Consider the following 72,089-nt stretch of genomic DNA (forward strand, 5'->3'; position numbering starts at 1 on the left):
TTTCTTTTTTCGGGTATACTTCCTACACACATTCCTTTGCCTTTCACCTGCGCCATTGATAATCCAGGAGTGTTTTCTTTTCCCTTTCTCCAAACACATTCCCTGGGGTTTGTTCCATTACTTCATCCTGGCTTAGCAGGGGATCCTACGGCTTCATAAAAGGGCGGTCTCGCTATATAGCATAACCAGCATCCCTCGGTTAGATTTAGGTGAGTCTCATTTAGGACTTTAAATGTGGCCTGCATTATTTTCCATAGTGCGTTATATTCTTGAGTGGACTGATCATCTGGCCAATTAGTGGATTCGTTTTCACTCTGGGTCTCTTTTACTCCTGGGGTTATATTATTAGGACGCTTTGTTGTGCTTGTCTGACTTTCAATGTTAGCAACTGGATTGGGTCCTATAGGTACTGGGTCATGTGAGACTGGTTCCTTTTTTATGAGGAAGTATCCTCCCCGGTCTTTTCCAGATTCCCATAACCTGGCGCCCCAAAGTTTTCCCGTTAACCATACTGGATCATTAAGTTGATCCCTGATAACATCGATTTGTATTGCCTGGCAATTACCAATGCTTACTGAAACAATGAAACACAATGAAACACAATGAGTACAAGAACTTTGCTTAAAAATGCAGGCATCAGTTTTGTATCAGAGGTTTGGTTAGAAGACCCTAACTTCTACAGTGAGAAATAGGGACTATGTTCAAGCGTGGAAGGTTAGATGATGTCACCTGATGATGTCACAATGTCTGCAGGAGCAGTGGACCTATAACTGCCAGGTAACATTCTGTTTACCCCAGAAACCAACTTTGGCCCTTAGCAGGCAGGCCACCTCCTCAGCTCAGCTGTACTGAGCTTTAGCTAGGCCATCAGTTGGAGATTTGTTCCAAAACAGATGCAGAGCTGAAGTTCTGAAAACACCTTCTTGTAAAGAAAACTACTGGTTTTGGGACAAATTTAAGATTTGCTTGTACACTGGTTTCTTTTAATGTGTGCTCTGCTGGAATAAAAGGAGTAGAATAAGTACAAAATAAGTGACAATGGATCAAGATGGGAATGACCACAGTTATTCTCCTCCACATGCACAGGTAAATGCTATAGATTCTAGAGTGGTCAGCATCCTTGATGATACGTGCATAGTTAGAGGGAGATTTATTATCGAACGTTAGAAGTTGGTATGCGTCTATCATGGCATACATAAATCAATGATTTAATTTTCTGAAGTGAGAGGAGCTAATTGTCCTAATTTCTCCTGGGGCTAAGGCTCAGATACTCAGGGAGCACAGACATTAAAAATCCCTCATAATTCATCTCTCTTATTCTGTCAAAGTTATAGTAAATCTGAATTAATAGACCGTGTTTACAAGTTCTGCTTACACTGACTACCTGAGTTTCTTCAAGACCTGTTCCAGAAAAGGAAGCCATTCAGAACTTCCAAGAAATGTTTCTGTTGTAGTTGGTAAAAATCCAGGGGTGGATTGGTTCTTGGTTATTGCATCTGTTTGAGCATCGGTGGTTTAGGCATTGGTGCTTCAGAGACAGGCTTCGACTCCTAATGCCAGCTGAGTAAGACTCGTCTCTCCAGAACCAATGGGAACATTCCCACTTACTTCAGGGAGAATTCAGACGTTTTTCAAGTGTGACTTTGTTTTCCTTAAAGAAAAATAAGGGAGAGAATTTTGAGTGAAGAAAGGGGCTTTCACTGGAAATGTGCTGGTTGTGCACTTTTGTGGACAGATGTAATCTGGAAAAATCTCGATCAGTATTATCCCAGCACTGGGACTGTATGTAGAAGTGAAGCAGCAATAATTGGATGACCAACTTGTTTTTCCCCATTAAGCTTCTGTGTGTCATGTGAAAAAACAGCTGGCAGGTGGCCTAAGCAGTGTAATGGTAGTAGTTTCTGAACATCAAATCCTGCATAATTTTGGTGATTTGTAAATATTTTTCATCACATTTTTATACTTGGCTGCTGCATGGTCTCTCACATTAATGACAAGGAGTTTTATTGGAGGACATTCACAGTTTAAAGCAGCCACTTGTACGCTGTGTATGGGGATTTAGTCTGTCAACCTCAGAATCATTCTGTGCATTAGTGTTTCAAGTGAAGAGTCTGTCACTGCGAGAAACTTCTGAGCTCTGATATCTTGTGAACGTGATGGAGACAAGGGAAGCGTTCACATAAAGGTAGAAAGGAGTGAGTTCCTTCAAGCACAATTTTAATTCTAACATCAAAAGTGACTTCCTCCTGCCAACGTGGTTTTGAAAGAGGAATGAAACAAATTTCTTTTGTAATCCACGTCTGACAAGTCTGTACAAGTTCCTAAATTTGTATGATTTCAGGGGGTTTTTTAGGCATCTTCAGCAAATTTTGTTTGAGATGGGTCTGGTAAACTTATTCTGTAGAAGAGGAAACCCAGGCACACATAAATTAAATGAATACTGTGTAAAAAAGAAAGATTTTTTTCTTCCCAACATCTGTAAAATGTCTGCAGTGGAGAATGTATCTCCCTTACGTAGGTGTAGTTACCTTTAAACATTCTGACAGAGCACTGTGTGGTCCTGCAAAGTGTTAGTCCTCCGTTCATCACAGTACACTGTAACCATGTCTGAAAATGTTTTGTCTCCCAGCAAAAGTACAGCAACACCTTGTGTTTCTGGGAAACAAAGCCGTTAGGCTGTGTGAGGATCGATTGCAGCTTCCAGCATAGCAAACCTCGTCTTATAAACGGACTGTTTCTGCCGCCTACTGTCAGTAAGTAGAAGTGTTTTCTCAACCATTTGTCCACTAAGTAACTAAACACTGAAACATATCCTTAAACTTCCACTGCTTGCATAGTGCACGTTAACATCAAAAAAGTGCACCGCTGCAAATGAATCAGGAGTGACCAGCTATCACATCAAGTTCAGAGTGAACCAAGGAGTTGTATTGATCAGTGGGTGGGTTGCTATGTTAATTTATACATGTACGTGCAGTGTTACAAGTCTTCATAGTTGCTAGTTATATATAAGATGAATTAGTAGATGCCACTTTAGATTTCTGAGATCCACGGAGCACAAACTTTATATTAGCTTTTCATCTGTGCTATATTACTGGAGTAGGAAGGCATTTATCTATGTAAATATTTTGTCCCGGCTTAGAACATACGAGTCAGATTTAGTCTGAAGATTTTGTTTCATAGGAAATCATTAATCTCTTAGCTTCTGAACTGATAGGGTCTTTTCTGGCCTCACTCGAAAGCATCACTCAGGGACTTTTTTTATTCCCGTTTTCTAAAAAGTATCTGAAATTGTCCATTTTCTCCGAGGAAATGATTAATGTAGTTTATTGCCAGCTACTAACAGACTGGAGAAGTGAGAAACTAAAAGCAAACTAAAACCACCTTCCCCTAATCCACTCCTACCTCCTCTCCTAGGGAGGGAATGGGGGGAATGCATTGGGGAGAATGGGGTGACTGCAGTCAGTCCTTAACGATTCATCTCTGCTGTTCCCTTGTGGTCACTCTTTGCCCAGCGTGGTGTCACTCTGGTGAGATGCCATCCTTCCTGAACTGATCCCACGTGGCCTTCCAAGCGCTGCCCCAACACAGCTCGGTACCACAGGGCCCACCCTTCAGGTGGTGCCCCACACTCATACTCTAATGCTCAGCCTCTGACAGCCAGAGCTGCTGTAAACTCAATTACACTTTCGGTTATGGTGTGAACTCGAGAAGATGCCCAACAGACATTCTTTCTAGGAGTAATGCCCGAAACTCAGAACTAGGAAACGGCCCCAAACTGTTTCATTTTACTGGCATACCTGTAACTCCACAGTCTGGGTGCTCACCATAACATTGCACATGCTGTAATTATTTATTTATTTCCAGGCTTAAAACTCGTGTTGAAGTTTGATTTGGCTTAGTGCTTAACAGTGCTAAATTCTTCCAAACTGATGCCCTGTGGAGCAACCCAGGCCTGCCTGCTACTCAGCATGCTTACTCTATTTCCACAAGCAGAGTCCTGGAAGCGATGCACTTCAGCCAAAATGTTATTAATCCTTTATTTCCCTGTGTTGTAAAATACCTACAAAGAGATTGGAAGAAAGAAAGTTACTTAGTTTGTCTGTCTACTAGCAGGAAGAGATATACAGCCTTTTTTGAACAGTATAGAAGCTTCTCTTTTCTGCAGGCTATAGTCAGCAGTGTGTTGTCTTTCCCATCAGAGGGGCTACTACACATGCATTCTATTTCTTCATGTGTTTGGAGTGTGTTCATTTGCCTGCCTCTCTAGAAGATACTTGAAATAAGGCTCAGTTCATCTATTTGCAGACAGTTTACGTATGATAATTACTTTGAAAGTTTACCTGTTGGTCTGAACCTGAACTTCAGATTGCAGTTCCCTCTTGAAAAAAAATCGGTCTCTGGTTCTTTTCTGCAGATACTGTAGTTCAACAGCAAGGCCAAGAAGGGATTCTGATTTCAGCCAATAGTCAAGAACTCTACAAAATTCAGGGGAATATTTTAATACCAATTCACCCTCAAGTGATTGTAGACCTCAGCAATGAAGACGATGAAGACGAGGATGAAGAGGAGGACGAAGACAATAGTAATAGTAAATAAGTTTTCCATTTCCTCTTAGAAGGAACTAGAATAAAGTTTTTTCACCTGATGCAATGTGGTTCACAACTGATGTATTCCCATGACTGTTAACATTTTTAGGAAAGAGCTGTTGTCAAGTTTTTGAAACTGTTTCCCAGCAAAGCTGTTAGACAGCAGACGCATGAGTAAACCATAGTTTCTAACTCCTGCAAAGCATCTAGTTTTGTATTTTGATGCTGGTGTAATTCCCATATTCCATTTTTCATCAAATAGAGTTTAAAATATTCAGATGACAGTCAAATACTATCATATAACAAGCATTTGGCATTTTCTCATGTAGAATGACATTTTTATTATCTTCCTGTTCTCACCAATCTTAACCATCTTAACAATTAATATTAATATTTAATACTACGTGTTGACTGAGGACTTGCTAAAGAAAATTCATGCAATATGCTTCACTGGTTTACTAACACATATATATATGAAAAAAAAATGTGAAAAAGAAAACAAAAATCAACAACCAGCACACCTGTAGTTAAGCAATGGAACGTGTCTCACTTAGAGATTAGTCTTACTAATCTTAACTGTGACAGATAAGGAGCACTCACAAAAGAGTGTTACTTAAGAGTTGCAGGCACTGCAAGTTAACAACATTGGGAAGAGGCTTTCTGACAAGAAAACATGGATGACATGTTCACTGAGATTTCCTTTTGAGAATATATATAATATTTTACAGATGAATACTGAAAATATTTTTTTAAATCGCTCTAAATCAGCAGTTACTTTAAGAGCTGCTGTAGCTGAAATTCCATTGCACTGGGAAAAAACCTAATGTTAACAAATAGTCATGGCAAAAATGAAATTCATCGTGTTATTTGATAGTTAAGAAACATTAATGGTCTTGGTATGGCATGACAAGACATCTAGTAATCTTTATAAAATGTTTCCTACAGCTATTTCTGTTACACGGGAAAAGACTGCTGAAGAAATTGAAGAAGAAAGAGCAATAATGGAAGTGTGCTATAAATCTGGTAAGTATGACATGGGTGACCCTTTTATGAACAGCACCATTGCCAGTATAGTAAAGGTGTTTGAGGGTATTTTTTTCACTTTTTGCTGTTTGTTTAGGGGAATATTATGGGATTCAGAACCCTCAGGTTCTCAAGTCAAGAGAAATTGCTCCTCCACCTCCAGGTTTGGGAAGTGAGAAATTAGCAATGGACACCGTTGAGCAAGATTCAGGGACAGGTAGGTATTTTTATTTTTGTAGTCAGTATATACCATGTCTTCTTTAATGTGAGTGTCATGGCACTTCCTTAGAAAATTCAGATGTTATACATGAGTGCTTAAGTTTCACAATGCACAGTTGAAATGACTAATAACAGAGAAAGAAGAATATAAAGCAAGCAGGTCAAGGAAATTGCTTGGAGCTAATTACTAATTCATAGATGTGGAGGGAAGAGAATGACATTTTCATTCATTGTGGCTATATGCAGGGAGCTAACGTGTTCCTTCTGTTGCCTTTCCAGGTGACAATAATATGAAAAGAGAGAGAGAGACTTCAGGAATGAAAGTATCAGTGAAGCAATTTAGCAGAACAGATGATAAATCCTGTGAAAATAAAGGTAATTCATATTGGCTTCTCAATGCTGAACATTGTGTTGTAAAGAAAACTGCCTGAAGTCAATATGCCTGGTACAAACTCCACCCTTTAAATATAAATTAATTTCTGAAATACCTAGGTTTTTTTGTTACACATTTTGTACACTCCTTTTCATACTACACCATCAATTGTAGGGATTGAAAATATCACTTATTATTCAGCATGTTTGACGATTTTAGTAAATATAAGAAACCTTTATGGTCATTACATTGGACTTTTTCCTGCTTATTTTGGTCAGAGAAATGGCTTGTGAAGTTAAAAAAAATTAGTGGAGGAATGCCTACAGGAGGCATTACTTTCAGACCAATCTATGTTTGTTTGCTTAACAGCATTTGCTTTTTTTTCCTTCAGAAATATAAAATACTGGTAAGAATAATAAGAATTTCAGTATTATTCCTTTTTCTCCCCTTTGTTTGTCAATGCAAAATAATTCATGACCATGCTAGGGATGCTTGGTCTAGCTGTCAGCAAAGTGCTGTGCATCTTCTAGCTTCAGATGGGTATGAAACAGCATACAGGTCTCTTTCATATTATCACAGAACCATAGAGTGGCTTGGGTTGAAAAGGACCTCAAAGATCATCTAGTTGGTCTCTACAGCTCCAAGTATTTTCATTCTGTGAGATTATCTAATGTTATGGGTGACTTATTCTTTGCAAATTTAGGAGTTACTTCTTTGTATGGGAAACGGATTTCTGAACAGGAATTGATGCTTTTCACCATCATTACTGAAGGTTTGTCTACCAAAGACACTTGTGTATCTTCAGCTCAAATGATTTGTTCAGTCTGATTAATTAAACTGACTGACATTCAGTTGGCAGTCTCATTTTATAACAAACACAGTTATTCTTAAATCTGGTCAAGAGAGCTTATGCAGTATGCTTCACTGGTTTACACGTATGGATATATTTCAAAACACATATTTTAGAAACCAAAAAACAACACACCTGTAATTAAGCAATTGAACGTGTCTCACTTCGAGGTTAGTCTTACTAGTCTTAACTGTGACAGATAAGGAGCACTCACTTCATCACCTGTGACTGCAGACATAGCAGGTTAACATCATTGGGTAGAGGCTTTGTGACAAGAAAACATGGATGACATGTTCACTGAGATTTCCTTTTGAGAATATATATAATATTTTACAGATGAATACTGAAAATATTTTTTTAAATCACTCTAAATCAGCAGTTACTTTAAGAGCTGCTGTAGCTGAAATTCCATTGCACTGGGAAAAAACCTAATGTTAACAAATAGTCATGGCAAAAATGAAATTCATCGTGTTATTTGATAGTTAAGAAACATTAATGGTCTTGGTATGGCATGACAAGACATCTAGTAATCTTTATAAAATGTTTCCTACAGCTATTTCTGTTACACGGGAAAAGACTGCTGAAGAAATTGAAGAAGAAAGAGCAATAATGGAAGTGTGCTATAAATCTGGTAAGTATGACATGGGTGACCCTTTTATGAACAGCACCATTGCCAGTATAGTAAAGGTGTTTGAGGGTATTTTTTTCACTTTTTGCTGTTTGTTTAGGGGAATATTATGGGATTCAGAACCCTCAGGTTCTCCAGTCAAGAGAAATTGCTCCTCCACCTCCAGGTTTGGGAAGTGAGAAATTAGCAATGGACACCGTTGAGCAAGATTCAGGGACAGGTAGGTATTTTTATTTTTGTAGTCAGTATATACCATGTCTTCTTTAATGTGAGTGTCATGGCACTTCCTTAGAAAATTCAGATGTTATACATGAGTGCTTAAGTTTCACAATGCACAGTTGAAATGACTAATAACAGAGAAAGAAGAATATAAAGCAAGCAGGTCAAGGAAATTGCTTGGAGCTAATTACTAATTCATAGATGTGGAGGGAAGAGAATGACATTTTCATTCATTGTGGCTATATGCAGGGAGCTAACGTGTTCCTTCTGTTGCCTTTCCAGGTGACAGTAATATGAAAAGAGAGAGAGAGACTTCAGGAATGAAAGTATCAGTGAAGCAATTTAGGAGATCAGGTGGTAAATCCTATGAAAATAAAGGTAATTAATTTTGCCTTCCTGATGCATCTACAAGCAAAACGAGCCCAATTCCCTCATCTCATCTTCATAGGAGAGGTGCTCCAGCCTTCCTGTGATCTTAGCGGCCCTCCTCTAGTCTCATTCCAAGAGCTCTGTGTTTGTCATGTACTGGGGTCCCCAGGACTGGATGCAGTACTGCAGATGGGTCCTCACAAGAGCTGCACACATGAGGACAATCACCTACCCCTGCCTGCCGAGAAGGAATTCTGTAATTAAATCATTCCCCTGTGTATTTATAGCTTTTAAATATTTCTCTTAATTTTCTGTATTCTTGGTGGTCGAGGTTGCTTAATGAGTTGTCTATTTCGGTTTTTTTATATTTTTTTCTTTTTCGTTAATTTCAATTAGAATGTAATTATAAAATGTTTCACATTTTATTGTTCAGAATGTTCTTTAAAATTGAAGATTTCCTTCATCTTTTCTTCATTTTCTCTAGGAGGTGATTATTTTGCAACACAGAGAAACAAATATTTTAATGGGAAACGAAGGGAGCCAGTATATTTTGAAAAAACTCCATCTGCATCAAAGCATTCAAATGAAAAAGGTACTTATTTAAGGTTTGGGGATGACCTGCTGGAGACATGCTCTGTGAATAGGGACTTCTTTCTGAAAAATAATGACAGGACGTGAGGGAATGGCCACAAGTTGTACCGAGGAAGATTTTCACTAGATTTGAGGAAACATTTTTTCTCTGAAAGTGTGGTCAGGCACTGGAATGGCCTGCCTAGGGAGGTGGTTGAGGCGCCATCCCTAGCGCTGTTCAAGAAGCGTTTAGATGAGGTGCTAAGGGATTTGATTTAGCAGTTCAGTGGGTAGGGATGGTGATAGGAGGATGGTTGGACTAGATGATCTTGTAGGTTCTTTCCAACCTAATGTACCTATGAACTTATAAAACTATAAAGGAAATTGGTTTGAGCTAATTACTAATTTATAGATGTGGAAGGAAGAGAATGACATTTTCATTAATTGTAGCTATATGCAGGGAGCTAACGTGTTCCTTCTGTTGCTTTTTCAGGTGACAATAATATGAAAAGAGAGAGAGAGACTTCAGGAATGAAAGTATCAGTGAAGCAATTTAGCAGAACAGATGATAAATCCTATGAAAATAAAGGTAATTAATTTTGCCTTCCTGATGCATCTACAAGCAAAACGAGCCCAATTCCCTCATCTCATCTTCATAGGAGAGGTGCTCCAGCCTTCCTGTGATCTTAGCGGCCCTCCTCTAGTCTCATTCCAAGAGCTCTGTGTTTGTCATGTACTGGGGTCCCCAGGACTGGATGCAGTACTGCAGATGGGTCCTCACAAGAGCTGCACACATGAGGACAATCACCTACCCCTGCCTGCCGAGAAGGAATTCTGTAATTAAATCATTCCCCTGCGTATTTAAAGCTTTTAAATGTTTATCTTATTTTTTTTTATTCGGGTGGGCGTTGATTAATGAATTGTCTATTAGGTTTTATTATATTTTTTTCTTTTTTATTAATTTCATTCAGAATGTAATTATAAAATGGTTCACATTTAATTGTTCAGAATGTTCTTTAATATTGAAGTTTTCCTTCTCTTTTCTTCATTTTCTCTAGGTCGTGATTATTTTGCACCACAGAGAAAAAAATATTTTAATTGGAAACAAAGTGAGCCAGTATATTTTGAAAGAACACCAACTGCATCAAAGCATTCAAATGAAAAAGGTACTTATTTATGGTTTGGGGATGACCTGCTGGAGAGGTGCTTTGTGAATAGGGACTTCTTTCTGAAAAATAATGACAGGACGAGAGGGAATGGCCACAAGTTGTACTGAGGAAGATTTAGATTAGATTTGAGGAAACATTTTTTCTCTGAAAGGGTGGTCAGGCACTGGAATGGCCTGCCAAGGGAGGTGGTTGAGGCACCATCCCTAGCGCTGTTCAAGAAGCGTTTAGATGAGGTGATAAGGGATTTGATTTAGCAGTTCAGTGGGTAGGGATGGTGATAGGAGGATGGTTGGACTAGATGATCTTGTAGGTCCTTTCCATCCTAGTGTACCTATGAACATATGAAAGTATAAAGGAAATTGGTTTGAGCTAATTACATATTTATAGATGTGGAAGGAAGAGAATGACATTTTCATTCATTGTGGCTATATGCAGGGAGCTAACGTGTTCCTTCTGTTGCCTTTCCAGGTGACAGTAATATGAAAAGAGAGAGAGAGACTTCAGGAATGAAAGTATCAGTGAAGCAATTTAGGAGATCAGGTGATAAATCCTATGAAAATAAAGGTAATTAATTTTGGCTTCCTGATACATCTACAAGCTAAACGAGCCCAATTCCCTCATCTCATCTTCATAGGAGAGGTGTTGCAGCCTTCCTGTGATCTTAGAGGCCCTCCTCTAGTCTCATTCCAAGAGCTCTGTGTTTGTCATGTACTGGGGTCCCCAGGCCTGGATGCAGTACTGCAGATGGGTCCTCAAAAGAGCTGCACACATGGGGACAATCACCTCCCCCTGCCTGCCGAGAAGGAATTCTGTAATTAAATCATTCCCCTGTGTATTTAAAGCTTTTAAATGTTTCTCTTAATTTTCTATTTTTTGGGGGGCCGAGGTTGCTTAATGAATTGTCTATTTGGTTTTATTATACATTTTTTTTATTAATTTCACTCAGAATGTAATTATAAAATGGTTCACATTTTATTGTTCAGAATGTTCTTTAAAATTGAAGTTTTCCTTCTCTTTTCTTCATATTCTCTAGGACGTGATCATTTTGAACGACAGAAAAACAAATATTTTAATTGGAAACATAGTGAGCCAGTATATTTTGAAAGAACACCAACTGCATCAAAGCATTCAAAAGAAAAAGGTACTTATTTAAAATTTGGGGATGACCTGCTGGAGAGTAGGGACTTCTTTCTGAAAAATAATGACAGGACGAGAGGGAATGGCCACAAGTTGTACCGAGGAAGATTTTCATTAGATTTGAGGAAACATTTTTTCTCTGAAAGGGTGGTCAGGCACTGGAATGGCCTGCCTAGGGAGGTGGTTGAGGCACCATCCCTAGCGCTGTTCAAGAAGCATTTAGATGAGGTGCTAAGGGATTTGATTTAGAAGTTCAGTGGGTAGGGATGGTGTTAGGAGGATGGTTGGACTAGATGATCTTTAGGTCCTTTCCAACCTAATGTACCTATTAACATATGAAAGTATAAAGGAAATTGGTTTGAGCTAATTACTAATTCATAGATGTGGAGGGAAGAGAATGACATTTTCATTCATTGTGGCTATATGCAGGGAGCTAACGTGTTCCTTCTGTTGCCTTTCCAGGTGACAGTAATATGAAAAGAGAGAGAGAGACTTCAGGAATGGAAGTATCAGTGAAGCAATTTAGCAGAACAGATGACAAATCCTGTGAAAATAAAGGTAATTCATATTGGCTTCTCAATGCTGAACATTGTGTTGTAAAGAAAACTGCCTAAAGTCAATATGCCTGGTACAAACTCCACCCTTTAAATATAAATTAATATCTGAAATACCTAGGTTTTTTTGTTACACATTTTGTACACTCCTTTTCATACTACACCATCAATTGTAGGGATTGAAAATATCACTTATTATTCAGCATGTTTGACGATTTTAGTAAATATAAAAAACCTTTATGGTCATTACATTGGACTTTTTCCTGCTTATTTTGGTCAGAGAAATGGCTTGTGAAGTTAAAAAAAATTAGTGGAGGAATGCCTACAGGAGGCATTACTTTCAGACCAATCTATGTTTGTTTGCTTAACAGCATTTGCTTTTTTTTCCTTCAGAAATATAAAATACTGGTAAGAATAATAAGAATTTCAGTATTATTCCTTTTTCTCCCCTTTGTTTGTCAATGCAAAATAATTCATGACCATGCTAGGGATGCTTGGTCTAGCTGTCAGCAAAGTGCTGTGCATCTTCTAGCTTCAGATGGGTATGAAACAGCATACAGGTCTCTTTCATATTATCACAGAACCATAGAGTGGCTTGGGTTGAAAAGGACCTCAAAGATCATCTAGTTGGTCTCTACAGCTCCAAGTATTTTCATTCTGTGAGATTATCTAATGTTATGGGTGACTTATTCTTTGCAAATTTAGGAGTTACTTCTTTGTATGGGAAACGGATTTCTGAACAGGAATTGATGCTTTTCACCATCATTACTGAAGGTTTGTCTACCAAAGACACTTGTGTATCTTCAGCTCAAATGATTTGTTCGACCTGATTAATTAAACTGACTGACATTCAGTTGGCAGTCTCATTTTATAACAAACACAGTTATTCTTAAATCTGGTCAAGAGAGCTTATGCAGTATGCTTCACTGGTTTACACGTATGGATATATTTCAAAACACATATTTTAGAAACCAAAAAACAACACACCTGTAATTAAGCAATTGAACGTGTCTCACTTCGAGGTTAGTCTTACTAGTCTTAACTGTGACAGATAAGGAGCACTCACTTCATCACCTGTGACAGCAGACATAGCAGGTTAACATCATTGGGTAGAGGCTTTGTGACAAGAAAACATGGATGACATGTTCACTGAGATTTCCTTTTGAGAATATATATAATATTTTACAGATGAATACTGAAAATATTTTTTTAAATCACTCTAAATCAGCAGTTACTTTAAGAGCTGCTGTAGCTGAAATTCCATTGCACTGGGAAAAAACCTAATGTTAACAAATAGTCATGGCAAAAATGAAATTCATCGTGTTATTTGATAGTTAAGAAACATTAATGGTCTTGGTATGGCATGACAAGACATCTAGTAATCTTTATAAAATGTTTCCTACAGCTATTTCTGTTACACCGGAAAAGACTGCTGCAGACATTGAAGAAGAAAGAGCAATGAAGGAAGTGTGCTATAAATCTGGTGAGTATGACATGGGTGACCCTTTTATGAACAGCACCATTGCCAGTATAGTAAAGGTGTTTGAGGTTTTTTTTTTCACTTTTTGCTGTATGTTTAGGAGAATATTATAGGGTTCAGTACCCTCAGGTTCTCCAGTCAGGAGAAATTGCTCCTCCACCTCCAGGTTTGGGAAGTGAGAAATTAGCAATGGACACCGTTGAGCAAGATTCAGGGACAGGTAGGTATTTTTATTTTTGTAGTCAGTATATACCATGTCTTCTTTAATGTGAGTGTCATGGCACTTCCTTAGAAAATTCAGATGTTATACATGAGTGCTTAAGTTTCACAATGCACAGTTGAAATGACTAATAACAGAGAAAGAAGAATATAAAGCAAGCAGGTCAAGGAAATTGCTTGGAGCTAATTACTAATTCATAGATGTGGAGGGAAGAGAATGACATTTTCATTCATTGTGGCTATATGCAGGGAGCTAACGTGTTCCTTCTGTTGCCTTTCCAGGTGACAGTAATATGAAAAGAGAGAGAGAGACTTCAGGAATGGAAGTATCAGTGAAGCAATTTAGCAGAACAGATGACAAATCCTGTGAAAATAAAGGTAATTCATATTGGCTTCTCAATGCTGAACATTGTGTTGTAAAGAAAACTGCCTAAAGTCAATATGCCTGGTACAAACTCCACCCTTTAAATATAAATTAATATCTGAAATACCTAGGTTTTTTTGTTACACATTTTGTACACTCCTTTTCATACTACACCATCAATTGTAGGGATTGAAAATATCACTTATTATTCAGCATGTTTGACGATTTTAGTAAATATAAAAAACCTTTATGGTCATTACATTGGACTTTTTCCTGCTTATTTTGGTCAGAGAAATGGCTTGTGAAGTTAAAAAAAATTAGTGGAGGAATGCCTACAGGAGGCATTACTTTCAGACCAATCTATGTTTGTTTGCTTAACAGCATTTGCTTTTTTTTCCTTCAGAAATATAAAATACTGGTAAGAATAATAAGAATTTCAGTATTATTCCTTTTTCTCCCCTTTGTTTGTCAATGCAAAATAATTCATGACCATGCTAGGGATGCTTGGTCTAGCTGTCAGCAAAGTGCTGTGCATCTTCTAGCTTCAGATGGGTATGAAACAGCATACAGGTCTCTTTCATATTATCACAGAACCATAGAGTGGCTTGGGTTGAAAAGGACCTCAAAGATCATCTAGTTGGTCTCTACAGCTCCAAGTATTTTCATTCTGTGAGATTATCTAATGTTATGGGTGACTTATTCTTTGCAAATTTAGGAGTTACTTCTTTGTATGGGAAACGGATTTCTGAACAGGAATTGATGCTTTTCACCATCATTACTGAAGGTTTGTCTACCAAAGACACTTGTGTATCTTCAGCTCAAATGATTTGTTCAGTCTGATTAATTAAACTGACTGACATTCAGTTGGCAGTCTCATTTTATAACAAACACAGTTATTCTTAAATCTGGTCAAGAGAGCTTATGCAGTATGCTTCACTGGTTTACACGTATGGATATATTTCAAAACACATATTTTAGAAACCAAAAAACAACACACCTGTAATTAAGCAATTGAACGTGTCTCACTTCGAGGTTAGTCTTACTAGTCTTAACTGTGACAGATAAGGAGCACTCACTTCATCACCTGTGACTGCAGACATAGCAGGTTAACATCATTGGGTAGAGGCTTTGTGACAAGAAAACATGGATGACATGTTCACTGAGATTTCCTTTTGAGAATATATATAATATTTTACAGATGAATACTGAAAATATTTTTTTAAATCACTCTAAATCAGCAGTTACTTTAAGAGCTGCTGTAGCTGAAATTCCATTGCACTGGGAAAAAACCTAATGTTAACAAATAGTCATGGCAAAAATGAAATTCATCGTGTTACTTGATAGTTAAGAAACATTAATGGTCTTGGTATGGCATGACAAGACATCTAGTAATCTTTATAAAATGTTTCCTACAGCAATTTCTGTTACACCGGAAAAGACTGCTGCAGACATTGAAGAAGAAAGAGCAATGAAGGAAGTGTGCTATAAATCTGGTGAGTATGACATGGGTGACCCTTTTATGAACAGCACCATTGCCAGTATAGTAAAGGTGTTTGAGGTTTTTTTTTTCACTTTTTGCTGTATGTTTAGGAGAATATTATAGGGTTCAGTACCCTCAGGTTCTCCAGTCAGGAGAAATTGCTCCTCCACCTCCAGGTTTGGGAAGTGAGAAATTAGCAATGGACACCGCTGAGCAAGATTCAGGGACAGGTAGGTATTTTTATTTTTGTAGTCAGTATATACCATGTCTTCTTTAATGTGAGTGTCATGGCACTTCCTTAGAAAATTCAGATGTTATACATGAGTGCTTAAGTTTCACAATGCACAGTTGAAATGACTAATAACAGAGAAAGAAGAATATAAAGCAAGCAGGTCAAGGAAATTGCTTGGAGCTAATTACTAATTCATAGATGTGGAGGGAAGAGAATGACATTTTCATTCATTGTGGCTATATGCAGGGAGCTAACGTGTTCCTTCTGTTGCCTTTCCAGGTGACAGTAATATGAAAAGAGAGAGAGAGACTTCAGGAATGGAAGTATCAGTGAAGCAATTTAGCAGAACAGATGACAAATCCTGTGAAAATAAAGGTAATTCATATTGGCTTCTCAATGCTGAACATTGTGTTGTAAAGAAAACTGCCTAAAGTCAATATGCCTGGTACAAACTCCACCCTTTAAATATAAATTAATATCTGAAATACCTAGGTTTTTTTTGTTACACATTTTGTACACTCCTTTTCATACTACACCATCAATTGTAGGGATTGAAAATATCACTTATTATTCAGCATGTTTGACGATTTTAGTAAATATAAAAAACCTTTATGGTCATTACATTGGACTTTTTCCTGCTTATTTTGGTCAGAGAAATGGCTTGTGAAGTTAAAAAAAATTAGTGGAGGAATGCCTACAGGAGGCATTACTTTCAGACCAATCTATGTTTGTTTGCTTAACAGCATTTGCTTTTTTTTCCTTCAGAAATATAAAATACTGGTAAGAATAATAAGAATTTCAGTATTATTCCTTTTTCTCCCCTTTGTTTGTCAATGCAAAATAATTCATGACCATGCTAGGGATGCTTGGTCTAGCTGTCAGCAAAGTGCTGTGCATCTTCTAGCTTCAGATGGGTATGAAACAGCATACAGGTCTCTTTCATATTATCACAGAACCATAGAGTGGCTTGGGTTGAAAAGGACCTCAAAGATCATCTAGTTGGTCTCTACAGCTCCAAGTATTTTCATTCTGTGAGATTATCTAATGTTATGGGTGACTTATTCTTTGCAAATTTAGGAGTTACTTCTTTGTATGGGAAACGGATTTCTGAACAGGAATTGATGCTTTTCACCATCATTACTGAAGGTTTGTCTACCAAAGACACTTGTGTATCTTCAGCTCAAATGATTTGTTCGACCTGATTAATTAAACTGACTGACATTCAGTTGGCAGTCTCATTTTATAACAAACACAGTTATTCTTAAATCTGGTCAAGAGAGCTTATGCAGTATGCTTCACTGGTTTACACGTATGGATATATTTCAAAACACATATTTTAGAAACCAAAAAACAACACACCTGTAATTAAGCAATTGAACGTGTCTCACTTCGAGGTTAGTCTTACTAGTCTTAACTGTGACAGATAAGGAGCACTCACTTCATCACCTGTGACAGCAGACATAGCAGGTTAACATCATTGGGTAGAGGCTTTGTGACAAGAAAACATGGATGACATGTTCACTGAGATTTCCTTTTGAGAATATATATAATATTTTACAGATGAATACTGAAAATATTTTTTTAAATCACTCTAAATCAGCAGTTACTTTAAGAGCTGCTGTAGCTGAAATTCCATTGCACTGGGAAAAAACCTAATGTTAACAAATAGTCATGGCAAAAATGAAATTCATCGTGTTATTTGATAGTTAAGAAACATTAATGGTCTTGGTATGGCATGACAAGACATCTAGTAATCTTTATAAAATGTTTCCTACAGCTATTTCTGTTACACCGGAAAAGACTGCTGCAGACATTGAAGAAGAAAGAGCAATGAAGGAAGTGTGCTATAAATCTGGTGAGTATGACATGGGTGACCCTTTTATGAACAGCACCATTGCCAGTATAGTAAAGGTGTTTGAGGTTTTTTTTTTCACTTTTTGCTGTATGTTTAGGAGAATATTATAGGGTTCAGTACCCTCAGGTTCTCCAGTCAGGAGAAATTGCTCCTCCACCTCCAGGTTTGGGAAGTGAGAAATTAGCAATGGACACCGCTGAGCAAGATTCAGGGACAGGTAGGTATTTTTATTTTTGTAGTCAGTATATACCATGTCTTCTTTAATGTGAGTGTCATGGCACTTCCTTAGAAAATTCAGATGTTATACATGAGTGCTTAAGTTTCACAATGCACAGTTGAAATGACTAATAACAGAGAAAGAAGAATATAAAGCAAGCAGGTCAAGGAAATTGCTTGGAGCTAATTACTAATTCATAGATGTGGAGGGAAGAGAATGACATTTTCATTCATTGTGGCTATATGCAGGGAGCTAACGTGTTCCTTCTGTTGCCTTTCCAGGTGACAGTAATATGAAAAGAGAGAGAGAGACTTCAGGAATGGAAGTATCAGTGAAGCAATTTAGCAGAACAGATGACAAATCCTGTGAAAATAAAGGTAATTCATATTGGCTTCTCAATGCTGAACATTGTGTTGTAAAGAAAACTGCCTAAAGTCAATATGCCTGGTACAAACTCCACCCTTTAAATATAAATTAATATCTGAAATACCTAGGTTTTTTTGTTACACATTTTGTACACTCCTTTTCATACTACACCATCAATTGTAGGGATTGAAAATATCACTTATTATTCAGCATGTTTGACGATTTTAGTAAATATAAAAAACCTTTATGGTCATTACATTGGACTTTTTCCTGCTTATTTTGGTCAGAGAAATGGCTTGTGAAGTTAAAAAAAATTAGTGGAGGAATGCCTACAGGAGGCATTACTTTCAGACCAATCTATGTTTGTTTGCTTAACAGCATTTGCTTTTTTTTCCTTCAGAAATATAAAATACTGGTAAGAATAATAAGAATTTCAGTATTATTCCTTTTTCTCCCCTTTGTTTGTCAATGCAAAATAATTCATGACCATGCTAGGGATGCTTGGTCTAGCTGTCAGCAAAGTGCTGTGCATCTTCTAGCTTCAGATGGGTATGAAACAGCATACAGGTCTCTTTCATATTATCACAGAACCATAGAGTGGCTTGGGTTGAAAAGGACCTCAAAGATCATCTAGTTGGTCTCTACAGCTCCAAGTATTTTCATTCTGTGAGATTATCTAATGTTATGGGTGACTTATTCTTTGCAAATTTAGGAGTTACTTCTTTGTATGGGAAACGGATTTCTGAACAGGAATTGATGCTTTTCACCATCATTACTGAAGGTTTGTCTACCAAAGACACTTGTGTATCTTCAGCTCAAATGATTTGTTCAGTCTGATTAATTAAACTGACTGACATTCAGTTGGCAGTCTCATTTTATAACAAACACAGTTATTCTTAAATCTGGTCAAGAGAGCTTATGCAGTATGCTTCACTGGTTTACACGTATGGATATATTTCAAAACACATATTTTAGAAACCAAAAAACAACACACCTGTAATTAAGCAATTGAACGTGTCTCACTTCGAGGTTAGTCTTACTAGTCTTAACTGTGACAGATAAGGAGCACTCACTTCATCACCTGTGACAGCAGACATAGCAGGTTAACATCATTGGGTAGAGGCTTTGTGACAAGAAAACATGGATGACATGTTCACTGAGATTTCCTTTTGAGAATATATATAATATTTTACAGATGAATACTGAAAATATTTTTTTAAATCACTCTAAATCAGCAGTTACTTTAAGAGCTGCTGTAGCTGAAATTCCATTGCACTGGGAAAAAACCTAATGTTAACAAATAGTCATGGCAAAAATGAAATTCATCGTGTTATTTGATAGTTAAGAAACATTAATGGTCTTGGTATGGCATGACAAGACATCTAGTAATCTTTATAAAATGTTTCCTACAGCAATTTCTGTTACACCGGAAAAGACTGCTGCAGACATTGAAGAAGAAAGAGCAATGAAGGAAGTGTGCTATAAATCTGGTGAGTATGACATGGGTGACCCTTTTATGAACAGCACCATTGCCAGTATAGTAAAGGTGTTTGAGGTTTTTTTTTTCACTTTTTGCTGTATGTTTAGGAGAATATTATAGGGTTCAGTACCCTCAGGTTCTCCAGTCAGGAGAAATTGCTCCTCCACCTCCAGGTTTGGGAAGTGAGAAATTAGCAATGGACACCGCTGAGCAAGATTCAGGGACAGGTAGGTATTTTTATTTTTGTAGTCAGTATATACCATGTCTTCTTTAATGTGAGTGTCATGGCACTTCCTTAGAAAATTCAGATGTTATACATGAGTGCTTAAGTTTCACAATGCACAGTTGAAATGACTAATAACAGAGAAAGAAGAATATAAAGCAAGCAGGTCAAGGAAATTGCTTGGAGCTAATTACTAATTCATAGATGTGGAGGGAAGAGAATGACATTTTCATTCATTGTGGCTATATGCAGGGAGCTAACGTGTTCCTTCTGTTGCCTTTCCAGGTGACAGTAATATGAAAAGAGAGAGAGAGACTTCAGGAATGGAAGTATCAGTGAAGCAATTTAGCAGAACAGATGACAAATCCTGTGAAAATAAAGGTAATTCATATTGGCTTCTCAATGCTGAACATTGTGTTGTAAAGAAAACTGCCTAAAGTCAATATGCCTGGTACAAACTCCACCCTTTAAATATAAATTAATATCTGAAATACCTAGGTTTTTTTTGTTACACATTTTGTACACTCCTTTTCATACTACACCATCAATTGTAGGGATTGAAAATATCACTTATTATTCAGCATGGTTGACGATTTTAGTAAATATAAAAAACCTTTATGGTCATTACATTGGACTTTTTCCTGCTTATTTTGGTCAGAGAAATGGCTTGTGAAGTTAAAAAAATTAGTGGAGGAATGCCTACAGGAGGCATTACTTTCAGACCAATCTATGTTTGTTTGCTTAACAGCATTTGCTTTTTTTTCCTTCAGAAATATAAAATACTGGTAAGAATAATAAGAATTTCAGTATTATTCCTTTTTCTCCCCTTTGTTTGTCAATGCAAAATAATTCATGACCATGCTAGGGATGCTTGGTCTAGCTGTCAGCAAAGTGCTGTGCATCTTCTAGCTTCAGATGGGTATGAAACAGCATACAGGTCTCTTTCATATTATCACAGAACCATAGAGTGGCTTGGGTTGAAAAGGACCTCAAAGATCATCTAGTTGGTCTCTACAGCTCCAAGTATTTTCATTCTGTGAGATTATCTAATGTTATGGGTGACTTATTCTTTGCAAATTTAGGAGTTACTTCTTTGTATGGGAAACGGATTTCTGAACAGGAATTGATGCTTTTCACCATCATTACTGAAGGTTTGTCTACCAAAGACACTTGTGTATCTTCAGCTCAAATGATTTGTTCAGTCTGATTAATTAAACTGACTGACATTCAGTTGGCAGTCTCATTTTATAACAAACACAGTTATTCTTAAATCTGGTCAAGAGAGCTTATGCAGTATGCTTCACTGGTTTACACGTATGGATATATTTCAAAACACATATTTTAGAAACCAAAAAACAACACACCTGTAATTAAGCAATTGAACGTGTCTCACTTCGAGGTTAGTCTTACTAGTCTTAACTGTGACAGATAAGGAGCACTCACTTCATCACCTGTGACTGCAGACATAGCAGGTTAACATCATTGGGTAGAGGCTTTGTGACAAGAAAACATGGATGACATGTTCACTGAGATTTCCTTTTGAGAATATATATAATATTTTACAGATGAATACTGAAAATATTTTTTTAAATCACTCTAAATCAGCAGTTACTTTAAGAGCTGCTGTAGCTGAAATTCCATTGCACTGGGAAAAAACCTAATGTTAACAAATAGTCATGGCAAAAATGAAATTCATCGTGTTACTTGATAGTTAAGAAACATTAATGGTCTTGGTATGGCATGACAAGACATCTAGTAATCTTTATAAAATGTTTCCTACAGCAATTTCTGTTACACCGGAAAAGACTGCTGCAGACATTGAAGAAGAAAGAGCAATGAAGGAAGTGTGCTATAAATCTGGTGAGTATGACATGGGTGACCCTTTTATGAACAGCACCATTGCCAGTATAGTAAAGGTGTTTGAGGTTTTTTTTTTCACTTTTTGCTGTATGTTTAGGAGAATATTATAGGGTTCAGTACCCTCAGGTTCTCCAGTCAGGAGAAATTGCTCCTCCACCTCCAGGTTTGGGAAGTGAGAAATTAGCAATGGACACCGCTGAGCAAGATTCAGGGACAGGTAGGTATTTTTATTTTTGTAGTCAGTATATACCATGTCTTCTTTAATGTGAGTGTCATGGCACTTCCTTAGAAAATTCAGATGTTATACATGAGTGCTTAAGTTTCACAATGCACAGTTGAAATGACTAATAACAGAGAAAGAAGAATATAAAGCAAGCAGGTCAAGGAAATTGCTTGGAGCTAATTACTAATTCATAGATGTGGAGGGAAGAGAATGACATTTTCATTCATTGTGGCTATATGCAGGGAGCTAACGTGTTCCTTCTGTTGCCTTTCCAGGTGACAGTAATATGAAAAGAGAGAGAGAGACTTCAGGAATGGAAGTATCAGTGAAGCAATTTAGCAGAACAGATGACAAATCCTGTGAAAATAAAGGTAATTCATATTGGCTTCTCAATGCTGAACATTGTGTTGTAAAGAAAACTGCCTAAAGTCAATATGCCTGGTACAAACTCCACCCTTTAAATATAAATTAATATCTGAAATACCTAGGTTTTTTTGTTACACATTTTGTACACTCCTTTTCATACTACACCATCAATTGTAGGGATTGAAAATATCACTTATTATTCAGCATGTTTGACGATTTTAGTAAATATAAAAAACCTTTATGGTCATTACATTGGACTTTTTCCTGCTTATTTTGGTCAGAGAAATGGCTTGTGAAGTTAAAAAAAATTAGTGGAGGAATGCCTACAGGAGGCATTACTTTCAGACCAATCTATGTTTGTTTGCTTAACAGCATTTGCTTTTTTTTCCTTCAGAAATATAAAATACTGGTAAGAATAATAAGAATTTCAGTATTATTCCTTTTTCTCCCCTTTGTTTGTCAATGCAAAATAATTCATGACCATGCTAGGGATGCTTGGTCTAGCTGTCAGCAAAGTGCTGTGCATCTTCTAGCTTCAGATGGGTATGAAACAGCATACAGGTCTCTTTCATATTATCACAGAACCATAGAGTGGCTTGGGTTGAAAAGGACCTCAAAGATCATCTAGTTGGTCTCTACAGCTCCAAGTATTTTCATTCTGTGAGATTATCTAATGTTATGGGTGACTTATTCTTTGCAAATTTAGGAGTTACTTCTTTGTATGGGAAACGGATTTCTGAACAGGAATTGATGCTTTTCACCATCATTACTGAAGGTTTGTCTACCAAAGACACTTGTGTATCTTCAGCTCAAATGATTTGTTCAGTCTGATTAATTAAACTGACTGACATTCAGTTGGCAGTCTCATTTTATAACAAACACAGTTACTCTTAAATCTGGTCAAGAGAGCTTATGCAGTATGCTTCACTGGTTTACACGTATGGATATATTTCAAAACACATATTTTAGAAACCAAAAAACAACACACCTGTAATTAAGCAATTGAACGTGTCTCACTTCGAGGTTAGTCTTACTAGTCTTAACTGTGACAGATAAGGAGCACTCACTTCATCACCTGTGACAGCAGACATAGCAGGTTAACATCATTGGGTAGAGGCTTTGTGACAAGAAAACATGGATGACATGTTCACTGAGATTTCCTTTTGAGAATATATATAATATTTTACAGATGAATACTGAAAATATTTTTTTAAATCACTCTAAATCAGCAGTTACTTTAAGAGCTGCTGTAGCTGAAATTCCATTGCACTGGGAAAAAACCTAATGTTAACAAATAGTCATGGCAAAAATGAAATTCATCGTGTTATTTGATAGTTAAGAAACATTAATGGTCTTGGTATGGCATGACAAGACATCTAGTAATCTTTATAAAATGTTTCCTACAGCAATTTCTGTTACACCGGAAAAGACTGCTGCAGACATTGAAGAAGAAAGAGCAATGAAGGAAGTGTGCTATAAATCTGGTGAGTATGACATGGGTGACCCTTTTATGAACAGCACCATTGCCAGTATAGTAAAGGTGTTTGAGGTTTTTTTTTTCACTTTTTGCTGTATGTTTAGGAGAATATTATAGGGTTCAGTACCCTCAGGTTCTCCAGTCAGGAGAAATTGCTCCTCCACCTCCAGGTTTGGGAAGTGAGAAATTAGCAATGGACACCGCTGAGCAAGATTCAGGGACAGGTAGGTATTTTTATTTTTGTAGTCAGTATATACCATGTCTTCTTTAATGTGAGTGTCATGGCACTTCCTTAGAAAATTCAGATGTTATACATGAGTGCTTAAGTTTCACAATGCACAGTTGAAATGACTAATAACAGAGAAAGAAGAATATAAAGCAAGCAGGTCAAGGAAATTGCTTGGAGCTAATTACTAATTCATAGATGTGGAGGGAAGAGAATGACATTTTCATTCATTGTGGCTATATGCAGGGAGCTAACGTGTTCCTTCTGTTGCCTTTCCAGGTGACAGTAATATGAAAAGAGAGAGAGAGACTTCAGGAATGGAAGTATCAGTGAAGCAATTTAGCAGAACAGATGACAAATCCTGTGAAAATAAAGGTAATTCATATTGGCTTCTCAATGCTGAACATTGTGTTGTAAAGAAAACTGCCTAAAGTCAATATGCCTGGTACAAACTCCACCCTTTAAATATAAATTAATATCTGAAATACCTAGGTTTTTTTGTTACACATTTTGTACACTCCTTTTCATACTACACCATCAATTGTAGGGATTGAAAATATCACTTATTATTCAGCATGTTTGACGATTTTAGTAAATATAAAAAACCTTTATGGTCATTACATTGGACTTTTTCCTGCTTATTTTGGTCAGAGAAATGGCTTGTGAAGTTAAAAAAATTAGTGGAGGAATGCCTACAGGAGGCATTACTTTCAGACCAATCTATGTTTGTTTGCTTAACAGCATTTGCTTTTTTTTCCTTCAGAAATATAAAATACTGGTAAGAATAATAAGAATTTCAGTATTATTCCTTTTTCTCCCCTTTGTTTGTCAATGCAAAATAATTCATGACCATGCTAGGGATGCTTGGTCTAGCTGTCAGCAAAGTGCTGTGCATCTTCTAGCTTCAGATGGGTATGAAACAGCATACAGGTCTCTTTCATATTATCACAGAACCATAGAGTGGCTTGGGTTGAAAAGGACCTCAAAGATCATCTAGTTGGTCTCTACAGCTCCAAGTATTTTCATTCTGTGAGATTATCTAATGTTATGGGTGACTTATTCTTTGCAAATTTAGGAGTTACTTCTTTGTATGGGAAACGGATTTCTGAACAGGAATTGATGCTTTTCACCATCATTACTGAAGGTTTGTCTACCAAAGACACTTGTGTATCTTCAGCTCAAATGATTTGTTCAGTCTGATTAATTAAACTGACTGACATTCAGTTGGCAGTCTCATTTTATAACAAACACAGTTACTCTTAAATCTGGTCAAGAGAGCTTATGCAGTATGCTTCACTGGTTTACACGTATGGATATATTTCAAAACACATATTTTAGAAACCAAAAAACAACACACCTGTAATTAAGCAATTGAACGTGTCTCACTTCGAGGTTAGTCTTACTAGTCTTAACTGTGACAGATAAGGAGCACTCACTTCATCACCTGTGACAGCAGACATAGCAGGTTAACATCATTGGGTAGAGGCTTTGTGACAAGAAAACATGGATGACATGTTCACTGAGATTTCCTTTTGAGAATATATATAATATTTTACAGATGAATACTGAAAATATTTTTTTAAATCACTCTAAATCAGCAGTTACTTTAAGAGCTGCTGTAGCTGAAATTCCATTGCACTGGGAAAAAACCTAATGTTAACAAATAGTCATGGCAAAAATGAAATTCATCGTGTTATTTGATAGTTAAGAAACATTAATGGTCTTGGTATGGCATGACAAGACATCTAGTAATCTTTATAAAATGTTTCCTACAGCTATTTCTGTTACACCGGAAAAGACTGCTGCAGACATTGAAGAAGAAAGAGCAATGAAGGAAGTGTGCTATAAATCTGGTGAGTATGACATGGGTGACCCTTTTATGAACAGCACCATTGCCAGTATAGTAAAGGTGTTTGAGGTTTTTTTTTTCACTTTTTGCTGTATGTTTAGGAGAATATTATAGGGTTCAGTACCCTCAGGTTCTCCAGTCAGGAGAAATTGCTCCTCCACCTCCAGGTTTGGGAAGTGAGAAATTAGCAATGGACACCGCTGAGCAAGATTCAGGGACAGGTAGGTATTTTTATTTTTGTAGTCAGTATATACCATGTCTTCTTTAATGTGAGTGTCATGGCACTTCCTTAGAAAATTCAGATGTTATACATGAGTGCTTAAGTTTCACAATGCACAGTTGAAATGACTAATAACAGAGAAAGAAGAATATAAAGCAAGCAGGTCAAGGAAATTGCTTGGAGCTAATTACTAATTCATAGATGTGGAGGGAAGAGAATGACATTTTCATTCATTGTGGCTATATGCAGGGAGCTAACGTGTTCCTTCTGTTGCCTTTCCAGGTGACAGTAATATGAAAAGAGAGAGAGAGACTTCAGGAATGGAAGTATCAGTGAAGCAATTTAGCAGAACAGATGACAAATCCTGTGAAAATAAAGGTAATTCATATTGGCTTCTCAATGCTGAACATTGTGTTGTAAAGAAAACTGCCTAAAGTCAATATGCCTGGTACAAACTCCACCCTTTAAATATAAATTAATATCTGAAATACCTAGGTTTTTTTGTTACACATTTTGTACACTCCTTTTCATACTACACCATCAATTGTAGGGATTGAAAATATCACTTATTATTCAGCATGTTTGACGATTTTAGTAAATATAAAAAACCTTTATGGTCATTACATTGGACTTTTTCCTGCTTATTTTGGTCAGAGAAATGGCTTGTGAAGTTAAAAAAAATTAGTGGAGGAATGCCTACAGGAGGCATTACTTTCAGACCAATCTATGTTTGTTTGCTTAACAGCATTTGCTTTTTTTTCCTTCAGAAATATAAAATACTGGTAAGAATAATAAGAATTTCAGTATTATTCCTTTTTCTCCCCTTTGTTTGTCAATGCAAAATAATTCATGACCATGCTAGGGATGCTTGGTCTAGCTGTCAGCAAAGTGCTGTGCATCTTCTAGCTTCAGATGGGTATGAAACAGCATACAGGTCTCTTTCATATTATCACAGAACCATAGAGTGGCTTGGGTTGAAAAGGACCTCAAAGATCATCTAGTTGGTCTCTACAGCTCCAAGTATTTTCATTCTGTGAGATTATCTAATGTTATGGGTGACTTATTCTTTGCAAATTTAGGAGTTACTTCTTTGTATGGGAAACGGATTTCTGAACAGGAATTGATGCTTTTCACCATCATTACTGAAGGTTTGTCTACCAAAGACACTTGTGTATCTTCAGCTCAAATGATTTGTTCAGTCTGATTAATTAAACTGACTGACATTCAGTTGGCAGTCTCATTTTATAACAAACACAGTTATTCTTAAATCTGGTCAAGAGAGCTTATGCAGTATGCTTCACTGGTTTACACGTATGGATATATTTCAAAACACATATTTTAGAAACCAAAAAACAACACACCTGTAATTAAGCAATTGAACGTGTCTCACTTCGAGGTTAGTCTTACTAGTCTTAACTGTGACAGATAAGGAGCACTCACTTCATCACCTGTGACAGCAGACATAGCAGGTTAACATCATTGGGTAGAGGCTTTGTGACAAGAAAACATGGATGACATGTTCACTGAGATTTCCTTTTGAGAATATATATAATATTTTACAGATGAATACTGAAAATATTTTTTAAATCACTCTAAATCAGCAGTTACTTTAAGAGCTGCTGTAGCTGAAATTCCATTGCACTGGGAAAAAACCTAATGTTAACAAATAGTCATGGCAAAAATGAAATTCATCGTGTTACTTGATAGTTAAGAAACATTAATGGTCTTGGTATGGCATGACAAGACATCTAGTAATCTTTATAAAATGTTTCCTACAGCTATTTCTGTTACACCGGAAAAGACTGCTGCAGACATTGAAGAAGAAAGAGCAATGAAGGAAGTGTGCTATAAATCTGGTGAGTATGACATGGGTGACCCTTTTATGAACAGCACCATTGCCAGTATAGTAAAGGTGTTTGAGGTTTTTTTTTTCACTTTTTGCTGTATGTTTAGGAGAATATTATAGGGTTCAGTACCCTCAGGTTCTCCAGTCAGGAGAAATTGCTCCTCCACCTCCAGGTTTGGGAAGTGAGAAATTAGCAATGGACACCGCTGAGCAAGATTCAGGGACAGGTAGGTATTTTTATTTTTGTAGTCAGTATATACCATGTCTTCTTTAATGTGAGTGTCATGGCACTTCCTTAGAAAATTCAGATGTTATACATGAGTGCTTAAGTTTCACAATGCACAGTTGAAATGACTAATAACAGAGAAAGAAGAATATAAAGCAAGCAGGTCAAGGAAATTGCTTGGAGCTAATTACTAATTCATAGATGTGGAGGGAAGAGAATGACATTTTCATTCATTGTGGCTATATGCAGGGAGCTAACGTGTTCCTTCTGTTGCCTTTCCAGGTGACAGTAATATGAAAAGAGAGAGAGAGACTTCAGGAATGGAAGTATCAGTGAAGCAATTTAGCAGAACAGATGACAAATCCTGTGAAAATAAAGGTAATTCATATTGGCTTCTCAATGCTGAACATTGTGTTGTAAAGAAAACTGCCTAAAGTCAATATGCCTGGTACAAACTCCACCCTTTAAATATAAATTAATATCTGAAATACCTAGGTTTTTTTGTTACACATTTTGTACACTCCTTTTCATACTACACCATCAATTGTAGGGATTGAAAATATCACTTATTATTCAGCATGTTTGACGATTTTAGTAAATATAAAAAACCTTTATGGTCATTACATTGGACTTTTTCCTGCTTATTTTGGTCAGAGAAATGGCTTGTGAAGTTAAAAAAAATTAGTGGAGGAATGCCTACAGGAGGCATTACTTTCAGACCAATCTATGTTTGTTTGCTTAACAGCATTTGCTTTTTTTTCCTTCAGAAATATAAAATACTGGTAAGAATAATAAGAATTTCAGTATTATTCCTTTTTCTCCCCTTTGTTTGTCAATGCAAAATAATTCATGACCATGCTAGGGATGCTTGGTCTAGCTGTCAGCAAAGTGCTGTGCATCTTCTAGCTTCAGATGGGTATGAAACAGCATACAGGTCTCTTTCATATTATCACAGAACCATAGAGTGGCTTGGGTTGAAAAGGACCTCAAAGATCATCTAGTTGGTCTCTACAGCTCCAAGTATTTTCATTCTGTGAGATTATCTAATGTTATGGGTGACTTATTCTTTGCAAATTTAGGAGTTACTTCTTTGTATGGGAAACGGATTTCTGAACAGGAATTGATGCTTTTCACCATCATTACTGAAGGTTTGTCTACCAAAGACACTTGTGTATCTTCAGCTCAAATGATTTGTTCAGTCTGATTAATTAAACTGACTGACATTCAGTTGGCAGTCTCATTTTATAACAAACACAGTTATTCTTAAATCTGGTCAAGAGAGCTTATGCAGTATGCTTCACTGGTTTACACGTATGGATATATTTCAAAACACATATTTTAGAAACCAAAAAACAACACACCTGTAATTAAGCAATTGAACGTGTCTCACTTCGAGGTTAGTCTTACTAGTCTTAACTGTGACAGATAAGGAGCACTCACTTCATCACCTGTGACTGCAGACATAGCAGGTTAACATCATTGGGTAGAGGCTTTGTGACAAGAAAACATGGATGACATGTTCACTGAGATTTCCTTTTGAGAATATATATAATATTTTACAGATGAATACTGAAAATATTTTTTTAAATCACTCTAAATCAGCAGTTACTTTAAGAGCTGCTGTAGCTGAAATTCCATTGCACTGGGAAAAAACCTAATGTTAACAAATAGTCATGGCAAAAATGAAATTCATCGTGTTACTTGATAGTTAAGAAACATTAATGGTCTTGGTATGGCATGACAAGACATCTAGTAATCTTTATAAAATGTTTCCTACAGCAATTTCTGTTACACCGGAAAAGACTGCTGCAGACATTGAAGAAGAAAGAGCAATGAAGGAAGTGTGCTATAAATCTGGTGAGTATGACATGGGTGACCCTTTTATGAACAGCACCATTGCCAGTATAGTAAAGGTGTTTGAGGTTTTTTTTTTCACTTTTTGCTGTATGTTTAGGAGAATATTATAGGGTTCAGTACCCTCAGGTTCTCCAGTCAGGAGAAATTGCTCCTCCACCTCCAGGTTTGGGAAGTGAGAAATTAGCAATGGACACCGCTGAGCAAGATTCAGGGACAGGTAGGTATTTTTATTTTTGTAGTCAGTATATACCATGTCTTCTTTAATGTGAGTGTCATGGCACTTCCTTAGAAAATTCAGATGTTATACATGAGTGCTTAAGTTTCACAATGCACAGTTGAAATGACTAATAACAGAGAAAGAAGAATATAAAGCAAGCAGGTCAAGGAAATTGCTTGGAGCTAATTACTAATTCATAGATGTGGAGGGAAGAGAATGACATTTTCATTCATTGTGGCTATATGCAGGGAGCTAACGTGTTCCTTCTGTTGCCTTTCCAGGTGACAGTAATATGAAAAGAGAGAGAGAGACTTCAGGAATGGAAGTATCAGTGAAGCAATTTAGCAGAACAGATGACAAATCCTGTGAAAATAAAGGTAATTCATATTGGCTTCTCAATGCTGAACATTGTGTTGTAAAGAAAACTGCCTAAAGTCAATATGCCTGGTACAAACTCCACCCTTTAAATATAAATTAATATCTGAAATACCTAGGTTTTTTTTGTTACACATTTTGTACACTCCTTTTCATACTACACCATCAATTGTAGGGATTGAAAATATCACTTATTATTCAGCATGTTTGACGATTTTAGTAAATATAAAAAACCTTTATGGTCATTACATTGGACTTTTTCCTGCTTATTTTGGTCAGAGAAATGGCTTGTGAAGTTAAAAAAAATTAGTGGAGGAATGCCTACAGGAGGCATTACTTTCAGACCAATCTATGTTTGTTTGCTTAACAGCATTTGCTTTTTTTTCCTTCAGAAATATAAAATACTGGTAAGAATAATAAGAATTTCAGTATTATTCCTTTTTCTCCCCTTTGTTTGTCAATGCAAAATAATTCATGACCATGCTAGGGATGCTTGGTCTAGCTGTCAGCAAAGTGCTGTGCATCTTCTAGCTTCAGATGGGTATGAAACAGCATACAGGTCTCTTTCATATTATCACAGAACCATAGAGTGGCTTGGGTTGAAAAGGACCTCAAAGATCATCTAGTTGGTCTCTACAGCTCCAAGTATTTTCATTCTGTGAGATTATCTAATGTTATGGGTGACTTATTCTTTGCAAATTTAGGAGTTACTTCTTTGTATGGGAAACGGATTTCTGAACAGGAATTGATGCTTTTCACCATCATTACTGAAGGTTTGTCTACCAAAGACACTTGTGTATCTTCAGCTCAAATGATTTGTTCGACCTGATTAATTAAACTGACTGACATTCAGTTGGCAGTCTCATTTTATAACAAACACAGTTATTCTTAAATCTGGTCAAGAGAGCTTATGCAGTATGCTTCACTGGTTTACACGTATGGATATATTTCAAAACACATATTTTAGAAACCAAAAAACAACACACCTGTAATTAAGCAATTGAACGTGTCTCACTTCGAGGTTAGTCTTACTAGTCTTAACTGTGACAGATAAGGAGCACTCACTTCATCACCTGTGACAGCAGACATAGCAGGTTAACATCATTGGGTAGAGGCTTTGTGACAAGAAAACATGGATGACATGTTCACTGAGATTTCCTTTTGAGAATATATATAATATTTTACAGATGAATACTGAAAATATTTTTTTAAATCACTCTAAATCAGCAGTTACTTTAAGAGCTGCTGTAGCTGAAATTCCATTGCACTGGGAAAAAACCTAATGTTAACAAATAGTCATGGCAAAAATGAAATTCATCGTGTTATTTGATAGTTAAGAAACATTAATGGTCTTGGTATGGCATGACAAGACATCTAGTAATCTTTATAAAATGTTTCCTACAGCTATTTCTGTTACACCGGAAAAGACTGCTGCAGACATTGAAGAAGAAAGAGCAATGAAGGAAGTGTGCTATAAATCTGGTGAGTATGACATGGGTGACCCTTTTATGAACAGCACCATTGCCAGTATAGTAAAGGTGTTTGAGGTTTTTTTTTTCACTTTTTGCTGTATGTTTAGGAGAATATTATAGGGTTCAGTACCCTCAGGTTCTCCAGTCAGGAGAAATTGCTCCTCCACCTCCAGGTTTGGGAAGTGAGAAATTAGCAATGGACACCGCTGAGCAAGATTCAGGGACAGGTAGGTATTTTTATTTTTGTAGTCAGTATATACCATGTCTTCTTTAATGTGAGTGTCATGGCACTTCCTTAGAAAATTCAGATGTTATACATGAGTGCTTAATTTTCACAATGCACAGTTGAAATGACTAATAACAGAGAAAGAAGAATATAAAGCAAGCAGGTCAAGGAAATTGCTTGGAGCTAATTACTAATTCATAGATGTGGAGGGAAGAGAATGACATTTTCATTCATTGTGGCTATATGCAGGGAGCTAACGTGTTCCTTCTGTTGCCTTTCCAGGTGACAGTAATATGAAAAGAGAGAGAGAGACTTCAGGAATGGAAGTATCAGTGAAGCAATTTAGCAGAACAGATGACAAATCCTGTGAAAATAAAGGTAATTCATATTGGCTTCTCAATGCTGAACATTGTGTTGTAAAGAAAACTGCCTAAAGTCAATATGCCTGGTACAAACTCCACCCTTTAAATATAAATTAATATCTGAAATACCTAGGTTTTTTTGTTACACATTTTGTACACTCCTTTTCATACTACACCATCAATTGTAGGGATTGAAAATATCACTTATTATTCAGCATGTTTGACGATTTTAGTAAATATAAGAAACCTTTATGGTCATTACATTGGACTTTTTCCTGCTTATTTTGGTCAGAGAAATGGCTTGTGAAGTTAAAAAAAATTAGTGGAGGAATGCCTACAGGAGGCATTACTTTCAGACCAATCTATGTTGGTTTGCTTAACAGCATTTGCTTTTTTTTCCTTCAGAAATATAAAATACTGGTAAGAATAATAAGAATTTCAGTATTATTCCTTTTTCTCCCCTTTGTTTGTCAATGCAAAATAATTCATGACCATGCTAGGGATGCTTGGTCTAGCTGTCAGCAAAGTGCTGTGCATCTTCTAGCTTCAGATGGGTATGAAACAGCATACAGGTCTCTTTCATATTATCACAGAACCATAGAGTGGCTTGGGTTGAAAAGGACCTCAAAGATCATCTAGTTGGTCTCTACAGCTCCAAGTATTTTCATTCTGTGAGATTATCTAATGTTATGGGTGACTTATTCTTTGCAAATTTAGGAGTTACTTCTTTGTATGGGAAACGGATTTCTGAACAGGAATTGATGCTTTTCACCATCATTACTGAAGGTTTGTCTACCAAAGACACTTGTGTATCTTCAGCTCAAATGATTTGTTCAGTCTGATTAATTAAACTGACTGACATTCAGTTGGCAGTCTCATTTTATAACAAACACAGTTATTCTTAAATCTGGTCAAGAGAGCTTATGCAGTATGCTTCACTGGTTTACACGTATGGATATATTTCAAAACACATATTTTAGAAACCAAAAAACAACACACCTGTAATTAAGCAATTGAACGTGTCTCACTTCGAGGTTAGTCTTACTAGTCTTAACTGTGACAGATAAGGAGCACTCACTTCATCACCTGTGACTGCAGACATAGCAGGTTAACATCATTGGGTAGAGGCTTTGTGACAAGAAAACATGGATGACATGTTCACTGAGATTTCCTTTTGAGAATATATATAATATTTTACAGATGAATACTGAAAATATTTTTTTAAATCACTCTAAATCAGCAGTTACTTTAAGAGCTGCTGTAGCTGAAATTCCATTGCACTGGGAAAAAACCTAATGTTAACAAATAGTCATGGCAAAAATGAAATTCATCGTGTTACTTGATAGTTAAGAAACATTAATGGTCTTGGTATGGCATGACAAGACATCTAGTAATCTTTATAAAATGTTTCCTACAGCAATTTCTGTTACACCGGAAAAGACTGCTGCAGACATTGAAGAAGAAAGAGCAATGAAGGAAGTGTGCTATAAATCTGGTGAGTATGACATGGGTGACCCTTTTATGAACAGCACCATTGCCAGTATAGTAAAGGTGTTTGAGGTTTTTTTTTTCACTTTTTGCTGTATGTTTAGGAGAATATTATAGGGTTCAGTACCCTCAGGTTCTCCAGTCAGGAGAAATTGCTCCTCCACCTCCAGGTTTGGGAAGTGAGAAATTAGCAATGGACACCGCTGAGCAAGATTCAGGGACAGGTAGGTATTTTTATTTTTGTAGTCAGTATATACCATGTCTTCTTTAATGTGAGTGTCATGGCACTTCCTTAGAAAATTCAGATGTTATACATGAGTGCTTAAGTTTCACAATGCACAGTTGAAATGACTAATAACAGAGAAAGAAGAATATAAAGCAAGCAGGTCAAGGAAATTGCTTGGAGCTAATTACTAATTCATAGATGTGGAGGGAAGAGAATGACATTTTCATTCATTGTGGCTATATGCAGGGAGCTAACGTGTTCCTTCTGTTGCCTTTCCAGGTGACAGTAATATGAAAAGAGAGAGAGAGACTTCAGGAATGGAAGTATCAGTGAAGCAATTTAGCAGAACAGATGACAAATCCTGTGAAAATAAAGGTAATTCATATTGGCTTCTCAATGCTGAACATTGTGTTGTAAAGAAAACTGCCTAAAGTCAATATGCCTGGTACAAACTCCACCCTTTAAATATAAATTAATATCTGAAATACCTAGGTTTTTTTGTTACACATTTTGTACACTCCTTTTCATACTACACCATCAATTGTAGGGATTGAAAATATCACTTATTATTCAGCATGTTTGACGATTTTAGTAAATATAAAAAACCTTTATGGTCATTACATTGGACTTTTTCCTGCTTATTTTGGTCAGAGAAATGGCTTGTGAAGTTAAAAAAAATTAGTGGAGGAATGCCTACAGGAGGCATTACTTTCAGACCAATCTATGTTTGTTTGCTTAACAGCATTTGCTTTTTTTTCCTTCAGAAATATAAAATACTGGTAAGAATAATAAGAATTTCAGTATTATTCCTTTTTCTCCCCTTTGTTTGTCAATGCAAAATAATTCATGACCATGCTAGGGATGCTTGGTCTAGCTGTCAGCAAAGTGCTGTGCATCTTCTAGCTTCAGATGGGTATGAAACAGCATACAGGTCTCTTTCATATTATCACAGAACCATAGAGTGGCTTGGGTTGAAAAGGACCTCAAAGATCATCTAGTTGGTCTCTACAGCTCCAAGTATTTTCATTCTGTGAGATTATCTAATGTTATGGGTGACTTATTCTTTGCAAATTTAGGAGTTACTTCTTTGTATGGGAAACGGATTTCTGAACAGGAATTGATGCTTTTCACCATCATTACTGAAGGTTTGTCTACCAAAGACACTTGTGTATCTTCAGCTCAAATGATTTGTTCAGTCTGATTAATTAAACTGACTGACATTCAGTTGGCAGTCTCATTTTATAACAAACACAGTTACTCTTAAATCTGGTCAAGAGAGCTTATGCAGTATGCTTCACTGGTTTACACGTATGGATATATTTCAAAACACATATTTTAGAAACCAAAAAACAACACACCTGTAATTAAGCAATTGAACGTGTCTCACTTCGAGGTTAGTCTTACTAGTCTTAACTGTGACAGATAAGGAGCACTCACTTCATCACCTGTGACAGCAGACATAGCAGGTTAACATCATTGGGTAGAGGCTTTGTGACAAGAAAACATGGATGACATGTTCACTGAGATTTCCTTTTGAGAATATATATAATATTTTACAGATGAATACTGAAAATATTTTTTTAAATCACTCTAAATCAGCAGTTACTTTAAGAGCTGCTGTAGCTGAAATTCCATTGCACTGGGAAAAAACCTAATGTTAACAAATAGTCATGGCAAAAATGAAATTCATCGTGTTATTTGATAGTTAAGAAACATTAATGGTCTTGGTATGGCATGACAAGACATCTAGTAATCTTTATAAAATGTTTCCTACAGCAATTTCTGTTACACCGGAAAAGACTGCTGCAGACATTGAAGAAGAAAGAGCAATGAAGGAAGTGTGCTATAAATCTGGTGAGTATGACATGGGTGACCCTTTTATGAACAGCACCATTGCCAGTATAGTAAAGGTGTTTGAGGTTTTTTTTTTCACTTTTTGCTGTATGTTTAGGAGAATATTATAGGGTTCAGTACCCTCAGGTTCTCCAGTCAGGAGAAATTGCTCCTCCACCTCCAGGTTTGGGAAGTGAGAAATTAGCAATGGACACCGCTGAGCAAGATTCAGGGACAGGTAGGTATTTTTATTTTTGTAGTCAGTATATACCATGTCTTCTTTAATGTGAGTGTCATGGCACTTCCTTAGAAAATTCAGATGTTATACATGAGTGCTTAAGTTTCACAATGCACAGTTGAAATGACTAATAACAGAGAAAGAAGAATATAAAGCAAGCAGGTCAAGGAAATTGCTTGGAGCTAATGACTAATTCATAGATGTGGAGGGAAGAGAATGACATTTTCATTCATTGTGGCTATATGCAGGGAGCTAACGTGTTCCTTCTGTTGCCTTTCCAGGTGACAGTAATATGAAAAGAGAGAGAGAGACTTCAGGAATGAAAGTACCATCGAAATGTTTTAACAGAGCGGATGATAAATCCTATGAAAAGAAAGGTATTTAATTTTGGCTTCCTGATAAATCTACAAGCTAAACGAGCCCAATTCCCTCATCTCATCTTCATAGGAGAGGTTTTCCAGCCTTCCTGTGATCTTAGAGGCCCTCCTCTAGTCTCATTCCAAGAGCTCTGTGTTTGTCATGTACTGGGGTCCCCAGGCCTGGATGCAGTACTGCAGATGGGTCCTCAAAAGAGCTGCACACATGGGGACAATCACCTCCCCCTGCCTGCCGAGAAGGAATTCTGTAATTAAATCATTCCCCTGTGTATTTAAAGCTTTTAAATTTTTGTCTTAAATTTTTTTATTCGGGTGGGCGTTGATTAATGAATTGTCTATTAGGTTTTATTATATTTTTTTCTTTTTTATTAATTTCACTCAGAATGTAATTATAAAATGGTTCACATTTAATTGTTCAGAATGTTCTTTAAAATTGAATTTTTCCTTCTCTTTTCTTCATTTTCTCTAGGTCGTGATTATTTTGCACCACAGAGAAAAAAATATTTTAATTGGAAACAAAGTGAGCCAGTATATTTTGAAAGAACACCAACTGCATCAAAGCATTCAAATGAAAAAGGTACTTATTTATGGTTTGGGGATGACCTGCTGGAGAGGTGCTTTGTGAATAGGGACTTCTTTCTGAAAAATAATGACAGGACGAGAGGGAATGGCCACAAGTTGTACTGAGGAAGATTTAGATTAGATTTGAGGAAACATTTTTTCTCTGAAAGGGTGGTCAGGCACTGGAATGGCCTGCCTAGGGAGGTGGTTGAGGCACCATCCCTAGCGCTGTTCAAGAAGCGTTTAGATGAGGTGCTAAGGGATTTGATTTAGAAGTTCAGTGGGTAGGGATGGTGATAGGAGGATGGTTGGACTAGATGATCTTGTAGGTCCTTTCCATCCTAGTGTACCTATGAACATATGAAAGTATAAAGGAAATTGGTTTGAGCTAATTACTAATTTATAGATGTGGAAGGAAGAGAATGACATTTTCATTCATTGTGGCTATATGCTGGGAGCTAACGTGTTCCTTCTGTTGCCTTTCCAGGTGACAATAATATGAAAAGAGAGAGAGAGACTTCAGGAATGAAAGTATCAGTGAAGCAATTTAGGAGATCAGGTGATAAATCCTATGAAAATAAAGGTAATTAATTTTGGCTTCCTGATACATCTACAAGCTAAACGAGCCCAATTCCCTCATCTCATCTTCATAGGAGAGGTGTTGCAGCCTTCCTGTGATCTTAGAGGCCCTCCTCTAGTCTCATTCCAAGAGCTCTGTGTTTGTCATGTACTGGGGTCCCCAGGCCTGGATGCAGTACTGCAGATGGGTCCTCAAAAGAGCTGCACACATGGGGACAATCACCTCCCCCTGCCTGCCGAGAAGGAATTCTGTAATTAAATCATTCCCCTGTGTATTTAAAGCTTTTAAATGTTTCTCTTAATTTTCTATTTTTTGGGTGGCCGAGGTTGCTTAATGAATTGTCTATTTGGTTTTATTATATATTATTTTTATTAATTTCACTCAGAATGTAATTATAAAATGGTTCACATTTTATTGTTCAGAATGTTCTTTAAAATTGAGGATTTCTTTCATCTTTTCTTCATTTTCTCTAGGACGTGATCATTTTGCACCACAGAGAAACAAATATTTTAATTGGAAACATAGTGAGCCAGTATATTTTGAAAGAACACCAACTGCATCAAAGCATTCAAATGAAAAAGGTACTTATTTAAAATTTGGGGATGACCTGCTGGAGAGTAGGGACTTCTTTCTGAAAAATAATGACAGGACGAGAGGGAATGGCCACAAGTTGTACTGAGGAAGATTTAGATTAGATTTGAGGAAACATTTTTTCTCTGAAAGGGTGGTCAGGCACTGGAATGGCCTGCATAGGGAGGTGGTTGAGGCACCATCCCTAGCGCTGTTCAAGAAGCATTTAGATGAGGTGCTAAGGGATTTGATTTAGAAGTTCAGTGGGTAGGGATGGTGTTAGGAGGATGGTTGGACTAGATGATCTTGTAGGTCCTTTCCATCCTAGTGTACCTATGAACATATGAAAGTATAAAGGAAATTGGTTTGAGCTAATTACTAATTCATAGATGTGGAGGGAAGAGAATGACATTTTCATTCATTGTGGCTATATGCAGGGAGCTAACGTGTTCCTTCTGTTGCCTTTCCAGGTGACAGTAATATGAAAAGAGAGAGAGAGACTTCAGGAATGGAAGTATCAGTGAAGCAATTTAGCAGAACAGATGACAAATCCTGTGAAAATAAAGGTAATTCATATTGGCTTCTCAATGCTGAACATTGTGTTGTAAAGAAAACTGCCTAAAGTCAATATGCCTGGTACAAACTCCACCCTTTAAATATAAATTAATATCTGAAATACCTAGGTTTTTTTGTTACACATTTTGTACACTCCTTTTCATACTACACCATCAATTGTAGGGATTGAAAATATCACTTATTATTCAGCATGTTTGACGATTTTAGTAAATATAAAAAACCTTTATGGTCATTACATTGGACTTTTTCCTGCTTATTTTGGTCAGAGAAATGGCTTGTGAAGTTAAAAAAAATTAGTGGAGGAATGCCTACAGGAGGCATTACTTTCAGACCAATCTATGTTTGTTTGCTTAACAGCATTTGCTTTTTTTTCCTTCAGAAATATAAAATACTGGTAAGAATAATAAGAATTTCAGTATTATTCCTTTTTCTCCCCTTTGTTTGTCAATGCAAAATAATTCATGACCATGCTAGGGATGCTTGGTCTAGCTGTCAGCAAAGTGCTGTGCATCTTCTAGCTTCAGATGGGTATGAAACAGCATACAGGTCTCTTTCATATTATCACAGAACCATAGAGTGGCTTGGGTTGAAAAGGACCTCAAAGATCATCTAGTTGGTCTCTACAGCTCCAAGTATTTTCATTCTGTGAGATTATCTAATGTTATGGGTGACTTATTCTTTGCAAATTTAGGAGTTACTTCTTTGTATGGGAAACGGATTTCTGAACAGGAATTGATGCTTTTCACCATCATTACTGAAGGTTTGTCTACCAAAGACACTTGTGTATCTTCAGCTCAAATGATTTGTTCAGTCTGATTAATTAAACTGACTGACATTCAGTTGGCAGTCTCATTTTATAACAAACACAGTTATTCTTAAATCTGGTCAAGAGAGCTTATGCAGTATGCTTCACTGGTTTACACGTATGGATATATTTCAAAACACATATTTTAGAAACCAAAAAACAACACACCTGTAATTAAGCAATTGAACGTGTCTCACTTCGAGGTTAGTCTTACTAGTCTTAACTGTGACAGATAAGGAGCACTCACTTCATCAGCTGTGACAGCAGACATAGCAGGTTAACATCATTGGGTAGAGGCTTTGTGACAAGAAAACATGGATGACATGTTCACTGAGATTTCCTTTTGAGAATATATATAATATTTTACAGATGAATACTGAAAATATTTTTTTAAATCACTCTAAATCAGCAGTTACTTTAAGAGCTGCTGTAGCTGAAATTCCATTGCACTGGGAAAAAACCTAATGTTAACAAATAGTCATGGCAAAAATGAAATTCATCGTGTTATTTGATAGTTAAGAAACATTAATGGTCTTGGTATGGCATGACAAGACATCTAGTAATCTTTATAAAATGTTTCCTACAGCTATTTCTGTTACACCGGAAAAGACTGCTGCAGACATTGAAGAAGAAAGAGCAATGAAGGAAGTGTGCTATAAATCTGGTGAGTATGACATGGGTGACCCTTTTATGAACAGCACCATTGCCAGTATAGTAAAGGTGTTTGAGGTTTTTTTTTTCACTTTTTGCTGTATGTTTAGGAGAATATTATAGGGTTCAGTACCCTCAGGTTCTCCAGTCAGGAGAAATTGCTCCTCCACCTCCAGGTTTGGGAAGTGAGAAATTAGCAATGGACACCGCTGAGCAAGATTCAGGGACAGGTAGGTATTTTTATTTTTGTAGTCAGTATATACCATGTCTTCTTTAATGTGAGTGTCATGGCACTTCCTTAGAAAATTCAGATGTTATACATGAGTGCTTAAGTTTCACAATGCACAGTTGAAATGACTAATAACAGAGAAAGAAGAATATAAAGCAAGCAGGTCAAGGAAATTGCTTGGAGCTAATTACTAATTCATAGATGTGGAGGGAAGAGAATGACATTTTCATTCATTGTGGCTATATGCAGGGAGCTAACGTGTTCCTTCTGTTGCCTTTCCAGGTGACAGTAATATGAAAAGAGAGAGAGAGACTTCAGGAATGGAAGTATCAGTGAAGCAATTTAGCAGAACAGATGACAAATCCTGTGAAAATAAAGGTAATTCATATTGGCTTCTCAATGCTGAACATTGTGTTGTAAAGAAAACTGCCTAAAGTCAATATGCCTGGTACAAACTCCACCCTTTAAATATAAATTAATATCTGAAATACCTAGGTTTTTTTGTTACACATTTTGTACACTCCTTTTCATACTACACCATCAATTGTAGGGATTGAAAATATCACTTATTATTCAGCATGTTTGACGATTTTAGTAAATATAAAAAACCTTTATGGTCATTACATTGGACTTTTTCCTGCTTATTTTGGTCAGAGAAATGGCTTGTGAAGTTAAAAAAAATTAGTGGAGGAATGCCTACAGGAGGCATTACTTTCAGACCAATCTATGTTTGTTTGCTTAACAGCATTTGCTTTTTTTTCCTTCAGAAATATAAAATACTGGTAAGAATAATAAGAATTTCAGTATTATTCCTTTTTCTCCCCTTTGTTTGTCAATGCAAAATAATTCATGACCATGCTAGGGATGCTTGGTCTAGCTGTCAGCAAAGTGCTGTGCATCTTCTAGCTTCAGATGGGTATGAAACAGCATACAGGTCTCTTTCATATTATCACAGAACCATAGAGTGGCTTGGGTTGAAAAGGACCTCAAAGATCATCTAGTTGGTCTCTACAGCTCCAAGTATTTTCATTCTGTGAGATTATCTAATGTTATGGGTGACTTATTCTTTGCAAATTTAGGAGTTACTTCTTTGTATGGGAAACGGATTTCTGAACAGGAATTGATGCTTTTCACCATCATTACTGAAGGTTTGTCTACCAAAGACACTTGTGTATCTTCAGCTCAAATGATTTGTTCAGTCTGATTAATTAAACTGACTGACATTCAGTTGGCAGTCTCATTTTATAACAAACACAGTTATTCTTAAATCTGGTCAAGAGAGCTTATGCAGTATGCTTCACTGGTTTACACGTATGGATATATTTCAAAACACATATTTTAGAAACCAAAAAACAACACACCTGTAATTAAGCAATTGAACGTGTCTCACTTCGAGGTTAGTCTTACTAGTCTTAACTGTGACAGATAAGGAGCACTCACTTCATCACCTGTGACAGCAGACATAGCAGGTTAACATCATTGGGTAGAGGCTTTGTGACAAGAAAACATGGATGACATGTTCACTGAGATTTCCTTTTGAGAATATATATAATATTTTACAGATGAATACTGAAAATATTTTTTTAAATCACTCTAAATCAGCAGTTACTTTAAGAGCTGCTGTAGCTGAAATTCCATTGCACTGGGAAAAAACCTAATGTTAACAAATAGTCATGGCAAAAATGAAATTCATCGTGTTATTTGATAGTTAAGAAACATTAATGGTCTTGGTATGGCATGACAAGACATCTAGTAATCTTTATAAAATGTTTCCTACAGCTATTTCTGTTACACCGGAAAAGACTGCTGCAGACATTGAAGAAGAAAGAGCAATGAAGGAAGTGTGCTATAAATCTGGTGAGTATGACATGGGTGACCCTTTTATGAACAGCACCATTGCCAGTATAGTAAAGGTGTTTGAGGTTTTTTTTTTCACTTTTTGCTGTATGTTTAGGAGAATATTATAGGGTTCAGTACCCTCAGGTTCTCCAGTCAGGAGAAATTGCTCCTCCACCTCCAGGTTTGGGAAGTGAGAAATTAGCAATGGACACCGCTGAGCAAGATTCAGGGACAGGTAGGTATTTTTATTTTTGTAGTCAGTATATACCATGTCTTCTTTAATGTGAGTGTCATGGCACTTCCTTAGAAAATTCAGATGTTATACATGAGTGCTTAAGTTTCACAATGCACAGTTGAAATGACTAATAACAGAGAAAGAAGAATATAAAGCAAGCAGGTCAAGGAAATTGCTTGGAGCTAATTACTAATTCATAGATGTGGAGGGAAGAGAATGACATTTTCATTCATTGTGGCTATATGCAGGGAGCTAACGTGTTCCTTCTGTTGCCTTTCCAGGTGACAGTAATATGAAAAGAGAGAGAGAGACTTCAGGAATGGAAGTATCAGTGAAGCAATTTAGCAGAACAGATGACAAATCCTGTGAAAATAAAGGTAATTCATATTGGCTTCTCAATGCTGAACATTGTGTTGTAAAGAAAACTGCCTAAAGTCAATATGCCTGGTACAAACTCCACCCTTTAAATATAAATTAATATCTGAAATACCTAGGTTTTTTTGTTACACATTTTGTACACTCCTTTTCATACTACACCATCAATTGTAGGGATTGAAAATATCACTTATTATTCAGCATGTTTGACGATTTTAGTAAATATAAAAAACCTTTATGGTCATTACATTGGACTTTTTCCTGCTTATTTTGGTCAGAGAAATGGCTTGTGAAGTTAAAAAAAATTAGTGGAGGAATGCCTACAGGAGGCATTACTTTCAGACCAATCTATGTTTGTTTGCTTAACAGCATTTGCTTTTTTTTCCTTCAGAAATATAAAATACTGGTAAGAATAATAAGAATTTCAGTATTATTCCTTTTTCTCCCCTTTGTTTGTCAATGCAAAATAATTCATGACCATGCTAGGGATGCTTGGTCTAGCTGTCAGCAAAGTGCTGTGCATCTTCTAGCTTCAGATGGGTATGAAACAGCATACAGGTCTCTTTCATATTATCACAGAACCATAGAGTGGCTTGGGTTGAAAAGGACCTCAAAGATCATCTAGTTGGTCTCTACAGCTCCAAGTATTTTCATTCTGTGAGATTATCTAATGTTATGGGTGACTTATTCTTTGCAAATTTAGGAGTTACTTCTTTGTATGGGAAACGGATTTCTGAACAGGAATTGATGCTTTTCACCATCATTACTGAAGGTTTGTCTACCAAAGACACTTGTGTATCTTCAGCTCAAATGATTTGTTCAGTCTGATTAATTAAACTGACTGACATTCAGTTGGCAGTCTCATTTTATAACAAACACAGTTATTCTTAAATCTGGTCAAGAGAGCTTATGCAGTATGCTTCACTGGTTTACACGTATGGATATATTTCAAAACACATATTTTAGAAACCAAAAAACAACACACCTGTAATTAAGCAATTGAACGTGTCTCACTTCGAGGTTAGTCTTACTAGTCTTAACTGTGACAGATAAGGAGCACTCACTTCATCACCTGTGACAGCAGACATAGCAGGTTAACATCATTGGGTAGAGGCTTTGTGACAAGAAAACATGGATGACATGTTCACTGAGATTTCCTTTTGAGAATATATATAATATTTTACAGATGAATACTGAAAATATTTTTTTAAATCACTCTAAATCAGCAGTTACTTTAAGAGCTGCTGTAGCTGAAATTCCATTGCACTGGGAAAAAACCTAATGTTAACAAATAGTCATGGCAAAAATGAAATTCATCGTGTTATTTGATAGTTAAGAAACATTAATGGTCTTGGTATGGCATGACAAGACATCTAGTAATCTTTATAAAATGTTTCCTACAGCTATTTCTGTTACACCGGAAAAGACTGCTGCAGACATTGAAGAAGAAAGAGCAATGAAGGAAGTGTGCTATAAATCTGGTGAGTATGACATGGGTGACCCTTTTATGAACAGCACCATTGCCAGTATAGTAAAGGTGTTTGAGGTTTTTTTTTTCACTTTTTGCTGTATGTTTAGGAGAATATTATAGGGTTCAGTACCCTCAGGTTCTCCAGTCAGGAGAAATTGCTCCTCCACCTCCAGGTTTGGGAAGTGAGAAATTAGCAATGGACACCGCTGAGCAAGATTCAGGGACAGGTAGGTATTTTTATTTTTGTAGTCAGTATATACCATGTCTTCTTTAATGTGAGTGTCATGGCACTTCCTTAGAAAATTCAGATGTTATACATGAGTGCTTAATTTTCACAATGCACAGTTGAAATGACTAATAACAGAGAAAGAAGAATATAAAGCAAGCAGGTCAAGGAAATTGCTTGGAGCTAATTACTAATTCATAGATGTGGAGGGAAGAGAATGACATTTTCATTCATTGTGGCTATATGCAGGGAGCTAACGTGTTCCTTCTGTTGCCTTTCCAGGTGACAGTAATATGAAAAGAGAGAGAGAGACTTCAGGAATGGAAGTATCAGTGAAGCAATTTAGCAGAACAGATGACAAATCCTGTGAAAATAAAGGTAATTCATATTGGCTTCTCAATGCTGAACATTGTGTTGTAAAGAAAACTGCCTAAAGTCAATATGCCTGGTACAAACTCCACCCTTTAAATATAAATTAATATCTGAAATACCTAGGTTTTTTTGTTACACATTTTGTACACTCCTTTTCATACTACACCATCAATTGTAGGGATTGAAAATATCACTTATTATTCAGCATGTTTGACGATTTTAGTAAATATAAGAAACCTTTATGGTCATTACATTGGACTTTTTCCTGCTTATTTTGGTCAGAGAAATGGCTTGTGAAGTTAAAAAAAATTAGTGGAGGAATGCCTACAGGAGGCATTACTTTCAGACCAATCTATGTTGGTTTGCTTAACAGCATTTGCTTTTTTTTCCTTCAGAAATATAAAATACTGGTAAGAATAATAAGAATTTCAGTATTATTCCTTTTTCTCCCCTTTGTTTGTCAATGCAAAATAATTCATGACCATGCTAGGGATGCTTGGTCTAGCTGTCAGCAAAGTGCTGTGCATCTTCTAGCTTCAGATGGGTATGAAACAGCATACAGGTCTCTTTCATATTATCACAGAACCATAGAGTGGCTTGGGTTGAAAAGGACCTCAAAGATCATCTAGTTGGTCTCTACAGCTCCAAGTATTTTCATTCTGTGAGATTATCTAATGTTATGGGTGACTTATTCTTTGCAAATTTAGGAGTTACTTCTTTGTATGGGAAACGGATTTCTGAACAGGAATTGATGCTTTTCACCATCATTACTGAAGGTTTGTCTACCAAAGACACTTGTGTATCTTCAGCTCAAATGATTTGTTCAGTCTGATTAATTAAACTGACTGACATTCAGTTGGCAGTCTCATTTTATAACAAACACAGTTATTCTTAAATCTGGTCAAGAGAGCTTATGCAGTATGCTTCACTGGTTTACACGTATGGATATATTTCAAAACACATATTTTAGAAACCAAAAAACAACACACCTGTAATTAAGCAATTGAACGTGTCTCACTTCGAGGTTAGTCTTACTAGTCTTAACTGTGACAGATAAGGAGCACTCACTTCATCACCTGTGACAGCAGACATAGCAGGTTAACATCATTGGGTAGAGGCTTTGTGACAAGAAAACATGGATGACATGTTCACTGAGATTTCCTTTTGAGAATATATATAATATTTTACAGATGAATACTGAAAATATTTTTTAAATCACTCTAAATCAGCAGTTACTTTAAGAGCTGCTGTAGCTGAAATTCCATTGCACTGGGAAAAAACCTAATGTTAACAAATAGTCATGGCAAAAATGAAATTCATCGTGTTATTTGATAGTTAAGAAACATTAATGGTCTTGGTATGGCATGACAAGACATCTAGTAATCTTTATAAAATGTTTCCTACAGCTATTTCTGTTACACCAGAAAAGACTGCTGCAGACATTGAAGAAGAAAGAGCAATGAAGGAAGTGTGCTATAAATCTGGTGAGTATGACATGGGTGACCCTTTTATGAACAGCACCATTGCCAGTATAGTAAAGGTGTTTGAGGTTTTTTTTTTTCACTTTTTGCTGTATGTTTAGGAGAATATTATAGGGTTCAGTACCCTCAGGTTCTCCAGTCAGGAGAAATTGCTCCTCCACCTCCAGGTTTGGGAAGTGAGAAATTAGCAATGGACACCGCTGAGCAAGATTCAGGGACAGGTAGGTATTTTTATTTTTGTAGTCAGTATATACCATGTCTTCTTTAATGTGAGTGTCATGGCACTTCCTTAGAAAATTCAGATGTTATACATGAGTGCTTAAGTTTCACAATGCACAGTTGAAATGACTAATAACAGAGAAAGAAGAATATAAAGCAAGCAGGTCAAGGAAATTGCTTGGAGCTAATTACTAATTCATAGATGTGGAGGGAAGAGAATGACATTTTCATTCATTGTGGCTATATGCAGGGAGCTAACGTGTTCCTTCTGTTGCCTTTCCAGGTGACAGTAATATGAAAAGAGAGAGAGAGACTTCAGGAATGGAAGTATCAGTGAAGCAATTTAGCAGAACAGATGACAAATCCTGTGAAAATAAAGGTAATTCATATTGGCTTCTCAATGCTGAACACTGTGTTGTAAAGAAAACTGCCTAAAGTCAATATGCCTGGTACAAACTCCACCCTTTAAATATAAATTAATATCTGAAATACCTAGGTTTTTTTGTTACACATTTTGTACACTCCTTTTCATACTACACCATCAATTGTAGGGATTGAAAATATCACTTATTATTCAGCATGTTTGACGATTTTAGTAAATATAAGAAACCTTTATGGTCATTACATTGGACTTTTTCCTGCTTATTTTGGTCAGAGAAATGGCTTGTGAAGTTAAAAAAAATTAGTGGAGGAATGCCTACAGGAGGCATTACTTTCAGACCAATCTATGTTTGTTTGCTTAACAGCATTTGCTTTTTTTTCCTTCAGAAATATAAAATACTGGTAAGAATAATAAGAATTTCAGTATTATTCCTTTTTCTCCCCTTTGTTTGTCAATGCAAAATAATTCATGACCATGCTAGGGATGCTTGGTCTAGCTGTCAGCAAAGTGCTGTGCATCTTCTAGCTTCAGATGGGTATGAAACAGCATACAGGTCTCTTTCATATTATCACAGAACCATAGAGTGGCTTGGGTTGAAAAGGACCTCAAAGATCATCTAGTTGGTCTCTACAGCTCCAAGTATTTTCATTCTGTGAGATTATCTAATGTTATGGGTGACTTATTCTTTGCAAATTTAGGAGTTACTTCTTTGTATGGGAAACGGATTTCTGAACAGGAATTGATGCTTTTCACCATCATTACTGAAGGTTTGTCTACCAAAGACACTTGTGTATCTTCAGCTCAAATGATTTGTTCAGTCTGATTAATTAAACTGACTGACATTCAGTTGGCAGTCTCATTTTATAACAAACACAGTTATTCTTAAATCTGGTCAAGAGAGCTTATGCAGTATGCTTCACTGGTTTACACGTATGGATATATTTCAAAACACATATTTTAGAAACCAAAAAACAACACACCTGTAATTAAGCAATTGAACGTGTCTCACTTCGAGGTTAGTCTTACTAGTCTTAACTGTGACAGATAAGGAGCACTCACTTCATCACCTGTGACAGCAGACATAGCAGGTTAACATCATTGGGTAGAGGCTTTGTGACAAGAAAACATGGATGACATGTTCACTGAGATTTCCTTTTGAGAATATATATAATATTTTACAGATGAATACTGAAAATATTTTTTTAAATCACTCTAAATCAGCAGTTACTTTAAGAGCTGCTGTAGCTGAAATTCCATTGCACTGGGAAAAAACCTAATGTTAACAAATAGTCATGGCAAAAATGAAATTCATCGTGTTATTTGATAGTTAAGAAACATTAATGGTCTTGGTATGGCATGACAAGACATCTAGTAATCTTTATAAAATGTTTCCTACAGCTATTTCTGTTACACCGGAAAAGACTGCTGCAGACATTGAAGAAGAAAGAGCAATGAAGGAAGTGTGCTATAAATCTGGTGAGTATGACATGGGTGACCCTTTTATGAACAGCACCATTGCCAGTATAGTAAAGGTGTTTGAGGTTTTTTTTTTCACTTTTTGCTGTATGTTTAGGAGAATATTATAGGGTTCAGTACCCTCAGGTTCTCCAGTCAGGAGAAATTGCTCCTCCACCTCCAGGTTTGGGAAGTGAGAAATTAGCAATGGACACCGCTGAGCAAGATTCAGGGACAGGTAGGTATTTTTATTTTTGTAGTCAGTATATACCATGTCTTCTTTAATGTGAGTGTCATGGCACTTCCTTAGAAAATTCAGATGTTATACATGAGTGCTTAATTTTCACAATGCACAGTTGAAATGACTAATAACAGAGAAAGAAGAATATAAAGCAAGCAGGTCAAGGAAATTGCTTGGAGCTAATTACTAATTCATAGATGTGGAGGGAAGAGAATGACATTTTCATTCATTGTGGCTATATGCAGGGAGCTAACGTGTTCCTTCTGTTGCCTTTCCAGGTGACAGTAATATGAAAAGAGAGAGAGAGACTTCAGGAATGGAAGTATCAGTGAAGCAATTTAGCAGAACAGATGACAAATCCTGTGAAAATAAAGGTAATTCATATTGGCTTCTCAATGCTGAACATTGTGTTGTAAAGAAAACTGCCTAAAGTCAATATGCCTGGTACAAACTCCACCCTTTAAATATAAATTAATATCTGAAATACCTAGGTTTTTTTGTTACACATTTTGTACACTCCTTTTCATACTACACCATCAATTGTAGGGATTGAAAATATCACTTATTATTCAGCATGTTTGACGATTTTAGTAAATATAAGAAACCTTTATGGTCATTACATTGGACTTTTTCCTGCTTATTTTGGTCAGAGAAATGGCTTGTGAAGTTAAAAAAAATTAGTGGAGGAATGCCTACAGGAGGCATTACTTTCAGACCAATCTATGTTGGTTTGCTTAACAGCATTTGCTTTTTTTTCCTTCAGAAATATAAAATACTGGTAAGAATAATAAGAATTTCAGTATTATTCCTTTTTCTCCCCTTTGTTTGTCAATGCAAAATAATTCATGACCATGCTAGGGATGCTTGGTCTAGCTGTCAGCAAAGTGCTGTGCATCTTCTAGCTTCAGATGGGTATGAAACAGCATACAGGTCTCTTTCATATTATCACAGAACCATAGAATGGCTTGGGTTGAAAAGGACCTCAAAGATCATCTAGTTGGTCTCTACAGCTCCAAGTATTTTCATTCTGTGAGATTATCTAATGTTATGGGTGACTTATTCTTTGCAAATTTAGGAGTTACTTCTTTGTATGGGAAACGGATTTCTGAACAGGAATTGATGCGTTTCACCATCATTACTGAAGGTTTGTCTACCAAAGACACTTGTGTATCTTCAGCTCAAACGATTTGTTCAGTCTGATTAATTAAACTGACCGACATTCAGTTGGCAGTCTCATTTTATAACAAACACAGTTACTCTTAAATCTGGTCAAGAGAGCTTATGCAGTATGCTTCACTGGTTTACACGTATGGATATATTTCAAAACAAAATAATTGAGAAAGGAGAATATAAAGCAAGCAGGTCAAGGAAATTGCTTGGAGCTAATGACTAATTCATAGATGTGGAAGGAAGAGAATGACATTTTCATTCATTGTGGCTATATGCAGGGAGCTAACGTGTTCCTTCTGTTGCCTTTCCAGGTGACAATAATATGAAAAGAGAGAGAGAGACTTCAGGAATGAAAGTACCATTGAAATGTTTTAACAGAGCGGATGATAAATTCTATGAAAATAAAGGTAATTAATTTAGGCTTCCTGATACATCTACTAGCAAAACGAGACCAATTCCCTCATCTCATCTTCATAGGAGAGGTGTTCCAGCCTTCCTGTGATCTTAGTGGCCCTCCTCTAGTCTCATTCCAAGAGCTCTGTGTTTGTCATGTACTGGGGTCCCCAGGCCTGGATGCAGTACTGCAGATGGGTCCTCACAAGAGCTGCACACATGGGGACAATCACCTCCCCCTGCCTGCCGAGAAGAAATTCTGTACTTAATATTACCCATGTGTACTTAAAGCTTTTAAATGTTTATCTTATTTTTTTTTTGGGTGGAAGTTGCTTAATGAATTGTCTATTTGGTTTTATTATATTTTTTTCTTTAATTTCATTCATAATGTAATTATAAAATGGTTCACCATTAATTTTTCAGAATGTTCTTTAAAATTTTTCTCCATCTTTTCTTCATATTCTCTAGGAGGTGGTTATTTTGCACCACAGAGGAACAAATATTTTAATTGGAAACAAAATGAGCCAGTATATTTTGAAAAAACACCAACTGCATCCAAATATTCAAATGGAAAAGGTACTTATTTAAGGTTTGGGGATGACCTGCTGGAGAGGTGCTCTGTGAATAGGGACTTCTATCTGATAAATAATGACAGGATGAGAGGGAATGGCCACAAGTTTTGCCGGGGAAGATTTACATTAGATTTGAGGAAACAATTTTTCTCTGAAAGAGTGGTCAGGCACTGGAATGGCCTGCCTAGGGAGGCAGTGCTGTTCAAGAAGCGTTTAGATGAGGTGCTAAGGGATTTGATTTAATAGTTGGGTAGGGATAGTGTTAGGAGGATGGTTGGACTAGATGATCTTGTAGGTTCTTTCGAACCTAATGTACCTATGAACATATTAAAATATAAAGGTAATTGCTTTGATCTAATTACTAATTTATAGATGTGGAAGGAAGAGAATGACATTTTCATTCATTGTGGCTATATGCAGGGAGCTAACGTGTTCCTTCTGTTGCTTTTTCAGGTGACAATAATATGAAAAGAGAGAGAGAGACTTCAGGAATGAAAGTATCAGTGAAGCAATTTAGGAGATCAGGTGATAAATCCTATGAAAATAAAGGTAATTAATATTGGCTTCCTGATACATCTACAAGCTAAACGAGCCCAATTCCCTCATCTCATCTTCATTGGAGAGGTGTTGCAGCCTTCCTGTGATCTTAGAGGCCCTCCTCTAGTCTCATTCCAAGAGCTCTGTGTTTGTCATGTACTGGGGTCCCCAGGCCTGGATGCAGTACTGCAGATGGTTCCTCACAAGAGCTGCACACATGGGGACAATCACCTCCCCCTGCCTGCCGAGAAGGAATTCTGTAATTAAATCATTCCCCTGTTTATTTAAAGCTTTTAAATATTTATCTTATTTTTTTTGGGGGTGGGGGTTGCTTAATGAATTGTCTATTTGGTTTTATTATATTTTTTTCTTTTTTGTTAATTTCACTCAGAATGTAATTATAAAATGGTTCACATTTTATTGTTCAGAATGTTCTTTAAAATTGAGGATTTCCTTCATCTTTTCTTCATATTCTCTAGGAGGTGGTTATTTTGCACCACAGAGGAACAAATATTTTAATGGGAAACAAAGTGAGCCAGTATATTTTGAAAAAGCACCAACTACATCCAAATATTCAAACGAAAAATGTACTTATTTAAGGTTTGGGGATGACCTGCTGGAGAGATGCTCTGTGAATAGGGACTTCTATCTGATAAATAATGACAGGACGAGAGGGAATGGCCACAATTTGTGCCAAGGAAGATTTACATTGGATTTGAGGAAACATTTTTTCTCTGAAAGAGTGGTCAGGCACTGGAATGGCCTGCCTAGGGAGGTGGTTGGGGCATAATCCCTAGTGCTGTTCAAGAAGCGTTTAGTTGAGTTGCTAAGGGATTTGATTTAGCAGTTCAGTGAGTAGTGATGGTGTAAGGAGGATGGTTGGACTAGATGATCTTGTAGGTCCTTTCCAACCTATAAAGCTATGAACCTATGAACTTGGGGTTCCTGATGATGATAGGCTGGCCCTGAGGCTGCAGTGTGCCCTGGTGGCCAAGAAGGCCAATGGGATCCTGGGCTGCATTAAAAAGAGCATTGCCAGCTGGTCAAGGGATCTGATCCTCCCCCTCTACTCTGCCCTAGTGAGGCCTCTCCTGGACTCCTGTGTCCAGTTTTGGGCTCTTCGGTACAATATAGACAGGGATCTCCTTGAAAGACTTCAGTGGAGGGCTACAAAGATATTAATGGGCATGGAACACCTCTCTTATGAGGAAAGGCTGAGAGACCAGGGTCTGTTCAGCCTTGAGAAAAGGAGATGCAGAGGGAATTTAATCCATGTCCATAAATACCTAAAGAGTGGGAGGCAAAAGGATGAGGCTGGACTCTGTGCGGTGCATGGTGATAGAACCAAGGGAAAATGGCCACAAACTGAAGCGCAGGAAGTTCAGCACAAATGTGTGTGGGAACTTCTTCCCAGTGCAGTGCCGGAGCAGTGGCACAGCTGCACAGAGAGGTGGTGGAGTCTCCTTCTCTGGAGACGTTGCAGACCCGCCTGGACGCCTACCTGTGCAACCTGGGCTAGGGAGCTGCTTTGGCAGGGGGCATACTGTTCTGTGATTCTTTGCTTTTCAGTGAGATTCTATTTCTTACAGTATTATTGAAGTTTTTCTGATTCCTAATGGGAAACGTTCAGAGACAGAATCAAAGTAATTGTTTGTTTCAAACTTGTTCAAAGTACTGTTGGACTGTTATTGTTAAATTTTGAGTTTGTCCTCAAGATTTTGAGACCTTGAACTGTGCTAATGGAAATGTAGCAACTTTTTTTTCATTTTGTGAGATGATTCTTTCAAAATATTTAAAGAGGAAGATAGTGTTCCTTACCTAAGGAGACCTGTGTATGAAGTGGAAGATGAGTTTTTCAATTCATCATAGCATTTCTTGATAAGAAAATGTGTGCTTTTTGAAAGGTAAATCTGTGCAATTAAATCCTTCAGCAACAGACAGCGCTGAATGTGTGAGGAAATACCACTTCAAGGGGGTAAAGAAGAATAACTGGATTTCTGAGGAGCAAAGAAACTCACCTAATGCAGGAACAGGCAAAGGTATTTTTATAAAACAGTTGGCTTACTCATTCCTAAAAACTAAACTATTAGATGATTTAGCACTACCTTGTTCCGTTCTATGTGTCGCATATGGACAATCTCTATTTTGAGTGGACTGTCTGTACAGAACATTCTTTTAAATTTTGTCTTCTTTGAGTAATATCACAACATTACTTTATACATTTGTTTTTCCAATTTTAGGAACTCCCACTTCATACTCAAAAGTTAAACCAAATTACCAACAAAATTATCGTAGAAGGGATGATGGAACTACTTCTTCTATTGGTTCTGTGAGACAAACTGAAAGAAACATTTATTTCAACTCTCCAGAACCTAAAAGATCAGCATATGTGTCCTACCGTGGTGGCAGAGTCATACAGGAACCAATGTACAATGGATATACACGTGAGTTCCTGCTTACATGGAATTCTTAAAATGACTCTTAAAATACCTGACTGTATTCTGCTGCTTTCACGTTTGTCACTGGAAGTGAATATGTAGGTTTTTATATCTAAATATGAATACCTATTTAGGTACTTACACCTAAGTGTGGGCAAGAGGCCATTTAATCCAGCTTGATTTTCATCATTACACTACAGTAATTTCCATAGAGATGTAAACACATTTAAACTTTGTGCTGATTCCCACTTCTGAATCTTCTTGTAGGTAATTTTCTTCTTTTGAAAGATAACGTTTGACCATTTTAATTTATCATTCTACTCTGAATATCAATAGTAATAGCAGTAGAAGTAGTCTTCCAGTATCATTTTAGTTTGCTCTCAAGAAATATTTATTGTTCCACTTTTTTTCTGGAAGAGGATGAAGGAATGACCTTTTTTTTTTTTTTGTCTATGTCTTTGCAAATAGTATTTCACTGAAATTCTACTTAGGGTTTTTGATTGTTTTCGTTATTGATGATTTTATTTTTGTAGTAAAGAGCAGTTGACTCTTTCAAAATGTTTTCAGCACAGGAACATTCATTTTGAAGAAACTGAGCATTGTGGAATTGGTGAAAGATTACAAATGTTTTAATATACTAAAAGTAAAGTAAAGTCTACATTTAATAATAGCTTGCATTCATTTCAGTGGTGATGTATGATTCTTCTGATCCATCGATTCAGTAAATCTTACTTTTAAACCACATAGCAGATTGAGATCATCTTTTCTGAAATTGTGACTGAAATTAAGATTTTGTTTTTCATTTTTTCTTCAGCAGACAAATATTATTCAGCATCTTACAGTGCTCCAACTTGGAAGAAAAGAAATCCACACGCGAAGACATTCTTTTAGTTTAAAACAACCGTTCAGGTAAATCTGTTGTAGAAATATTTGTAATTCAGTTTTTTATCAGAAGTGTGTCTCCTTGTTGAGAAAATGTATCTCTTGAAACCTCTTAAAACCACACCAGAGATTGTAAGATCCTTAGCAACGTTGAATAATCTGAAAGAATTTTTAGTAGTTTCATATGTGGACGTGTAATTTTCTCTGTATAATTAACACATTATTTCTGATCGTCTAAAATGTTCTGACATGACAACAAAATATGTCCCTGCTTTTTAAGTGAGGAGATTTCATGAAGTGGGTTTTGGCTTCTAGCACTGGAGAAAGCAAGAGAGAACGTGTATGTGGACAATCTCTCTCTCTCTCTAATTGAGTGCACATTAAGTATCTGTAATAGCTGCCGTGCCTGGTTGCTTCATGCGAGTACTACATTGTTCTTAAACATGTGCACTGAAGGGTTTTGGTGGAAAAAGGATGCAACATTTTCAAAATAGATTAATTTTATTAGTTTGGAATATTTTCATTTCCATTGCCCCTACGATTGTTGAAAGTTTAATTCTTAAGATCTCTCTGAAGGATCATACAGTTTTACTCGAATTGTACACAAAATGTTCACTGTATCTCTTTTGACCACAGAGCCAAGATATGGAGATGAAGAGAAAAGAAAAGGACTTAGAGGCAGCAAAAAGATATGAAGCCAATATTTCAACTTTGAATAAAAATTCCAGTTAAACAACAAAATAAGATATTGCACATTTGGTCATCAAAACCACAAAACAAGATGCAGAAAATACATTCTAACCATTCAAAAACCATAAAAATGTACACTAAAGTATGTTCTGTGTGAGCACCTATAGAGGTTTGTCATGGTTTTATGATTTTTGGTACTGGTATTCCACATCATAACATCATGTAGTACATTTAGAGTTAAAGAGTTAATGTTCCAGCTCCATGGATCATCGATAGTTCCAGGTATGCCTGTCTCAGAAGAGAAGAAGAACTCCATTCCCCAGAGGACTTTGCGATGCTTTGCGTTCTTACGTGTTTACGCTCAGAGGGAAAGATAAAAACTGTCTGCGGTCACGGGACTCTCTCCTCCCTTCGGGACCGAGCTCGGCAGTGGGTGTTTGTTGCAGCCGTCCGCCTTCAGCATTAGCGTAAGGCCTTCGGTTTATCGGACACTCTCTCTCTTGCTCATTTTATTTGATTCATTTGCCTCAATTCCAATTATATTATATTATATTGTGTTATTTTCCTTTCTGATATCTTATTTAGTAAATTAGCTTTCCTCCTCAGATCGTTGCCGCTGTTTTGTTCCTAGGCCCATCTCCCTTCTCCTTTTTCCCTTTTTCCCCCTCCCCCTTCCCCGGGTTGTGGACCCGTGGTTCCCCTGCCTCAATTGTCACGGTACCGGGTCAAACTGTCCCGGTTCTTCTGGGATATTTGCAAACTTTTCGGGTGCTGCCGGCTTGTTTGAGTAAAAGAAAAAAAAACGTTTTTACTGTTTCTGTTAAAACTGCCCTTACAGGGGGTCTGAGGAGCGCTACACTCCAACTGAGAAAGAGATCTTAGCCGCGTACGAGGGGGTTCAATCTGCTTCTCGACTGCCAGTGCTGATGTTCAAAGGAACAGCTCCCTCTACCCATCATGCTACTGATGCCACTTGGAGTAAGTGGACTGCACTGATTACACAGCGAGCTCGGATGGGGAACCTCAACCGTCCAGGAATCCTGGAGGTGATCATGGACTGGCCTGAAGGTAAAACGTTTGGAACAACGCCAGCTGAGGAGGTGTCACGTGCTAAAGAAGCCCCACCATATAATGAACTACCAGACAATGAAAAGAGATATGCCCTGTTCACAGATGGATCGTGTTGCATTGTGGGTAAGCACCGCAGATGGAAATCTGCTGTGTGGAGCCCCACACGACGAGTTGCAGAGGCCACTGAAGGAGAAGGAGAATCAAGTCAATTTGCAGAGGTAAAGGCTGTCCAGCTGGCCTTAGATATTGCTGAACGAGAGAGGTGGCCAGTGCTTTATCTTTACACTGACTCATGGATGGTGGCAAATGCTTTATGGGGGTGGTTACAGCAGTGGGAACAAAATGGTTGGCAACGGAGAGGTAAACCTATTTGGGCTGCTGAACTGTGGAAAAACATTGCTGCCCGAATAAAGAATATGGTTGTAAAGGTGCGCCATGTAGATGCTCATGTTCCTAAGAGCCAGGCAACTGAAGAGCAGCAAAATAACCATCAGGTAGATCGAGCTGCCAAAGTTAAGGTGGCTCAAGTAGACTTGGACTGGCAACACAAAAGTGAATTATTTCTAGCTCGGTGGGCCCATGAGACCTCGGGCCATCAAGGAAGAGATGCAACATATAAGTGGGCTAGAGACTGAGGGGTGGACTTAATTATGGATGTTATTGCACAGGTTATCCATGACTGTGACACATGCACCACAATTAAACAGGCAAAGAGGATGAAACCTCTTTGGGAGGAAGGGCGATGGCAAAAGTATAAATATGGGGAGGCGTGGCAGGTTGATTATATCACCTTACCACGATCTCGCAGTGGTAAGCATTATGTGCTCACCATGGTAGAGGCAACTACTGGGTGGCTTGAAACATATGCAGTACCCCATGCTACTGCCCGGAACACCATCTTAGGGCTCGAGAAACAAGTCCTATGGCGACATGGCACTCCAGAGAGAATTGAGTCAGATAATGGAACTCATTTCAAAAATTCTCTTGTAAATACTTGGGCCAAAGATCATGGCATCGAGTGGATTTATCATCTCCCCTATCATGCACCAGCTTCTGGTAAAATTGAAAGGTACAATGGGTTGTTAAAAACAATGTTGAAAGCAATGGGTGGTGGAACATTTAAGCACTGGGAGAAGAATTTGTCAGAAGCCACCTGGTTGGTCAACACCAGAGGATCCATCAATCGCGATGGTCCTGCCCAATCCAGCTCTCTACCTACTGTAGAAGGAGATAAGGTCCCTGTAGTACATGTGAAGAACATGTTGGGAAAAGCGGTTTGGGTTCTTCCAGCTTCTGGAGAGGGCAAACCTCTCCGTGGAACTGTTTTTGCTCAGGGACCTGGGTCTACCTGGTGGGTGATGCAGAAGAATGGGGATGTTCAGTGTGTACCACAAGGGAATTTGATGTGGGGAGAGCGCCCTCAGTAATTCTATTACTATGTATATATGTATATATGTATATATGTATATATGTATATATGTATATTTGTATGTTGTATGTGTTTGTATTTAATGCTTGTTAATCATTGTTTCTTTATGTATATATATATATTAAGCATGATGTAATGATGTTGAATAAGGAGTGGAATGTCATGGTTTTATGATTTTTGGTACTGGTATTCCACATCATAACATCATGTAGTGCATTTAGAGTTAAAGAGTTAATGCTCCAGCTCCGTGGATCATCGATAGTTCCAGGTATGCCTGTCTCAGAAGAGAAGAAGAACTCCATTCCCCAGAGGACTTTGCGATGCTTTGCGTTCTTACGTGTTTACGCTCAGAGGGAAAGATAAAAACTGTCTGCGGTCACGGGACACTCTCTTCCCTTCGGGACCGAGCTCGGCAGTGGGTGTTTGTTGCAGCCGTCCGCCTTCAGCGTTAGCGTAAGGCCTTCGGTTTACCGGACACTCTCTCTCTTGCTCATTTTATTTGATTCATTTGCCTCAATTCCAATTATATTATATTATATTGTGTTATTTTCCTTTCTGATATCTTATTTAGTAAATTAGCTTTCCTCCTCAGATCGTTGCCGCTGTTTTGTTCCTAGGCCCATCTCCCTTCTCCTTTTTCCTTTTCCCCCCTACCCCTTCCCCGGGTTGTGGGCCCGTGGGTCCCCTGCCTCAATTGTCACGGTACCGGGTCAAACTGTCCCGCAAACCGCTGACAAGGTTTTCAGTCTGCTCACAAAATTTCATCTGCTGTGAAAATTTGCAGTATACAGACAAAATGATGTTTTACAGGCTTTGTCCGTATACTGCAAAGCTGACAATAAAAGATCCTTGAACAGTCTTCCCCCTTTTTGTCTGACAGATGCTTTAATGCATAATTCTTAATCTGAATAGGTATTATTAGCTGTACTTAGCAGTTTCATAGGATTTTGAACGTAAGCAGCAGTACCGATGCCTTCCAGAAAATGTCTGTGTTGATGTGGAAGCCAGATTCATCCATGATGTAATTGTAATCTTTAGAAGATAAAGAGCTGTTTGAGCTGAGATGCAGAAAAATGTGAAAGACACAAAACATCTTTTTAAAATCAATTACTAAGCATACTGAATGTCTCTCTCTCTCTAATTAAACATTGGATTTTCAAACTGGAGCACAGAGTGCCTTGCAGCAGCATTCTGTATGTTGTCTGCCTTTTAGTTAATTCTTTTATTCTCATTTTGCCATGTTATCTAAATCTTACCTTTAGTGTTTGTTTAGTGTTAGTCTGTACTTTACGGTATTATACTGAGCAGGACAATAAATTGAGCGGAGCTCCATTATCATTATGGTCTGTTCTTACTCCTGCATCTATTTAAAAAGGATTTCAATATTTAACTTTTGCAGCTTTGCATTTTTATTTTCCGTTTGGTTTTGAGAGTTCTAGGAGTATAGTTAATACTGTTTGTTTGTTCAGGTGTTAAGACTATTGATTTTCCTTATTGATGTACCTGCACAAAAAGCTGAATTTTGGGGAGTTATTGCAATTAGCAACAATCTGTTTGCCAGAGACTTACTTAAGGAAATGAGTCTTAGCCCTGTTTTCCTTTTCCCGGGCGTAGAAACAATGAGTGACCAAATGGCAAACAGGTTAGAGTCTAACGGCGAGCCACTTGGAGCAGAGACTGTGCTTGGATGCATAGCATTGTTACTGTAGTATGTCTAAAATACGATGTTTGCATATTCATAAGTGTCAAATAAATGCACCTAATAAAAATGAATTGGGTATGGAATTTCTAACATCTACAATATTTACTTTGCTAATAACAGCGCTGTAATTAATTAGAGTCAAATGAATTGCACTGAGGTTTGACTGCAGCGAGTTGACAAGCACAAAGGTGTGCCTCTATGTTCCCTTGTGGTCACTCTTTGCCCAGCGTGGTGTCACTCTGGTGAGATGCCATCCTTCCTGAACTGATCCCACGTGGCCTTCCAAGCGCTGCCCCAACACAGCTCGGTACCACAGGGCCCACCCTTCAGGTGGTGCCCCACACTCATACTCTAATGCTCAGCCTCTGCCAGACAGAGCTGCTGTAAACTCAATTACACTTTTGGTTATGGTGTGAACTCGAGAAGATGCCCAACAGACATTCTTTCTAGGAGTAATGCCCGAAACTCAGAACTAGGAAACGGCCCCAAACTGTTTCATTTTACTGGCATGCCTGTAACTCCACAGTCTGGGTGCTCACCATAACATTGCACATGCTGTAATTATTTATTTATTTCCAGGCTTAAAACTCGTGTTGAAGTTTGATTTGGCTTAGTGCTTAACAGTGCTAAATTCTTCCAAATTGATGCCCTGTGGAGCAACCCAGGCCTGCCTGCTACTCAGCATGCTTACTCTATTTCCACAAGCAGAGTCCTGGAAGCGATGCACTTCAGCCAAGATGTTATTAATCCTTTATTTCCCTGTGTTGTAAACTACCTACAAAGAGATTGGAAGAAAGAAAGTTACTTAGTTTGTCTGTCTACTAGCAGGAAGAGATATACAGCCTATATATATTATCATATAATAGTATATAATATATTATGTATTGTACAAGTTCTCAATTTGAGGATGATCTGAATAGTTGGCCTTTTCTCATGTAGAAAGACATTTTTATTATCTTCCTGGTCTCACCAATATTCTTAATATTTAATACTATGTGTTCACTGAGGACTTGCTAAAGAAAATTCATGCAATATGCTTCACTGGTTTACAAACACATACATACATCAAAAAACATATCTGAAAAAGAAAACAAAAATCAACAACCAGCACACCTGTAGTTAAGCAACTGAACGTGTCTCACTTAGACATTAGTCTTACTAGTCTTAACTGGGACAGATAAGGAGCACTCACTTCACCAGCTGTGCCAGCAGACACAGCAGGTTAACAACATTGGACAGAGGCTTTGTGACAACAAATCCCGGATGACATGTTCACTGAGATTACTTTCTGAGTGTATTTACATTATATACACCAGTCAAAATGAAAAACAGTTATACCTCCCCCATCTACTATGCAATATTGCTCAAAACAGTAATTGCAGTTATAGACATTCTTAAGAAAAAGTCCAAGTTTTCAACTCTGACAAGTCCAGAAACTCTGAAAGCACCTTATGGATGGTGAACTCCCGATCACTGATACTGTAATGTATTGTTGCAGTCGTGCATCTCAACAGCATACAGTGCTGTGCTCGTCTCTGCTCTTACACGTTAGTTATTTGTACCTCAGCTGTAGAAAATTCAAGAAGAAAGAATGGAAAACATACCTGCAGTACACCAGCCAGGCTAGAAGTATTTTTGGAGATAAATGTACAGCTACTAGGTGAAATTTTTCAGTATGTATACTTTATATCAGTGGATGTACACTTTCACAGCACAAATAAAATAAAGCCCACACAAATCACCATCCGTTCTTACTTTAATATTTATGCCGTCTTTTTTCCAATACTTAAGATGCTATTGATAAATTCAGATGCAGTCTTACAAAGGCTACTACAAAGCCAAGTCAAATCTCTTTCTACTCACAAAGAATCATCACAAACAGAATATTTCCTATTGCTTCCTCTGACCTTTGCCCAAAAATAGTGGAAGTAGAGGTAGGATGTAGCTTCATTAGTTTTTTCAGGTACTTCAGAGAAAGAAGCCATACTGTGATCTGAAATAATATCCAGCCACGGTTAGTTAACGTTTCTACGAGGCACCATTCGTGGTACTTCTGTAACAGTTTTAGTGAAAGCGTGCTAACGTCGGTGCTTCTCTGGGCAGCCTATGCCAGTGCCTCACAGCCCTCTGAGTAAACATTTTCCACCTTACATCTGTCATAAACGCTCAGAGTCCAATCTGAGTTTTTAGAATATTTTATTATAATCAAAAGGTGAAAAGCAATAAGCAAGCAGCGCTGGGTGTGCCGGGGAGTCTCGCTCCACCAACGACACACCGCAAAGAAAGTAAGAATACCTATTTAAAAGTATAGTTCATACATATTCATCACATTCCAAACTCTGATTTATAGAGAGGATTACACTTAAGGGTTGATTTTGACGTAAATCTTCAAACCTTGAAGGGGAAGAGCCCCTCACTGGTATTTTGTTAGGAGGGGTAGCGATAAGCTTAACACAGCTGGTCCAACAGATAAATCAGTAAGGGAGTAGCACCTTTGGCGCCATGTGGTCCTTTTCCAGGGATTAGCTTCCCCAAGCTAAGTACCCCGAAAAGGGCCACTGGCCCCATCTCTGGGTGCATTCCAGGCTAATCTTCCAAGGTCTGTGTTAGTTTCACCCCTTGGTGTGAGGAATACGCTTTTTGTTACACAAGACTGGTGTTTGAAATGTAGATAAAGTTCTATCCTTCCATGTCTCACAAGGACATTTTACTCCTTTAAGTAACTTTGTATACCAATTGGAATTAATGCCAGTCTGAAGGTATTGTGTCAGCAGCTTTGACTTTTTATCTTTGACACGAATCACCTTTACATGTTTCACAATCCCCCATTTCCTTTTTGATCGCCATCAGTGATTCGTGTCCGGTATTCTAAATTCAATCCTGCTTTCCTAGCAGCTTGCAAAAATGGAGCCGCTTCAGTTTTTACTATCATCAATTTGTGGGTCCTTCCAGACTTTGCTTCTTCTGGATCTATTGGCATTGCAGAAATCTGCATTCCTTGTATCATGGAAGGTATTATCCGAATGAGGCATGGAATTACACAAGATATAAATATTAGTCCAATCATCCCACACAATATCATGAAACCCAGTCGTTTCCACCACGCGCCCCCAAATAACTGATTCCACCAATCATCGTTTAGAATTGAATTCCACCTCTGGACCGGAACATGGGCAATTCTTTTTATCTCTTCTGCAATATTTGTTATGGCTTGTCCGCTATCGTCTATTTCGAGACAGCATTCGGAGGTGTTGAACCTTCCACAGACCCCTCCTTCCTCCGCCAGTAAGTAATCTAGAGCTAACCAATTTTGATATACTGCTGCCCTGGTTTGTGAGAGTTGTCGGGCTATTAATTTTAAGGCCTCTGCTGTTTGGTTTGTTACTAATTCTACCACGGCTTGTAACCTAATAATTTGATTCAGCATATAGATGGGAGTTCTATATCCCCAACTAACATCTTGGGCCCACAGAGCTGGGTCGTAGTATTCTATTATTCTCTGTGGAAGCCATTCATCATCCTTCCAGGTTTGAGTCCCTCCTATTCTTAATTCTCGTATTTGTCTAGCCAGAGTTTCGTATAGTGGCACTCCCAGAGTTTTCCCCCGTTGTCTAGGTAATAGGAAAAAGGCTGGTTGTATTATCCCAATAGTACAAGTGCCTTTCCAGTCTTTTGGCAATTTATTAAATGCCCGTCTTCCACAGATCCAAAATAGTCCGTCAGGAGATCTCCAATCTGAGACATTCCTTCCCGGCTCTTCCCAAAATTCCTTTAAGGCTTCTATTTCCCTGAAGGGATTTTCATTGCTCTCATTCTTCCAACATAGGGAGTGCTTAGTAAGAGATGTACAATTATTTGTCCAATATCCCTGGGGAGAGCCGGGCCACCAATGTCCCGGTCCCTCCGTGGAGTTTGTGGTTAATACCATTTTGCAGGGGGTAACTCCCAAATATCGTTTAAATTGCCTTCCTTCCCTTGATATACAGATTTGTCCAATAACTTCATGACTAAGTATCCATCCCTCTGGTCTCATTTCAGTTGACCTGTGAGTATGATTCCAATTTAGTAATTGCCATGGTTCTAGTCCCTCCCCTCTCCAGGGCCATTGTTCTGTCATCTGAGACCCCCCGCATATCCAACATGAGGATATATTTAATTCAGTGGCAATTTCTTGCGTAAGGTTAATGAACGGGTTAACCCCCTTGGTAGGTCCAGATTCCCCTAGGATTTTTCTCACCTCATCATAGAGGGGTGACTGTTTGTTTTCCTGCATTTTGTTCTTCTGTATTTTGTTTTCCTGCATTTTTTGCTTGACCTGCAGTTGCTTGGTAACATTTCTCACTAGCTCTTCCTTGTATTGATCTTGGACCCCCCCCGCCATCAGAATATCCCCACATCCCTGATTTAGTGAAACAGATGTTCTCCTCTCCCTTTGGACAAGCACGGCCATTTACAAATCCACTTTTTCCTTTGTTAGCTGCCACCCAGAGGTCATGCCTAGCAATTATAATGCGTTCCTATCATAACAGGCCGCGTTTATGTGGGTATGGAATGATAATGCCCATTCCGTGGTTCGACCGTATTTAACATATTGGTAGCACTTTGAGCATGGGTTTGCAGTTCCACTGCCAGGATAGCTCAGTATGGTTAAGAGCATCACTATACCCCACCGTTCTCTCATCCCTCTGCCTCCTCCGCCTACCGGGTTGCATCCGGCAGCGGGGTAAACCATCTTCTCGGCAGCAAGGATAGTCTTCAGGGGCTCCATATGAGCAGTCATATCCTGCGCACCCCTGCCCAAAATTTCCCAATTTGTATTCTCACAAGTCGAACACTACAGGGCACCCGGTTTTGTTGGTAGTCTTCTATTCTTTATATTTTCTGCTCCCTGTTCCTTGGTCCTGTGAATGAAGAACTCTCACCCTCTCTGTCAGGAGCCTGAGTTCCCTGAGCAGTTAACTCCCTCCCTATATATATATAATCGTCCTACCTTCAATTACTCATTGCAAATTTTCCCCTTTTGCAGACACCCCCCCCCTGCGGTGGTATTACCACTTCTCCTTACAATAATAACACATACAAGTCATGCAAGAAGGTAACATCCACACTTATCCTTAAAGGGGGCAATTTAGTCTCTTGCATGAACGTTATCGTTGAATTCGTATTTTCAGTTCTCCTGGAGACGATGTAACCTTCCAGTCCTTAGTGTCGATGGGGCCTTTTACACGGGAGGCGTGAGTCCAGCCCTTCTCTGCCGTGCGCACACTGTTTCTGTAGTTAAGAGAACGAGAAAAGGTCCCTCCCAACATGGGGTTAACGAAGTTTCTTTCCAGGTTTTTATTAACGCTTTATCTCCTGGCTTTATCTTGTGTGTTGTAAATTCTAAGGGGGTACTTTGAGCTAACAGGCCCTTTTCCCTTAGTTCTTCCAAGTTCTTAGTCAGAGTTATTATATACTGCTGTACAGAACTCTCTCCAAATCTGGGATAATCAATGGGTATTCCCTGAATATAAGGCATTCCATATAGCATCTCATAGGGGGATATCCCATGTTCTGAATTGGGCATACTCCTAATATTAAGTAAGGCTAAAGGTAAGCATTTTATCCAAGACATCTTAGTTTCTAACATTAACTTAGTTAACTGGGCCTTTAAGGTACCATTCATCCTTTCTACCCGCCCCGAACTTTGTGGATGCCATGGGGTGTGATATTCCCACCTTACCCCCAGGGCTTCTGCCAGGCCTTTCAAAATTCGGGAGGTAAAATGAGTTCCTTGATCTGAGTCAATAACCCCTATTAAACCATACCTGGGGATAATATCTTCCAAGAGATGTTTGGCCACTGTTTGAGCAGTGGCCCTAGTTGTGGGAAATGCCTCTACCCAATGAGTTAATTGGTCTACTATTACTAGTAAATACTTATACTTTCCTGCCTTTGGTAATTCAATAAAATCTATCTGTACTCGTTCAAAAGGTCTGTGTGCCAATGGCCTTCCCCCTGAAGGTGTTTGTCGTAGATTTCGTTTGTTAACCTTTTGGCAAATTAAGCAACCTCTTGTTTCTTGCTTTGCTACTTCAAATATCCCTATGCACCCATATAATTTTAAGAAACAATCTGCCAATGCCCTACTTCCCCAGTGGGTTCTCTGCTGCATTTGCTGCACAATTCTTTGGGCAAAGTTCTTGGGTAATAATTCCCGGCCATCGGGCAAAATCCACTTATTATCAATCCATTTTACTCCTAATTTCTCAAAGCTCTCTCTTTCTTTTTGAGAATAGATTTTTGGTGTTACCTTTTTGTCATCTTGGGTTCTTATTTCCTCTAATTAGCCTGCCCCTTTTGCCTCCTCATCTGCCCAATTAACTCAGTTTCTATTAAAGGATGCAATTGAGCTGGGGGGGCTTCTAATTTTTCTAGCCTTGCTTTTATTCCTTCCAGTCCTTCTAGAGGATACCTTTTTTTTTTTTTTCTTTCTTTTGGTACTCTATGTATAAAAGTATCACTGGTATCCATACAATTTCCCTTCAGAGCCTCTAGTAAGAGATCTGCATTATGTTTTTCATTTTCTAATTGTCCTTTGAGTTCATCTATCTATTTCTGCAGAGTTTTAACCAATTCCTGAAGTGACCCTGTAGTTTGGCTTTCTGATTTCAACTGCTGGTCACGGAATTCTATGGCTGCAACCGGAGCCGAATCTAATACTGCATAAATAATTACCTTCCCTTTTCCGGCTCGGGTACGACCGTTTTTCTGCAGGATACCGTCTGAAACACTGCAAATTATGCCAGTTCTGCCGTGCCCAGTCTACCTCGGTTAATGAGGGTCTGGCACCACGCCTTTCTAAGAGGTCGAATAATACCTCTTCACTTTTCATTGTGACTGCACTGTCGCTCATTTCTCTGTACTCAGAAAAGGTCTACACTGAGGGAGAGGACATACTCAAAAGCTCAATTAACACCTCATCACCCCCCATCCAGGAAGGCATAACACAGCTATTAAGCAAATGTAAATACTGTTCCAATCACTCCTCCCTCTTGCTGAGGGGAGCACACAAAAAGACGAAAGCTAAAGACAACACTTTCATAAGCTACAGTAAATAAACTTCTTGGAGAGCTACACAGTTCCTCACTTCCCCAAGCTTAACGCTTATGGGTGGAATTCCCAGTTTTCCTGTGGTTCCTTTCGGATGCCACCGCTGGGGATTGATTTCTTCCTCATCTTTTTGCGTGAGAACACACAGTCTTGAAACTATCTCTCCTTCATTTATGGCAAGGTTTATTCCTAATACCACTATTAAATCCCTCCCCAGTAAGTTATGTTCTGCCTCGGGGACCACTAATAAATTCCCTAAACAAGTTTTTGTTTCAGCTTCAATCGTTACACCTTTTTATTTTCATTTTTATTATTTTTTTTTTTCCTTTTTTCCAATTGGGACCCATAAGGGTTCATGTTTCGCCCTGACTACCAGGCTTTTATCCTTGCTCACTATACACCCTTTAGGTAGTTTCTGTATTGTGGACCTTTCAGCTCCTGTATCTATTAAGAATATAATTTCTTCCACCTGGGGACCTACTTTTAACCTTATCATGGTGTTATAGATAGATTCAACGGACTAGGAATCAAAAATTCAACTATTGAATTTTATTAATCAAATTGAGCAAAGAGCAAAAAGGCAATGCAGCGCTGGGCGACAGGGGACTCTGCGTTCCACCAACTGTCGCAACACTTGAACCGATACTCGATCCTTTTATACAGTCCATCTTTCGTATACGTGTCCTTTTTACTTCCTCATTGTGGTGTACTCTGCGCATGATCCTGGTGGTCGCATGAGTTGAAGTAAGTAGTCTTTCTCCATATCTCCTTCTTGACCCCTTCTGGTGGTTTTTCCTTTCATGGTACGTTGTTCATATGAACAAATCTCATTAGTTACTTACACAGTCACTAACCCTTAACCACGTTTGAGCGAGTTCCCGGTTTGCACAAGCTTTCAGCAAGGTAGGTTTGCACAAGCTTTTGCATGCTAAGCTTATTCACTCTGGACAAACATTCCTATCTCTTTGACAATTTCCCCCCTTTTTCTTTTACCGTTGAATGTTTGTCCTTACAATTCTCCTTCCCTGATTGTGCTCATAGGTCGGAATATCACACTTTCTCCATTTATAATTGCTCCATCTCTCTCTGTGAAGTTATTTGCGTTAAGATTAACAATTTTGCGGTGTCAAATCGCTTCTTTACCAGTTGCAATAACCATTTAATTATGCATGGTCCAAATATTAATCCCAGGATGATTGTAATCAAGGGTCCAGCCAGAGCAGACAGCAAAGAGGTAAGCCATGGTGATACGTTAAACCAACCCTCATACCAGGACCTTCCAATTTCTCTATCCCTTTTCCGTTGTTCCAATCTCTTACGAAGTTCAGCCATGGTGTCCTTAACTATCCCGGTGTGATCAACAAATGAGCAACATTCTTCTTGGAGTGCTACGCATAGTCCCCCTTCCTTTAGGAATAGGAGGTCTAATCCTCTTCGATTCTGTAATACCACCTCTGATAACGATTTGACTGAAGTTGCCAATTCATCGATTGATTGTTCTATTCTGTCTAGATCTGCATCCACAGCTTGTTGTAAACTTTGTACCTCGTTACTTTTGACAAGTGAGGCTATGCCAGTTCCGGCACCCACACCTCCGGCAATCAAGAGGGTTGCTAAAGTAATTGCTGTTATAGGCTCTCTTTTCTGTCTGCTGAGGCTCCCTTCAAGTTGATACACAACCTCTTCATCAGAGTGATACATTAATCGTGGGATAATTACTACTTGTACACAAAATTCAGATCTATCAAATACCTCTAATGATATACATGGTGTCATTCCGACATCTGAGCATACCCATTTTGCACCTGCTGTGGGGATTAGCCATTTAAATTTTGCATTTGTCTTGTTCATTATTCTATCTTTAGATATTGTGCTATTACAAAGACTCTTATATTGTTTTGGTATGGTTCCAACACACGTTCCTTTCCTGGTTACATGCTGGATTGTCAACCCCTGGGTGTGATTATTACCCCATGGGCATTCAACGGGATTCATTCCATTATTCCATATGGCTTTGCTTGGCTCTCCTACTGCCTCGTAATAAGGTGGTCGAACACTATAGCACAACCAGCACTCGTTAGTTAAGTTTGGTTGTGTTTTATTCAGGGTGGCATATGCAGCTTGCATAATTCCCCATAGGGGATCGCTGAGGGTAGGTGGTGGTGTCCTATACATTTGACCTCTACGGTTTGGGGTAACTGTCGGTGTGGGGGCAACAGATGGCGGGGTTCTTTTGTCAGGAGAGGGCGGTGCCAAAACTATATTTGGGCCTATGGGGGATGGGGGATCATGTGGCATACTTCTCTTTTTTATTTTAAATATACCACCCCTGTCTGTGCCTGGTTCCCAAAATCTGATTCCCCACATTCTTCCAATTAACCAACTATCGTTCGTAGGCTTCTGGACCTTTATATTAATCCCCATGCAATTATAACGCCAATTAGCCTCACAATGTCCCCAAACATGTCCATCTGTTCCTATGGCGGGTTGTGTGCAGCCAGGAGGGACCCATTCTATCTGTATATCTGGGTCCTTAATAGATGGGGACCAGTCTGATGCCCATGTCTCACATCCCCAATAACCACAGTAGTAGTGATATGGTAAATTACAATAATTTCTCCCCCTATTTGAAGCGGGACAAACGTAAAATCCCATACAATCATCTGCCCTATCTCCTCGGTGTCCCGTAATTAACTCCCTTAAAGAAACAGTAAAATTTACATGGGTTTGATTTCTACAGCTTTTCAAGGGTTGGTCAGGTTGTTGCATGTTGAATAATTCCCATATCATGGGCTCGTGGGGATTATTAGCCCGTACCCCCGGGAGTAAAATAGATGCACAGACAAAAATGATTGTCTTCGGGGTCAGGTACCTCACCTCCACCCGAGATCCTTCTCTGCCTCACCTGTCAACTGGGTTGCAGCCAGCTACAGGGGTTTTTATCTTCTCGGCAGCAGAAGATCCACTCGAAGGTGAACTTTTCCCCATCATGGTCTGTTATAATCCCTGGGGGTAAAACTGGGCACTTATCCACAGAGTGTCTCACGAGTTTTGTTTTTTGGAGCTTTCTCAACAATCGGCCAACCCTTACAGCCGTATACCAGTTGTATTCAGGGCAGACTTGGCAGGCTGACCTCACCTAATGTTCTATTGGAGCATTTGACCAGTTCATTCTTCAAGGTCTTAATAAATGATTCTCATTCTCCTCTATACATAAACACAAATTCCTTTCCCACACTTAACGACTTTCCATAAGAAATATACAATTGGTGACAAGATTAATGCTGTCACAAACCCTATTAAACACTGTACAGCAAAGGGTAGGTGTTCAAACCATGCCCCGATCATTTGGCTTCTTCAGGTAGGTTGAGATTTCTTTACGCACGGGATTATATTGGTTTTCTCCGGTTGTTCACAGAAGTCCCTGTGGTGAAACACATTTCCCCAAATTAAGTTCTTTTTATCGCGATTTTCTGGACAACTTCATCTTCAGATCCCCCGCTGGGCTAGTGACTTCCCACTCATTGTTGTCTACTGGACCTTTAATATGGCTGGCGTGTGTCCATCTTTTTTCTGCAGTTCGAACTGCCGTATTAGTGGTTAAGAGTACTAAATAGGGTCCCTCCCAACGGGGTTGTAGAGTGGCTTCTTTCCATGATTTTATAAGAACCCAATCTCCTGGCTTAATCTGATGTAGTCTAATATCAAGAGGAGGTCTTTGGGTTATTTGACCTCTTTCCCACAACTCCTGTCTATATTTCATTAATTCACTGATATAGGTATTAATGGTTTTATCTGTGATATTTGGATGATCAATGGGAACTCCTGCATCGTAGGGCATTCCATATAACATTTCGAAAGGAGATATTCCAATATCGGCCCTGGGTTGTGCCCTAATATTTAACAATGCTAAAGGGATACATTTTATCCATGAAAGTTTAGTTTCTAGTGTTAGTTTCGCCAATTGCTTTTTCAGCTCCCCATTCATTCGTTCCACACGTCCCGAGCTTTGGGGATGCCAAGGAGTGTGTTCTTCCCACTTTATTCCCAAGGCTTCCGTCAAGTTCTTTATAATTTTAGATGTAAAGTGGGGACCTTGATCAGAGTCAATAGCGACCCCGTATCTAGGGATTATCTGCTCTAAAAGGATCTTCGCCACAGTTTGAGCAGTCGCTCTAGAGGTAGGGAAGGCCTCAATAAAATGAGTGAGGTGGTCTATAATAACTAAAACATATTTGTAGCGTCCTACTTTGGGAAGTTCTGTAAAGTCAATTTGGACTCGAGAAAATGGTCTTACTGCTAGGGGTCTTCCTCCCATAGGTACCCGTCTTTGTACAGCTCTATTGATCTTCAGGCATGTAGGGCATCCTTGGGTAATTTTCTTTGCTAAGTCGTGGAGACCTATAGCCATATATTTGGTGGCGAAGTGGTCTACCAGACCCTGGCTTCCCCAATGAGTTTGTTTATGTAAGTTAGTTAAGATATTAAAGGCTATCGATTTTGGTAGAACTTCTCTTCCATCTGACAGATACCATTTCCCTTCCTCACTCTTAGTTACTTCCATTTGAGTAAGTTTCTGTTCTTCCTTAGGAGTGAACACAGGAGGTGCTATTCTCGATTCTGTATGTTGCGGTTTATCTTTTGTCAGTACTAATACGCGTAATGCAGCTTGTTTAGCCTCTTGGTCTGCCATGTTATTTCCCCGCGTCTTATAGTCAATTCCTTTTTGATGCCCCCTTAAATGTACTACAGCTATTTTAAGCGGTCCTCTTAACGCTTGCAAAACTTCCCTTATTAGTTCCTGGTGTACTAAGTCCTTTCCCTGGGAGTTAATTAGTCCCCTTTCTTCCCAGATTTTTCCAAAAGTATGTATTACTCCATAACTATATTTAGAATCAGTGTATACTGTTCCTAATCTTCCCTCCAATCTTCTCAAGGCCTGTAGGACTGCATATAGCTCACAAGCTTGTGCTGACCAAGAGGGGCTCAACGGTCCAGATTCTAGTACCCTTAACGTTTTTCCGTCTATTAGTGCATATCCTGATTTCCTCTTCCCGTCAATCACCCTAGAAGACCCATCTACAAAGATTCTTTCTCCCTCATCTAATTCTTCCTCCTCTAAGTCCAGCCTAATTTTTGTCTGGTTCTCAATAGTTTGAAGGCAATTGTGTAATAATTGCGATTCCTCGGGTTCACCATATAGAAATTGTGCAGGATTTTGCAGACTAGTAGTTTCTAAGGTTAATTTTGGTGCTTCTAGTAAAATAC

At 37.9% G+C, this 72,089-nt stretch overlaps 1 protein-coding gene across 1 annotated transcript; it reads left to right on the forward strand.

Moving 5' to 3' along the window:
- The first annotated feature begins 1,038 nt into the window (after positions 1 to 1,038).
- Positions 1,039 to 54,846, forward strand: LOC136051759 (uncharacterized protein C12orf50 homolog). Its single transcript, XM_065741337.1, has 10 exons — positions 1,039 to 1,086; positions 2,630 to 2,753; positions 4,415 to 4,588; positions 5,532 to 5,609; positions 13,278 to 13,397; positions 13,679 to 13,774; positions 51,997 to 52,104; positions 53,449 to 53,556; positions 53,758 to 53,961; positions 54,773 to 54,846. The coding sequence occupies exons 1-10, from the start codon at positions 1,039 to 1,041 to the stop codon at positions 54,844 to 54,846; spliced, it is 1,134 nt and encodes a 377-aa protein (XP_065597409.1).
- Positions 54,847 to 72,089: the final 17,243 nt, after the last annotated feature.

Source organism: Cyrtonyx montezumae, unplaced genomic scaffold (assembly GCF_038088225.1).
Source record: "Cyrtonyx montezumae isolate F1298 unplaced genomic scaffold, pur_monq_1.0 scaffold_3, whole genome shotgun sequence".
In the NCBI taxonomy this organism is placed as follows: Eukaryota; Metazoa; Chordata; class Aves; order Galliformes; family Odontophoridae; genus Cyrtonyx; species Cyrtonyx montezumae.

Excerpts from the sequence above, each read along its gene's own strand:
- LOC136051759 (XM_065741337.1), top strand. The coding sequence starts at position 1,039 with ATGGATCAAGATGGGAATGACCACAGTTATTCTCCTCCACATGCACAG. Across the intron at positions 2,754-4,414 it reads GTTTCTGCCGCCTACTGTCA|ATACTGTAGTTCAACAGCAA; the intron begins GTAAGTAGAAGT and ends TCTTTTCTGCAG. Across the intron at positions 13,398-13,678 it reads TGAGCAAGATTCAGGGACAG|GTGACAGTAATATGAAAAGA; the intron begins GTAGGTATTTTT and ends TTGCCTTTCCAG.